The sequence below is a fragment of the Delphinus delphis genome, chromosome 7, assembly GCF_949987515.2.
Source record: "Delphinus delphis chromosome 7, mDelDel1.2, whole genome shotgun sequence".
Lineage (NCBI taxonomy): Eukaryota > Metazoa > Chordata > Mammalia > Artiodactyla > Delphinidae > Delphinus > Delphinus delphis.
Window position 1 is genome coordinate 108,588,773 of NC_082689.1, and position 71,602 is coordinate 108,660,374.

Consider the following 71,602-nt stretch of genomic DNA (forward strand, 5'->3'; position numbering starts at 1 on the left):
CTCTTCATTTGTTTGGTCTGGTGGGTTTTTACTTTGCTCCTTCATCTGCTGCATATTTCTCTGTCTTCTCATTTTGCTTAACTTACAGTGTTTGGGGTCTCCTTTTCACAGGCTGCAGGTTCATAGTTCCTGTTGTTTTTGGTGTCTGCCCCCAGTGGGTGAGGTTGGTTCAGTGACTTGTGTAGGTTTCCTGGTAGAGAGGACTGGTGCCTGTATTCTGGTGGGTTGGGCTGGATATTGTCTTTCTGGTGGGAAAGGCCACATCTGGAGGTGTGTTTTGGTGTGTGTGTGAACTTAGTATGATTTTAGGTAGCCTCTTTGCTAATGGGTGGGGTTGTATTCCTGTCTTGCTAGTTGATTGACGTGAGGTGTCCAGCACTGAAGCTTGCTGGCTGTTGGGTGGAGCTGGGTCTTAGCGTTGAGATAGAGATCTCTGGGAGAGCTCTCAGCAATTGATATTACATGGGGCTGGGAGGTCTCTGGTGGTCCAGTGTCCTGAACTCAGCTCTCCCACCTCAGAGACTCAGGCCTGACACCAGGCCTGTCCAACCTGTCAGCCACATGGCTCAGAAGTAGAGGGAGAAAAACAGAAAGCAAAAAAAAAAAAGAACAATAATCAACTTTAAAAGTTATTAAAATAAAAAAAAAGAAAATACTAATAATAATTTAAAAAGAAGAGAGCAACCAAACCAGTAAACAAATCAACAAATGATAACAAGTGCTAAAAACTATACTAAGTTAAACATAAAAATCAGAAACAAATCAGTCGCAGACAGAAAACCCCATGTCTACAATTGCTCCTAAAGTCCACTGTGTCAATTTTAGGATGATTCATTGCATATTCAGGTATTCCACAGATGCAGGGTACATCAAGTTGATTGTGGGGATTTAATCTGCTGTTCCTGAGGCTGCACGGAGAAATTTCCCTTTCTCTTCTTTGTTCGCACAGCTCCTGGGTTTCAGCTTTGGTTTTGGCCCCGCCTCTGCATGTAGGTCGCCCTCAAGCATCTGCTCCTACCCAGACAGTACAGGGTTAAATCATCAGCTTATTAGTGGGCTCTGGCTCATTCATGGTGGGGGGGGAGGGTACAGCAGTTATAATTGGAATGCAGGGCAAGCATGTGGTGGCAGAGGCCAGCGTGACATTGCAACAGCCTGAGGCACACCGTGTGTTCTCCCAGGGAACTTGTCCCTGGATCATGGGATCTTGGCAGTGGAGGGCTGCACAGGCTCCTGCAGGGTATGGATAGTGACCTGTGCTTGCACACAGGATTCTTGATGGCTGCAGCAGCAGTGTTAGCATTTCATGCCCATCTCTGTGATCTGAGCTGATAGCTGCAGCTCACGCCCATCTCTGGAGCTCATTTAGGTGGTGCTCTGAATCCCCTCTCCTCATGCACCCCCAAAACAATGATCTCTTGCCTCTTAGGCAGGTCGAGACTTTTTCCCAGACTCCATCCCAGCTAGATGTGGTGCACTGGCCCCCTTCAGGCTGTGTTCACATAGGCAACCCCAGTCCTCTCCCTGGGATCTGACCTCCAAAGCCCAAGCCTTAGCTCCCAGCCCCACCTACCCCGGCAGGTGAGCAGACAAGCCTCTCAGTCTGGTGAGTGCCTGTCAGCTCCGATCCTCTGTGCAGGAATCTCTCCACTTTGCCCTCTGCACCCTTGTTGCTGCGCTCTCCTCTGTGGCTCTGAAGCTTCCCCCCAACCCACCCCCCCTTCTCTGCTAGTGAAGGGGCTCCCTAGTATGTGGAAACTTTTCCTCCTTCACAGCTCCCTCCCAGAGGTGCAGGTCCCATCCCTATCCTTTTGTCTCTGTTTATTCTTTTTTCTTTTGCCCTACCCAGGTACGTGGGGAGTTTCTTGCCTTTTGGGAAGTCTGAGGTCTTCTGCCAGCGTTCAGTAGGTGTTCTGTAGAAGTTGTTCCACATGTAGATGCATTTTTGGTGTATTTTTGTGGAGGAAAGTGATTTCCACACCTTACTTCTCTACCATCTTGAAGGTCCTCCTGTGTCATATTTTAGATTCCACATATAAGTGATATCATAGGGTATTTGTCTTTCTCTTCCTGCCTTACTTCACTTAGTATGACAACCTCTAAATCCATCCATGTTACTGCAAATGGCATTATTTCATTCTTTTTTATGGCAGAGCAATATTCCATTGTATATAGGTACCACTTCTTCTTTATCCATTCATCTGTTGATGGACATTTAGATTGATTCCATGTCTTGGTTATTGTGAATAACGCTGCTATGAACAGAGGGGTACATGCATCTTTTCAATGTGTGGTTTCCTTTGGATATTGCCCAGGAGTGGGATTGCTGAGTCATGTGGTAGTTCTATTTTTAGTTTTTTAAGGAAACTCCATACTGTTTCCATAGTGGCTGCACCAACTTACATCCCCACCAACAGTATAGGAGGGTTCCCTTTTCTCCACACCCTCTCCAGCATTTGCTATTTGTGGACTTTTTAATGGTTTTCCTTATGTGGCATATAAATTAATCTACAGACAATTTGCAAAGTTGAGATGATTTGGAAAAATCATTCCATGAAGAGCCATATCACTGAAATATAGTTCTAGCCTCTATACCTGGATTTTCCCCTATATAGTAGCTTTATATTATTTTCTGCTGATATTTAAAATGTACACAGACAAAAAGAAAATCCAGTTTAATCCTACTGCCAAAAGAAAAAAAAAATGTCAGTTTTCAGTCTAATTGTTGCTCCTTTAAAGGTAACATGTCCTTTTCCTCTAGCTGCCTTTAGGATTCTCTTTTGTTCTTACCAGTCTTTCTGTGATAGATTTAGACATAGGTTTATTTCTGCACTTATGTTACTTAAGTTTTATAGCACTTTTTGAAATTGTGACTTGATGTCTTTTGTCATTTGGGGAAAATTATCAGCCATGACTTTTCAAGCATATCTTCTTTACCATTTAATTCTCTTCTCTCTCTGGGACTCCAATTATAATTCTGTGCTCCATATTTTCACCATGCTCCACATGGCTCATATTCTTTTTCTGTATTTTGCATCTTTCTTTCTCTCCATGCTTCAGTCTCTTCATTTTCTACTGACCTGATTTCCAGCTTACTAATTCTGTTGTTTGTCCAGTTTGCTGTGAAACTCATCTCTTGGGTTCTTTAATATAGGTTGCTGTATTTTTATTTCTGTAATGTTCATATAATCTTCTTTGTAGTTTCCTGATAAAAATCTCCACTTTAGCTGATTCCTTGAACGTATAATTATAGAGTTCATGTCTAATAAGCCCAATACTTGAATTTTCTGTGTGTCTGTTTCTATTGTCTGATTTTCTATCTTTAAAGTGTTTGACTGGATTATAGCTAACATACAGGTAAGTGCACAAATCTTAAGAGTACATCCTTATGGGTGTTTACATGCGTATACCCTCATGTAATCCCCAGATCAAGATATAATCATTATTAACAATATATAAAGAGTTCTAACAAATCAATAAGAATAGAGAGAATCACCACCAAGGAAAAATGGACAAAGGATCTAAAAGACAATTCACAAAGAGACCACAAATACAAGAATATATCTGGAGATGTGCAGGCTTGTTTTTAGTCAAGGAAATGCAAAATTAAAATAGTAATAAAATGCTATTTTTTATACATTGCATTAAGTTACAAATTAATACATCATTGATTTATGACGGCAAAAATGGGACTTTCATATCCTAAGGACTTGGGAATGAAAATTGTTAATAGGCAGGTCTCTCTATGTGTTTCAGATTTATTTATTCTTTGATTCAGCAATCCCATGGTTAAGACTCTGTCATTCAGAAATTTTCATAAAATCACACAAAGATATATTAGCTAAGTTTCTGTTCTTAGTGTTTTATGTGTATTAACTCATATAATTCTCCAAATGACATAGAGGTAATAGATATATCCCAGTCTGAATGATAGTTGAAGTAGGACATTAAAGCTTAAAAAGAAAAAAAGGAATATAGTGCTTGTTTTGCCTCACATGCTACATAGAAGAGGCAAAATTTTTTTAAAAAAAGAATGACTGAATGAAAGAGACGAGGTATAAATCAGAATGTGTTGCCCAGGTGGGTCAAGGGTCATAACATGGAACCAGATGGCTAAAGCAACAGGGCTGCACTAGTCACGTAAAATTTGTTACCTATGGGAGAAGATTCCACTACATTCACACCAAGTATCTTCAATCACCTTCCATCTCTGTGGTCTCCACAGTGCCAACTGCTGTGGGGCTTGGGGAAGAACCACAAGACTTAATCTCAAAGACTCTGGACATCATGTAGAAACACTGTCCACTCTGCTCCAGCCTCCCAAAGAAAGAGCCCTGCTCAGATATCTAGGCAGAATCTGGAGCACCATGTGGGAATTTCCGGTCAAGTGTTTCTCTCCACTGTTTGTCTCTGTTTTTCTTCCAGGCCCCTCTTTATCTGATTCCTCTCTGTATCCTCCACACCTATCAGTGTCTGGCACACAATGGACAGTCAGTGAATGGCTGTTGAATACATGAATTGTTGGACCCATGGATGGATAGATGAATAGGCAAGTAGATGGGTGGATGGCAGGGTCTACTATTAACCCTTTCCTTATTATATGTATATGAGAAGGTGTCACTAGATGATGTCTAAAGTTTACTGTTCTACAAATATTTCTATATTCTCATCTTGCTTATTTCCACCCTTTAAAATTCCAGTTTTGTGGAATTTATTTCTACTCTGTAAGCTTCACCAGTACAGAGAAAACTACAACTAAAATGGTGCCATTTACTTTAGCTGCTTTTTCTCTTCTCAAAACAGATCGTTTTTATCTATTGTTTTGTGTTTCTGAGAAAACAAGCACTAACAGCTTCGAGGATAAATATACTTATCAAGGAACATGATCTGTCCACTGTCATATTAATTTCTATCTGTAAGAAAAATCTATTCCGTTTATTTTTTTTTATTATTGCCATAGACAATGAAATCCTGATACATTTCAGATAGCCATCACAGCCAGCAATTCTCAACTATCGTACACAGCTGAATCAAGGCATCAAAACTGCACAGGAAGAGCCAGTGAGGCTTCCAGAAGCGCGGCTCAGACTGAAGAAGCAGCAGCTGCCTGGGGCATGCTCGTTCATGGTGGAGGGCTGGAGGACCAGAGGCCAAGTCAAACTATGTGCACACATTCCAAGCCTCTGCTGGGATGTGGCTGAGGTCATGTCCACTTACATTCCATTGGCCAAAACAAATCTCACAGCCAGCCCAGTACCCATAGGGCAGGGCAGTACACTGGGTTCACGCTGGGGAAGGGAAAAGTAAATATTTGTTGGATAATAGTACAAGCTATCACAGGGGGTCATTCAAAACTTAACTCTCAAGGCCCCTGCTGCCTTCTCACAGCCCCCTGGAGCTCTTCCTGATTTTTTATGTTTTGGTGGTCTTTTACCACCCAATGAGTAAAGATAATAAGAAAAAGCATCCTTATTTATTGAGTACTTAGTATTTCCCTGCCACTTTATATATGTATGTATTGTTTTTAATTCTCACTACAGATATGTCAGGTAGGAGTTGTTATGCCCACATTACATAGGAGAAAGCTACAGATCAAAGAAAGGAAGTATCTAATCCAATGTCACTAAGTCCATGTCAGAGATAGATGGCAAGCCCAGTTCCAGCAGCCCATCTAATTGCCCACGAGCCCTTTCCAGCTTCTTAGGGCACTCAGTTTTATTGATCGTCTTATCTGATTGATTGATTGACTGATGCCAATGAAGAACACAACGAAATAGTCCTACACACCAAACTGGAAAACTAAATTTAAAAGATTCAAAATACCAAGTGTTCAAGATGTAGAGTGTCAAGAACTCCATACACTGCTAGTGACCATGGAAATGGGCACTTTGGAAAGCCATCTTCCCAAGTATAGATGTGATCTATAGAGATATAGATGTAGATGATATAGATACAGATATAGGCACAGACATACACGTAGATATATAAGCAAACAATATTAAAAAAAAATCTTGACTTGAGAGGACTAAAGAGGGAGAAATGTCCTTGAAGAAAGGCTGGATCCTGAAGAAGCAAGACAATAAAGATAACATTTAACAAAAATTTACAGAATACAGGGAAATTGGCTGGTAGGACTGTAAGTTTTGGAGCGCTGGTGGAAGGCTTTGGAGAATCACAAAGAATGGGCAACAGAGTCACATTAAGAGCTGGATGGGATGAAGACACTGGGAAGCTTGAACTTTGGGTGATGACTCAAGTAAAGCAGGAATGCACAATGGTATTCATCTGGATGGTCCATTGGGAGAAGGTGGGTTACCATTTCTACTTAGAGCCTCACCTGGAATTGCTTAGGGGGTGGGGAGGCTCAGGACCAGTCCTTCAAGGAGATCGCAGAGATTGAGACCCACCTCCATGGCACTCCCCTCCCCAACAGTGAACCCCCCCCCGGTGACCCCTCCCCTTAAATCATGCAGAGGAGAAGCTGGGAGACTGAGCTAAGTTATGCCTCCTTGTGCATTTTACTGAAACAAGTTCAGAGACTCAGATTAACTGCTGCTAAATTTCATCTTGCTAAGTCAAGCCCATTTTCTCAGCCAGCTGAAGTTTTTTTGATATTTTAGGTTTTCCCAAGTGTTCTTCAAAAATTAAAATAATAATAATAATTCAAATACTACTACAGAGGGCTTTTGTTTGAAAAGCAGCCCTCTCCCACCACATACTCCCCCACCCACAGGCCTGCTCTCAAAAGGCTCTTTCACCATCGCTAATAGGAGGTCTGCAGTGGGTGAGTTCATTTTCCTAGATAAAACATTAATTATCTCAGTTTTTCACTCGCCAATTCAGACAACGCATATTGACTTTTCATGCCAGTTACTCTTTATTTACGCCCACCCCAGATCCATCCTCCCCTTACTCATGCCCAGAGGAAGTGCACTGCTTGTGAGGGCTTATCAGCAGAGTGGACATTTAGGTTCAGCCAAAGAAGGCACCCACATGAGGCAGGTGGAGTGAGGCCCTTAACCCAGTCCACGCTCAAAATTCTCTGTGAGCCCACGCCTTTCATCATTGTCACTCCAGGGTCCTGAGAACAATGGTAGGTTAGCACTGTGGCACCACCCCCATTTCCTTTCCCCTCTTTCTCCAAAAATCGAATAGTTATCATTATGTTTGGTTTTCTCTTGGTTGATTGTCTTTGCAACTTTTAAGGAAATGTGTAGGGTGCACTCCTGTGTCATCAAATGCAATCCCCACCCCCATGCCCTCTGTGTCAATCAAAAATACCAGCATCCTTCCCCTCTACCTCCATCACCGATTGACATGCACTTGCAAAATGTTATCAAAAACTGCCGTCTGTGCCCTGACCCCAATTGTTTCCTATGTTATTTTTTTCCTATAGGCTTACTCTGAACCTGAATACCAATGAACAATGCCTTCATGTGGTAGCCACAGAATCATTTCCACTGCAGAGCCCTATGGTGTGGGTGATCTATGCCTCCTGTGCTTGGGGTCCAACATCTTGGTCCCAGCATTTTTCAAAAGAGAATGTCCCCAGACTTGTGGCAAAATGAATGATCTTTTCTCATCTTCCATAAATGACCTCAAATGATGCCATATTTTAGTTGGCTTCATAGTTGGACCATGACTTATTTGTACAGATTTTTGTTTGTTTCCCTGGGGTTTCAGCCAACATTTTTTTTTCCTTGTGGAGAAGCTATGTATGCATTTTCATGACATTTTAAGGTGTATCCAGCTATTCAGGCGTCTTTTCTCCTACTGAGTTACCCCTCCTGAAGTTCGTGAACCCCCAGAAGGAAAGGAAAGCCTGGAACTTCCCTGCCCTCCAGCCACACCCACCATCGCCTGGATCCTAGGGCCCCTCTGTCGTGGCGTTCTCCTTTTTCTGGCAAATTTTATCTTCCAAGAACTTTCTTCTGTTTTTAAGAACTCAATGTTTTGAGTCTGTATGTATCCAGAGATGTCTTTATTCTTCTCTCGTAGTCAATTGCTCTTTCAGCCAGGAGTAAGAGTAAAGGTTCAAGGGCATCTCCACCCCCTGAACTTTGAAAGCACTGCTTTGTTGTCTTTTAGCATCCTGTCCTATTGATGTGAGTTCTGATGCCTTTCTGACTTTACTCTTCTGTAGAAGGTGCCCCTAGGGCTCACCCCACACCCACTGGTCTCTGAAAGCTTTTAAAAATGTTCTCTTCATCATTGTTGCTCTGAAATTATATAAAATAGAGATATATGCATTTTTTAAATTCAGCCCTTCCAGTCTGAAGGCCTATATTCCTTTTTTAGCTCTGGACTATTTCCTCTTTCTTTAGCTCCTTCATGTAATTTACGTGTAATTTTCTCCCTTCCATCTTCCCTGTTCTGTCTTTGAGAAATTCACACTAGTTGGACCTCCTAAGTCATGACTCATCTTTTCTCTCTTGTTTTGCCCCGAGTCTAGGAGAATTTTGTTAGCTTTAACTTTCAATTCTTTAACTGAATTTTCACTTCGGCCATTATACTGTTAATTTTTGAGAATTCTTGCTTATTATTTGTTTTTCCTTTTCATAGCACACTACTCTTATCTTATAGTTTTAATATTTTCCCAAATCTCTGAACATATTAAGATTCTGCCTTGTTCCTTTGTTTTAAATTATTTTCTTATTTATTTCTGTTTCTTTAGCTGAGCTTAGTTTTTTTCTTTTTTTCAACTTGGCCTTTTTCTTCCACGTTCTGGCTCTTATATGTGACTTGGTTGTCATATACAGTTGTCTATCAACATTTAAAAATGAAAGACCAAGCTGATTATTCCAAAGGGTTGTTAAGAACTTCCTCTTCTATTGCTGAATCTATCTGCTTCCTGATCAGCTTTTCTTTGGGGAGGAAAAATCTGGCTGTGAGATCTGTGATTCTGAATTATGTGGTCTCTGTTTTAGGGTGTGTGGAAAAGGAGCTTCCTGACAGGCTATGGGTCCCCAAAATCCCAGAAAGAGGAGGGTTTTACTGAAAAAAAAACTCCTTCCCACACTAGCAGCCTTGGTTCACTTACACGTTTTTTTTGTTTGCTTGTTTTTTTTTTGTTTTTTTTTGGGTACGTGGGCCTCTCACTGCTGTGGCCTCTCCCGTTGCGGAGCACAGGTTCCGGACCCGCAGGCCCAGTGGCCATGGCTCACAGGCCCAGCCGCTCCTCGGCATGTGGGATCTTCCCAGACCGGGGCACGAACCCGCGTCCCCCTGCATCAGCAGGCAGACTCTCAACCACTGCACCACCAGGGAAGCCCTACACGGTTTCTTAATATTCCTAAATACAGCCACATGTTTTTTGTCCCTGGGCCAAAGTTCTGTGGGGTGATTGAGATCAGGAGGGGGAGGGGCTGCTCCTACCCCAAATAGACTTTCCACAAATCTCCGTGTCTCCACCCCACTTCTAACTCCCACCCTCCAGCCCGCTGACTCTGAGCCTAAACCTCTGTGTCTCTGGAAGACCTAGACACACCCTCTCCATCCTACCCACCCCACCATGGCCACCCCCCCGCCAGCCTCCCCCGGAGCTTCTCTGGGCTGGAGCTTCCATCTCCTTATTTCCTCCCCTCAACATGCTTCACACCCCATCCAACTTCCCGGGATTCTTGAAATCTCATACATGCTGAAGGACCCCCTTAAAGTCTCTTCACTTTGGAAGCTAATTTCTTTTTTTTTTTTTTTTTGGAGTATAGTTGGTTTACAATATTGTGTTAGTTTCTGCTGTGTAGCAAAGTGATTCAGTTACACCTATATATATATATTCTTTTTCATATTCTTTTTACATTATAGTTTATTACAGGATATTGCATATAGTTCCCTGTGCTACACAGTAGGGCCTTGTTGTTTATCCATTCTATATAGAATAGTTTGCAAGGAAGCTAATTTCTTTTATTATTCCTTTCACACAATTCTAATGGGCTATCAAAAGTGAGAGAGTATAAAATATGCTAAATTTGTTGTCTTGAGCCATCCACCTGAAGAAACTTATAAAGGGGAGAAATAGATAAATAGTTACCCATGTTTGCAGGGCCTTGCCATGACCATTCCCATCTGGAGTTGGACCAATTATATCTAGCAGTGATCATGGCACATTTATGTCTATGTGTGTGTTTACTTCACATGATATTTAAATTTTTTTTCTACAGTCCTTTGTCTTTATTATCTTTTTTTTTTTTTTTTGCGGTACGCGGGCCTCTCACCACTGCGGCCTCTCCCGTTGCGGAGCACAGGCTCCGGATGCACAGGCTCAGCAGCCATGGCTCACGGGCCCAGCCGCTCCGCGGCATGTGGGATCTTCCCGGAACGAGCCACGAACCCGCGTTCCCTGCATCGGCAGGTGGACTCTCAACCACTGCGCCACCAGGGAAGCCCTGTCTTTATTATCTTAATGAATGTGTGAGCTTCCAAAGGGGACCTGCACCAACTCCCTAGAAGCACACCAGTTGTAAGCATCACTAGCCCCATTGTGCACATGAGAAAATTTGGAGGCACAGACACTTAGCAAAATGGCAAGTGGTGAGCCACAAATGAGAAGTCATGTCGCCACCTTTCCAGTCCTGGTCCTTCCTTGCTCGTGAGATTGCTCTGGGGATGAAATGAGGTAAACTACACAGCTCACAGCAAACGTTTGCCAAGTAGCGTCACCACTCCAGTTCCCTCTTCCCAGTCACAGAGCTCCATGCCCAGAATTCCTCCCTCCTCTTGGCCCAAGACAATAAAAGCCACAACAAAAACTCAAAGGAGGAAGCTGTCTCTTCCCTTATTGGGTCCAAGAGCTCAACTGGGAGCAACTGGAGAAGTCATTTTTTAGTTCAGTTTCATACCAACAACTTATATCTGGAGGGAAAGGGCTGTGACCCAAACAGGACTCCCTGGAAGTTTGTAATTCACTAAGTGCTGGAAGATTCTATTTCCCTATGTTCTGATGGGGCCCACTGGAAAGTTGTCCAGCAACTCTCTTCCTCTTTCCTTGTGTCTTGGGGCCTCTGATACGAAGAACCCCATCAGGCTGAGCAGGAAACCAGGGAGTCACCAGGACACAGGGCTGAGCAGGAGGGGTGCTGAGGAGGGCAACCTGGCAGCCCTTCCACCACAGCAGAGCCGTCCCTGAGTAGCTGTGCGAGCATGAACAGTTTCTTCACCTCTCTGGTCTCCGGTTTCCTCTCCTGTAAAATGAAGAAGATGGAAAAGGAAAAACAAACAAAAGCAAAGCGCCACCTGCCCTGTAAGGACACTGTGACATGAGCGATAATCACATGTGAGAGGTCCTCACGTAGCATCAGGACTGGTACTTTCTAGGTGCTCAGGAAACTGTCCCTATCTGTCCCTGTGCCCGCTGGGATATGTTTCCCTGGAAATTCACACATTCCCTACAGTGTGGGAATCACCCAGGCTGACCTCCAGGCTGTGCCCTTTTCATGGACTCTTCTAAGATTCAAGCCAGCCCCTCACTCCCACATTTCTCTGTGCTCTTTCTTTCTGTCGTTTTTTTTGTTTGTTTGCTTTTGTTCCCAGCCTGAAGCTTCCTAGCATCTCAATCCTAGCCCATAACAGGTTGCCTTTAGATGTGTCCCTGATGGATGAAATTTTGCGTAGGGTCACTTCAAACTATCCCAGACCACCTGGTATTCCTGCTGGGTTTCTGTGCTGCCCCTCTTCTCTAGGTATGGTTTGGAAACTTCCAGAGACAGGCCATTATGGATGCGTAAAGATCTGCCTTTGGATGAGGCGCCCTGCAAGTTAGGGGCGTGGTCTGTAGCTCAGGGTCTTGCGGCCTCACCGACTTTGAACATGGGGCGCACTCCTCTCTGCCTGGCAAACTGAGAGCCAGCCTTTAGCAAAGTCTAGACCAAAGGGGGCTAGCAGCTCAGTGTTAGCGACCCACCTTAGGTGTCCTCCCTCTCAGCCTTCACACTGTCTCACTGAAGGATTCTCCTCGGAAAGACCCGTGTGCTGCTGGGAATTTCCTGGGGGGCTGCAGATCCTGCCACCCTAGGTCTCTCTGTGCTTCTCTGCACCCCACCTTCTCCACTCCGCTCCCCACACACATTCCTCACAGTTTGTGACGGAATCAAACCCCTGTTTCTTCTCTCCATTCTTCTTAAAATATACAGAGCCGCAGTCTAGTTTTCTTAAAAGCTGCCAACTTGCCAATCAGATAAGTCAAACTATTTCTGTGCCAGTGAGAAAGAACCAGAAAAAGACCCAAAGGGAAAAAATACTTACTGTATCTGCAATACAGTAAGTCCCCTACATAGGAACCTTCAAGTTGCGAACTTTCAAAGATGCAAACGTGCCCAGAGAAAGGATGAAGAGAGACAAGAGGAAGAAGTAACTGAAGAATCAAAGAGATTCATGACACAGGAAATGACAGGGGATTTTCTTGACTTGAGGAGGCACTGTTAGTTTTTCAGGCACAGGACCCGAACCTAGAATGGTACACGAAGTTTGCAGCAGCTGTTCAAAAGGCAATCCAGTGCTACCGTGTCATCTATGATGAGAAGAAAAGAGCTACTACCCAGACATCAGTGGATCATTTTTTCAAGAGGGTAGATAGAAGTGAATCCAGCAAGGAACCAGAACCTGTGCCATACACGTCAGGCGTGAGTGACATGGCAGCTTGCCCTCCGTCTCCTATTGCTGACGATCCTTCAGCTCTACCATCTCCCACCTCCTCTCCCTCCTCCAGTCAGTAACTCTTCCTGCCTTTTCACTCGCTGCCAGCCCCTGGATGCCAGTAGTTGTACTGTACTGCTGTACTTTTCAAGGTACTATACTGTCTCAATCCTGGCTCCACTGCCTTGGACAAGTTCTTGTCACTGCTCCCAACCTCAGTTTTCTCACCTTAAAAATGGGTTCTTGGCAATATCCTCTTTGAAGGTATTTATGGGAATTAAGTGAGATAAGGACTGTTTTATTGTTACAAGATGTAGCTGAGTTCTTTACTCCATTAATAAACATCCTACACATGAAGACACACTAGTAGTGTGTTTCTGCGATTCAATGTCAGACTCTTGCCATATAATCTAATGTTTCCTGTAATTATTTTACGTTTTTAAAATAGCCCTCATTTCTTTAAAATTAGACACTTCCATGGTTAAATCTTCTAAAATATACCAAGTGTGTCCCTGCTAGCTGAACTACTCACTATTAAATACTACTTACCTTCTTTTCAGAATGGCCTGGGGTCCTTAATATAAACCGAGTGTTCCCGTGAAGGGGGCGGGGACCGATATCTTTAACTTCTATGTGCTGAGTAAGACATCGCACTATCCCATGAATGATTAATTGTCTAATGTATCACTCACAACAACTTTGCAGATCGCTTCAGTTTCATAGACGAGAAAAGTGAGGCTCAGAGAAGTTAAGTAAAATACTGATGGCTACTCAGCTAGAAGGCAATAAAGACTCAAACCCAGATGGAGTCCCAAAGCCTTAGCTCCTCGGTACCCCACGGTGAAGTCACATCCTCCACTTAAGGATGGAGTGAAGATGTTTTTAGCTGTATAACAAATGCTACTTTGTTCTTGTATCTGAGCTCTATAGTTTGTCTGGATTTCTACCTTTGCTGTTCAGTCGTTTAGTTAGTTGCTTAGTTTTTGGCTTCCTGTCTATAAGGAATTCTTGTTACTTTTTGGTGCTTTTAACGTGTCCTACCCCAAGAAATTAATTAAACAAACCTCTTATGCTTATGTCTAAAGGTCAGTTAACTGTAAGTGAGCCTCTGAGAAGTTCTCCCATAAGTGAGGTGGGATGACCTAGAGAGTCATTCTTCAGTTACCTGGCCGGTCTTTGGCTTCCTTTCAGCTCCCCAGCTGCATTTCGGATAATTGAAGTTGTTTTATTTATGAACTCTGAACACAGCGGATACTATTATCCAACATGGACCTATATCTATTACAAAACAAAATGTTACAGGGTTACAGTAATCACTGCCAGCCTCTACTAAATGCCTTTTCTGCCCCACTGTTATTTTATAGACATTGTCTCTCTAAAACTCTGGAATGTAGGTGTTCTTGTCTCCATTTTACAGATGAGGAAACTGAGACTCAAAATTTCCACACCTGGCCAAAGACATTCTGTGAATAGTTCACTTCACGTCAACATGGACATGTTGAGCATGGAAGTCTGATTAAAGATCAATAAGCAATATCTAACTTAAGAGAATCAGGAACAGTTTCCCACTGTGTCAAACAGGCAGCTCTAATAAAGATGCCTGGAGTGGTCCAGCCTGGGAGGCACTGGGCAGAGCACCTGCATCGCACACCTCCAGGGGGCAGCCTTGAGTTGTGTTCAATCCAGAGGGTACTCCCAACAGCACACACGTTGTACGGACAGCTGGAATGGTGCCCTGGGATTGCAGCAGAGATGAGGACTCTCAGGTAAACAGCAATGAAAAGCACCACGGGAAAGATCAGACATGAGACAGGAGAAGGACAGGGTATTTCCTGGGACTGGGATTTAAAACAAGGTTGACATGTTCTCAAGCTCCCTGCCTTTCTCTCTGCAGGGCGAGGAGAACTTAATGCTGCATATCACATACCATTGTTTTTGGCTGAGGTGGGTAGACTGCCTTTAACTAACCAGTGTCAAAATCCAGGTCGAGTTTTTAATTGCCTAATAAACTCCACACTGTCTGGAAGCCTCAAACAAAGGTGGTCCGAATAAGTCACAGGCCTTTGTCCTGCAGTCCTTTTTTCCTAAGAGTCTTTCTCAGACATCAGCCCATGGATTGGGACAGTGCGCCAGAAAGGGCCAGCAAGCCGGGAACTCTTCCCAGGCCACAAAGGCTCCGCGGATCTGAGAGGCCTCATAAGGGCCAGCCAAGACTGAAACGCAGGTCTGGCTGTATTTGGTCACCGTCCCGGATGGTGGTGGGGCAGGCATTATGTCACATCTGGGAGTTTTTCAGCCCACACGTGGGGTAAATCTCAACCACAACCTCTGTATGTGGTAGCTTCAGATGGAAACAGAAACTAGTTAGAAAAATGTGATTCTTGCGCAGGGAAGTCGGAGCACAGAAGAGTTCAGAAGTGGGCGGGTGTCTGTTAAAAAAAAAAAAAGGGGGTGGAAACCCCACCAGCCAAGTCTGCAGAAAAAACTAAATGAAGTCTGCCTATCTCGGGGCCGGAGCCCCTCCCCTCGGGCCGCGCCGAGGAGTGTGACACAGGTGCCGCTTCCTCCCGGCTGCTGAGGGTCAACCACCGTCCCCCGGGCCGCGCCCCGCACTGGTCGGCGATGAGCAGCCCCCAGGTCACACCGCCGCCCCCGCCCCGCCAAGGTGAGTACTCGCCCGGGGACGGGTCCGCGGGGGCCGAGCCGGGGAGGGGGGGGGGGGCCAAGGAGCCCCGGGGTTCCGGCCGCGCCCGGCCTCCTGGGGGACTAGGGCCCCGCCCGGCCGCGTCCCCGGGCATCACAGCGCCCCGGGCATCGCGGAGTCCCGGTCCGGAGACCCGAGCCTGGTGCGCGGGTTCCGCGCGCCCTGGGCCTGGAGAGGCCACCACCGCCCCCGCGGCCATCCGCTGGCTTTCTGTTTCTTTGTGTGCTGTTGGGGATGTGCGTGCGGCCAGAACTTTTCCCCTAAGAGAATAAAGGGAGAGAGGCAGATCGGTAAGCAGCGCAGAGAGAAAGCACAAGTTGTTTGCCGGAGCTGCCCGGGCAGGACGGTGGAGGCGCGTCCGCAGAAACTCTGAGTTAACTCCGACAACTTCCCGACTCTCTCCCCGGGCCGGGCGGGAACCAGCCACACGCCCACGCCCATGTTGCAGGGATCCGCTCGCCGTGACCATTTGAGCGGTTGCAATTCTTCAGAGGCTGTTTTCTTTCTTTCTAAAACCAGCACATGCTTTCTTGCGGAAAGGAAATCGCCGTGAGATTCTCTGTGAATCTCAAAAGCAACGTTCCGAAACACTGCTGGGCCTCCCCCGCCACAGGGCTTTTGCAATTAAAGAAGTAAAATTTTATTTTAAAAAAAAAAAAGAATGATGATCCCTCCTGTTCCTACCCTGGTTAGGTCTGATCGTATGGAACTGTCAGAGAGGAGACATTCTGAGTCTATCATGTAATCACGTTACGTAATTAATATGATCCTGGTATGGGTTTATACGTCTTTAAAAAAAAAGCAAGGTTGTGTGGCCTTAGGCGGCAAACTGGAGCCTGGGTGAGCGCGGCTGGGTCTGTATCTGCACGCTCGGAGCCTCTGTGTACACGGCCACGTGTGTACGGGTGGCTGAGGTGCTCGGCGCCATCTGGGTGTGCACAGAGCTCCTTGTGGAGTCAGGGCCTTGCTGCCTGCCTCGGGACCTCTTGTCACAGGGGGCAAGCCCACCTCTCTTAGCTACAGTTTCATCATCCGCGAAGTGGGAATAACAGGATAGTGTGCCTCTTTGGGTCGTGAGAATTAAGTGCATGTCAGTGGCTCAGCGCAGAGATGAACACGTGTTAAGTGCTTGAGAAATGTCGGGCATCCTTATTTTCGTTTTACGTCATACTGTGGATCCATGAGCTTGTGTGAGTCAGTGTTGACGCGTGTGTATGTGTGTGTGAGGGTGTCAGACACTAGTGTGTGTGTGTGTGTGTGTGTGTGTGTGTGTGTCGGGACCAGGGTTAAGGGGACAAGGCACTGTAATTATTCCAGTTCAGGGACCGAGGAAGTGCAGGCCTGTCTGGAGAGGACAGGCTTGCTCAGGGAGCCTTGCCCTGCCCCCGACCGCAGCACCCCCCCCCCCACCACCGCCCGCCCCGTCCTCCCCCTACAGCAATTCTCTAGGATTCAAGTTTCAGACCTTGACCAATGACTGCAAATACTTCCCTTGCGGAACTGATGGGGATGCAGCCCTTACTTGCATACCATTCCAGATTACCCTTAGGATTTACTTTCTGGCAGGATCTCTGCCATGGGAGAACCATGGGGCCCTATTTCGTGCTGCTGACTCAAGCAGGATGTGTCTATATCCTGTCTCAGTTTACATCACTGCCCCTCAGAACCAGACGTTAGAACAGAGAGGACCCTCTGCTCCCTCCCGGCCAGGCCTCCCCTAGCCTAGCCTTTGGGCTTATGGGTTCAGCCAACTGCCATAAGCCCAGAGGCCACAGTTATTGCGGAGGAGTCCTGTGCAGAAATCCACTGCCTCGCCCTTGGAGGGAAGGGGTCAGGCTCAGCAAGGAGATGGCCAGGTCTGGCAGCTTTATATAGAATGTGCCACCTCTGGGAAAAGCAGGGAGGGTTTCGTTCAGTGCCAGATGACATTCCATCACAGCCATTGCGCAACCCCTTCAGCTATCCGTGGCTTTGGGAGTCACATGGCCTCGGCACAGCCAGCAGCTGGACCTTCCAAGGGTGCCCAGAGTTGCGCAGTTATTTCTGGGGACTTGCAGTGCCCTCTGGGAAACAGCAGTGAGGGGTAAGAGGTGTTCTGTGTTTGGTGGGAGCGCATCCGCCCATTCACTATGGGGAGAGAGAGGGAGGCCCTTCACTAGCACAGAGAGGCTGGCAAGTAAAGTCAGTTTGCCTCTTTGGGGGGCAGATATATAGTCCATCAAATGCCCTTTGGAGACCCCAACCAAAACACCTTTCAAAGAGTGAGCAAACACAACAGGCCCGGTAAGCACAAGGTACAAACCAAAGTTAAACAATGCGTGAAGAGTTCATAATAGAAAAGAATAACTTTCTTCCCACCTCCAGGGCAGTAACTTTATTTATTTATGAGACTCCTTCTAGAAGTATTATATGTAATACAATTAATTTTTCGTTGGCAAAATGAAACACATATTCGACTTCATCTTTTTTGTTCATAAGACCATATCCTACAGATGATACCTTATCACCATATATAGACTCATCCTTCTGGGGCTGCACAGCATGAATATTATAAATGAATTGGTTATTTTATTTAACCAATTCCTCCACAAATGGACATCTGGGTTGTGTACAGTCTTTAATTTCTCTTTTTAACCACAGTGTCATGACAACCCTTGTAAGTGGGGTTTTGCATGCATGTGTTTGTATACCTTTAGGATAAATTCCCCCAGGATTTAACTTCTGGGACCAAGAGTTTGTACATTTACAATGTTAGTAGGTACTGAAAAATTACCCTCCAAAAGGTCACATAAATTTCTAACCCTTACCGGTAGCCAATGAAAATCGTTATTTCCCCACATCCTCATTCACACTGTGTGGTTTTTATCTTGGCCAATCTGATGAGTAAACCATGTTGTCACCTTTGAGTGCGCCTCTGTAATTACACGTGTTTTTGTACCTCTGTAAGATATTGTATTTGTTTTGCTGGGAAATACCTTGTATGGCCTTTGCCCACTTCCTACCAGGTCCCTAACCAGTGAGGAAACACACCCCAGAAGTTAAATGATGTGTCCTTTCTCTCATGATGAGTAAGAGAGTGGACCAGAGCCCCACACTGGGCTGTGCCGTGGAGTCAGACCAGATGTGATCTCATCCCCGACACTTACTGGCTTTGGGGAGGTGCACAGTACCTCGGAGCCTCAGTTTTCTCATCTGTTAGTGGGAAGGATAACAGTGACTTGGCGGGAGTCACGTGATGAACGAGAGACTAAGGACCTGGCACCGTGCCCAGTGATAGTGTTATTTGCGACGGTTGTTAACAGAACTCATCAAAGCAAACCTAGCCTGCAGGTGCTAGTCACCTCCAAAGTCTCCCTAGCAGACGGCAGCTGGGTTTGCTTTGGATAACGTGAGAACAACGTCGGTACCTCTATGCCAAGGCCTGTGGTCCACCTTGCATGGGTCACTCCTCTACAGCCTGGTCTCACAGGCATATTCTCCCCTGTTTTGCAGATGAAGCCCTGGAGGCTGGAGGATGATGACCTTCCCCAGGGCTCCCAGGTCCTGAGGGCACAGCCAGGCTGTGAACACAGGCTGTGAGGCCCCAGAGCCAACAGAGGCCAAACTAAGGGGGGTGTTAGGGTGCATGCGGGCCTGCTGGCCCTGTGTGCCAGGCGGGGCCTTCTGCTGCCCACATACTGTGAGAACTGTGCCCAGGAAAGCATGGCTGTGGCTTTGCACAGACACTCAGAGCCCGCTAACGACTCCACAGTTTTTCAGCCAGGCCTGTGGTCTAACCTTGGCCTGTGGCTGCCCGCCATCACTCCCATCTCTGTGGTCGGGCCTGACCCACACTGGGCCACCTGCTGCCCTCCACCCTGCCTTCCACAGCGCGCTCAGGTTGACATCCCCTAGAGCCCCTCTCTGTGCCTGGATCACCCTGTCCCTCCAGCTTCACCCTCATGCCTGCCCGCTTCAGGCCCCTGGGCTCTCTGGGTACCGCCCCCTGCACACATACACCTACTGGTCAGTTAAGGCCTCCCTGGGCCCTCCTGACACTAGAAAACCACCCACCCTGGCCCTGGGGACACTTTGTAGCCCCGACAGATTTCTGAGTCTGTTGCCTTCCAGGAATTCTGACTTCCAAGAAGCTCTGTGGCCCCACCTGTCCCCCCACCACTGGGGCCTAGCTCAGAGAGGTGCTTAGCCAGCAACTTGGACACGAACAGGGGGCTGCACAGACAACCCAAAGGTCAACACTTCCAGGCCCATGTCCGCTCCAAAGGCCAAAGGCACCTTTTATTTATTTATTTATATTTTTATTTATTATTTTGTGTGGTACGCGGGCCTCTCACTGTTGTGGCCTCTCCTGTTGCGGAGGCTCCGGACACGCAGGCTCAGCAGCCATGGCTCACGGGCCCAGCCGCTCCGCGGCATGTGGGATCTTCCCGGACCGGGGCACGAACCCACGTCCCCTGCATCGGCAGGCGGACTCTCAACCACTGAGCCACCAGGGAAGCCCAAAGGCCCCTTTTAAAAATCATCCGCTCAATAGCTCCTATTCCAGAACTTGGAGGGCAGAGTATAAAATAAATTGAAATGGACAAAGAGTCAAACCAAAACAGATTCTCAGAGCACGCTGATGGGCCCCAGCCATCACAGCCTAGCTCTCCTTCCCGCTCAGCACTGATTGGGTATTTCATCTTCTCCCTCCTTCCTCCCTCCCCTCCCCCTCCCGCCCTCCCCCATCTTTGCTTAGGGCTTTCTTCAGATCATTATGTAATCTGAACCTCTGCAGGAGCGCCACTTCCTGCCCTTAGTCATTATACATTTTAATCTGGGTACATCCTTTCAGAAGGAACGTTAGTGTGCAGCATCTTAGCCAAGGCAGCTACTGTCAAGGGCCAGTTCTCTCTCACCCCAGCAAGAGCCTGAGCCCAAGATGCTAGGTTCCTTCACAGACCCGGCCTCACACAGCTGCCCCCAACCCTCCCTCCAGCCACCGGAGAGCCTGTGTTCTGGTTCCCTGTGCTCACAGACAGCCACCCACCTGCCTCGCCTGGTGATTGGTGTCAGAGCCTCACTGGCTGCCCACCTGCCTGACTCTGCAGCCCTGCCCTTCCTCCTGGCCCAACATCTTCTGCAGCTCTCATTCATGACTCTTTAGGACTGACAGATCGCTGGAGGCTCAGCGTGGACTCCTCTGAGAGTTAAAAACTGCAAGGGGACCTAGTCATTGGGGCCCCCCCCCGCAATACTGTGAGATCCACCTCCTGGAGTTTGAGCAGGTGCCCACGGTAAATATCGGAGTAAAGTCTTCTTGAGTTTCCGGCAGGAAGGAGGGGACCAGTGCACCTGTTCTTAACAAAGCCTGGCCTCAGGGAAGCTAGTTAACCAGAGCCGAACCCGATGGGATACTATCAGAGCATAACTGACCTGGGGGAAGGAAAATACCCAACTCCAGGGCTTCCCTGGTGGCGCAGTGGTTAGGAGTCCGCCTGCAAATGCGGGGGACACGGGTTCGTGCCCTGGTCCGGGAAGATCCCACATGCCGCGGAGCGGCTGGGCCCGTGAGCCATGGCTGCTGAGCCTGCGCGTCCGGAGCCTGTGCTCCGCAACGAGAGAGGCCACAACAGTGAGAGGCCCACTTACCACAAAAAAAAAAAAAAAAAAAAATACCCAACTCCAGCTCACTGTAGCCATCTGGGCCCACCTGCAAGGAGAGAAAAACACGGAGGAACACTTGTGAAGTTCACACTCCAGAGGGATGGGCTACAGATCTCATCCTAGGACCATAGGGTGCTTCCCCTCCCCCACATCTCGCCGCCCCGTTACAATAGGTCCTTTTATCCAGTATATGACCTCTGGCTGCCAAGAAAAATTCCAAGACGTACTAGAAGGCAAAACACACAGTTTGAAGAGACAGAGTCAGAACCAGAACCAGACATGGCAGAGATGTGGGAATTATCAGACTGGGAATTTAAAACAGCTGGGATGAATAACTCTTTATGATGCTTTTATTATAGTCCCTGTCTTGTATCTGCCACATATTCCTTCTCTTATGGCCAAAACGTTGCGGTCGGCATACTCTCTGGGGCTCAGTGGATACGCCTCTGACCCCTGCCAGGTCTCTGAGGGAAGGAGGCGCGCGTTTGGGGGCCCTTGGGAGGGACAAGCTCTCGGCAAGGTTGCCCTATCATCTCACTGCACCCACCACACCGGATGAGGTATTTTAGCTCCACAGTGATGGACAGACTGGCATGCCACTTGCAGGGAGCACAGCTGGGACCTCCTACCCTCCTTCTCCTTCATACAACGCCCACTTTTATGAGGGTTCACGTATGTGGCTGCCAGCTGACCCTGGGCCCCAGCGCTCCCCCCTTGGACCCTGGAATGGGGAGTCGTCCTATTTTACCCGTAGCTACGGGCACATGTATTCTCAGCAGTGTCTTAAAGTGAAGGGAATTGTGGTTTGTCAGATCAAAACCAGGTAAACAATCCTACCTGCCTGCCTTCTGCATTGGGTTCCGGTCTGTGACCTCTGTGCTCACCAGGCAGCAAAGTCCACTGGCTATGAAAGGCCCTTTCGCTTGAGATGCTCCCCAAGCACTCTCACTGGAACCAGACACAATACACACAGCCTTTAGCAAGCAGGGGCTTCAAGCTTCCCCCTGCTGTACTTTTTGAAGACATTTAGTGCAAATACACTTGGCCTCAATTGGCTAGTGATGAGGAGGTTAGAATACCAGCTTTAGAGCTCAGGATTTGGTCTTGAATGAGGACCAGCTCTGACCTGGCCGTGGTCTTGAACATGGCGCCAGCCCCTTGGCGTCTCAGCTCATAGATAAAACTCCTAGTATAGTGCCTGGTCCGAGTTCACCACTGCCCCTGCCTGAGTACTTGAGGGTGTCCTCAGTGAGTTCGGACTCACTCCCCACTGCCCAGCTCCCTCCACATGCCCTCCTCCTGTCCTTGTTTGCTCATTTGCCACTGAAAATAATACCAAGGACAGGAGGCACAGTCTGCCCTGGTCCTTGGGTTCCAGGTGGGCAAGGCCCTCAGACCCAGCAGAGAAGCTGCCTTTGCAATAGCCCTGGGATGCTGTTCCCTTCTGAGCTAGGACGGCTGCCTCCGAGGCTTCTGTTCCTTCCTGCATTTATCAGAGTGGGCAAGGTGGTCAAAGAGCAGCAGAGAGCATGTGTCCTCTCCCACCAGCTATGTGACTTTGAGCAAACCTTTTACCCTTTGCAGTTCAGTCTCCTTACCAGCCCCACCTCCTCAGCCGCACCTGAACACCAGCCCCTTAACAGTAGGGGTCTCGGCTGTCTTGGGGAAGAGTAGCCTCCTTAAAAACACTCATGGATCAGCTCGGTGCTTTGTGACCACCTAGAGGGGTGGGATAGGGAGGGTGGGAGGGAGATGCAAGAGGGAGGGGATATGGAGATATATGTATACATGTGGCTGATTCACTTTGTTATACAGCAGAAACTAACACACCATTGTAAAGCAATTATACGCCAATAAAGATGTTTAAAAAAAATGAATGAATGGATGGATAGATGGAGGAATGGATGGATGGATGGATGGATGGATGGAGGGAGGAATGGAGGGATGTGAAGGTCCAACCAGTGTAGACAATCCTGGTGCTATCGGTCCCATATTCACCTGCGTCCTCTCCCAATCCTGTGTAAGCCGTGCCCCCTCGGTGGCCCACAGTGGCCTCTGGCTCAGCCCACTGACCTTTCCCCACCTGGCATGCCTTGTGCACCCCAACCTGTGTGCACATGGGGCCCCTTCCCTCCCATCTGGCCCGCAGACGCTCCATCTTTCCGTGTCTTCTCTCACCAGCGTTTTTCTCTTTCCCTTGATGCTGCCATTGGATGGGTGCAGGGCTGGGCCTCCCCTCTCTCCTGGGAGGGGCCCCTTCTCTCCCTTTCCAGCCTCTTCCCCGTGCTCGAACTCCTGCGAGGAAGCTGGGCCTTCTCTCCTTTGATCGTGCCGTGGGACTGACTTGTCATTTGAATGGCCCTCCTTCAGCTCCTGCCAAAGTTCTCATTTTAATGAATTCATTTCAGCTTTGGCTGAAAATCCCAAGCTGTCATTTTTTTAAAATTTTACAGTCTCTCTCTTTTTTTTTCTTTTCTACAAATTCTGTAAAGTATCCTGACCGACTGTCTCCCTGACTCAAAGCATAGAAAGTCGGCTGCGCTCTGCTTAAGTTATCTCATTTCACCCTCTAGCAGCCCTACAGCAAGTATTTTTATCTCCATTTTGCATGTGATGATACAGAAACTCAAGAGGCAATGTGCGTTGCCGACAGCCGAGACCCCTCACTCGTGCACGGCAGGTGTTTCTAGGAGGGGCTTAGCCAGGGCCGCCTCACACGTCAGGCACAACGCTTAGAGCTTTCAGGGAACCACAACAAAGCTTTGGTTCTTTTAAAGTCAAACGGGAAAAATGAACTTTTAAGACTAAACCTTGCATTTGTCTTTATATCAATGCCCCTCTAAAATACAATTGTTAATATCTGGGGGGAGAAGAGACCAGGAAGGCAGACCACCTAGGCCCACGAAGGCCATCCTGTGGCCCTGGCTCAGCCCATCCAGGCCCTGGGGCTGGGTGCCCACTGGTCCCTGCAAGGCCCGGCCGCTCTCCTTGCCCAGCGCCCAGAGCCCTGACCCTCCTCTGCGTGGCTTCCATCTCAAATCCGCACGCTCCCCCACCCCCAGCAGTGCTGCCCAGCCCAACCACGGCAGGGCCCCTGGGCTGGGCAGCTGCAGTGTCTGCCCCGTGCCTGCTCTTTGCCTTTACCCTCAGGAGATTGGGAGAATCCAAAGGAAATGCGTGAGGATACCCAGGACTCTCTCTCTCTCTCTCTCTCTCTCTCTCTCTTTTTTTCTTGGCCACGCAGCATGCAGGATCTTAGTTCCCCAACCAGGGATCGAACCTGTGCCCCCTGCAAGTGGAAGTGCAGAGTCTTAACCACTGGACCACCAGGGAATTCCTATCTCTATCTCTATCTATCTCTGTCTCTATCTCTATGTCTATCTCTGTATTTCTCTTATCCTCTTGCTTTTTTAAGTGAGGAAGCTAAGCTATTCTTCACTTCAAAGTTTAAAAGTAAGTTTCCTTTGCCCTGTTTCATTATGAAAGAAGCAGTTCCTGTTCACTGTACGATTATATATACAAGACCAAGAAGAGGGATATAGGAAGATTCTCTCTAGAGCAGAGGTGACTTTCAGGTACCCGTGGGATAGCCAGGTGACAGCTGGAAAGCAGTTCAGAAAGAGACCCAGGCAGAGATAAAGACGGAGGACCTCAGTGTACAGAGGCCACACAGCGAGGGGCCCGGGGGGAGCCACGAAGAGCCTGCTGAGGTCGCACTGATCTCTCTGGATGGTGGATCTCAGCACAGGTGCAGAGGCGGTGTGGGGAGTGCTCTTGGCCACACCTGGGGAGGATACACATGCTACCTTTTTCAACCGGAAGATGTTACCTGGATGTAGCTAATATTGCTCCAGAAATGGATATTATGAGCTCCATGGAAATATGAAAACTGGGGTTCAAAGAGGTTATTCCCCCAGGGCCTCACTGGGCATCACTTGCACTGTCCAGCCTCGAGCCAGGTGTGTCCTTCTGCCTCTGGGATGTGGCTGCCCACCGTGCTGGGAGGGGTTTGCCCATGACCCCCTGCCCCTCTGTGCAGCTCCACGCGGCCCTCAGGTCACTCTCCTGCCTCAGAAGAAAAGGCCATTCTTTATCCACCCCACCCCGGGCCACTTGTGCCGGCTCCTCTCTGCTCTGCTGGCCCCCACCTGGCGGCCCAGCAGCTGCTGATGAAAGGCTCACGAGGGCTGGGCTGTGACCGGGCAAGTGCAGCCAGCTGAGGCCAACCCACATACAGTTCCCACTCTTCCCCGGGGAGGCAGCGGGCAGCTGCCTCTCAGGGTCACTGCCAGGGCACCAGGAGAGAATAACGCCTCCACCAATTCCTGGCCAATTTCTGGCATGCCTCCACCACAGACCCACCCCTGGGCTGGCGGCATTGTCTTTTGTTGAAGTATCACCAGTCATGGGACCATTCCTGCACTGTATGTTCTCCTCTGCTAGGCACTTTCAGATCTAGTTCCTTTCTTCATTCAAGAGTCACTACTGGCTGTTTATGCATTCTCTACATACAAGCTTACATCGGCTCACCCCAACCTCCCACTCCATCCCTCCCCCAATCCCCTCCCCCTTGGCAACCACCAGTCTGTTCTCCCACTGTATACCACAGAGAACTATATTCAGTATCCTATGGTAAACCATAATGGGAAAGAATATTAGAAAAGGAAGACATATATATGTATAACTAATTCACTTTGCTATACAGCAGTAATTAACACAACCTTGTAAATCAACTATACTTCAATAAAAAATAAAATGAAAAAGAAAGAGGCACCACTCGCCTCCTCTGATAGGTGAATAAAGCAAAGCTCAGAGAAGTTAGGAGAGTTTACACAGCCAGCTGTCGTGCGTGGAGTGCGGGTCTCTGCTTCCCTTGGGGGTGCACTGTTTCTGCCATGGAAACTCACTCAGCAGGTTCTTAAGTGGGGACAGGACGGGGTGGTGCAGAGGAGCTAATGCTGGGACTGCAGAGTCACCAAAAGGAATGAAAGCCATACATCCCTCAATCTCCCAAATCAGTGGCTTCCCATCTGGAGTCCCCACCCCGAAAAACACACACGTTAAAAAACGATGTCACAGCTACAGATCTCCACTGCAGTTCTTTTCAGGAGTAATGACATTTCTACAAAATAAATTCTTAGATGAAGTCTGGAAACATGAAAGCAATAAAAACCCATCTGTTATAGTGGAGTGGGGGAGAAGAGGCCTGGTGACCCCACTCCAGGGCCCCCTTGTGATGGTCACCCTCAAGTCATCGCTGGACATTGAGGGCTTCACGTAACGCTGTTTGCAGCCTCCTAGCTGGTGCCTCCCAGGACGGTCGACTGATGTCCGGGCACTATTCATCGTCAGTGATGATGCTTTGGGGCTTGCATCTCAGAGGATCCTTCCGTATTAGACATTTCCATCACATGAAGCCATAAAATGCCTTCACTGTGGTTCAATTATTTGCCTACAGCCAGACTGCAGTGTACAACCAGCTGTCAATCACTTTACCAATTAATTCCCTGAGAGAGGTTCTTATCAAACTCCAAGAGTCCATGAAGAAAATCTGAAAAGTTAGAAACTAGATGGATAATTCCATTAGGGAAACAATTTATCCACAAATGTTTACTAACCACCGTGTACATCCGTGGTTCATCAGCAGAAATTCATAGGCTTACGATGTGTCTGTCTTGTCACCTGCCCTAGGGGTGCAGGAGGAGACAAAGAAAGTCTAAAGACAAGATCCCTGCCCTCAAAGCATCGTTGGGCTTCTTGGGGCAGCAAGACACACATCATGACAGGAATAAAAATCATCCCATCCTCCTAGTGAGAAATTTCTTATCACAGGAATTCAGGTTTCAGGTCGAATTGCCTGTGTCTTTTCTATATTTAAAGAAGATATCTAGATATTTAAAGAATAACTTAAAGTAAGATAACTTCTCAAATATAAACTGCTATCTAAAACTAGCTAATATTGACAGCTGATATTAAATTATGGTGAATTTCTCCTTGACCAGATATAGGTTTATCTTGTTGAATTAAGACTTTGTACTTGAAGAAGTTGTCAGTGACCTGTTAACTGAAAAAAATGCACAACTGGGACTTCCCTGGTGGCACAATGGTTAAGAATCCGCCTGCTAATGCAGGGGACATGGGTTCAAGCCCTGGTCCGGGAAGATCCCACATGCCATGGAGCAACTAAGCCCATGCACCACAACTACTGAGCCTGTGCTCTAGAGCCTGCGAGCCACAACTACTGAGCCCGCATGCCACAACTACTGAAGCCCGCATGCCTAGAGCCCGTGCTCAGCAACAAGAGAGGCCACCACGATGAGAAGCCCATGCACCACAACAAAGAGTAACCCCTGCTCGCCATAACTAGAGAAAGCCCACTCACAGCAACAAAGACCCAATGCAGCCAAAAAAATAGATTAAATAAAATCAATAGATGTATTAAAAAAATAAAATTAAAAAAAATGCACAGCCTAAAAGTTGAGAGTTATGTTTTATTCAGTGGACAAATCTGAGGACTTAAGCCCAGGACACAGCATTCAGATAATTCTGAGAAACTTTTCCAAAGAGGCAAGGTGGGGAGCCAGGATATATAGGAGTTTTCGCAACAAAAGACCAGGTAGTCAGAACATCAAAAGATTACTGTTAATCAAAGAAAACCAGACATCTCACGTTAATGAATTTAGCGCTTTTCTACGTATTGGAAGAGGCAAGAGTCCGGGCTCATTGAAATCATTCCTTTGATATGCACCTCTGCTCCCTGGGGCCAGTGTCCTGTGCTTTCTCATCCTGAGTCTCCTCCGGGTGCATCGTTGCGGGTGGCTGCAGCGGCTGACTGCTGGATGGCGCGCATCTGTTTCTATCCTGAGGTCTCTCAGGGCTCACCGTCTGTAATGTGATGGCTTGATGGCTGCAGCGTCCTCTGTTTACTGATAGGACAGGCAATGTTTAGTTCACAGACCAATGCCGATTGTTGAGAACATTCTAACTCTGGGAAATGACTTAAGTCAAGACAAGTGGCAAGGATGTAAAGATACAAAAAGTACTGCAAGTATACGGGGTACCTGCTGTGAGCAGGGATGGTCTGGTGTGTCATACACGCTAAGCAGATGTTGGTTCGAAGTGTTCGTTCCTCGTCACCCTCATCCCTCACTGTGAGTTGGGTCTGTGGATGCAGCCTCCATCTTCCAGGTGCAGGACGGGCTGGGAGTGGCCGGGCTGTTATTTGAACCCAGATGCTCCAACCCTGAGGCTGTCTTTTAAGCCCTGCTCACCGCCACCATTTGTATGTGTAGGAAATGGGGAGTTTCAAAGGGGAACAAAATTCTCTTTCACAGGAGTGAAAGAAAGTTGGTTCCAATGCGCTTTTAAACTACACTTATTTATATCAGGCTTTGGTCACCACCCCAGGTCATTTCCTATTTAAGAATCTTGGAGCTTCTGGAAAGATCTTCTGGAACATGCTAGTTTTAAAGAACTCAATTGAGTGAAATGATGTTTGTCACTCACTGAAAAAGCAAACAATGTTAGAGAAAGTCAGAATACATCTTTGAGGACAATGCAGTCAAAGGCAGATGAAATCCATGGTTTCCCTTCCAAGTTCAGACACCCTGGAAGGCTCTGTTTCCCACACAAGGGCACCTCAGGGCTGTTTATTTCCTGAGGCTCTGGCCTATGGCCAAATCTTCCCCATCCTCTGTGCTTTTGGTAAAAGCCATGGGGTCACACTGCCCTGAAGGCACAATTATCTGAGTTCCTGCCCTCCTTGCCCTGGGGCTCTGGGAACAGAGGCCTGACTGTCTACACAGATAAAAGGCTGACCTCTCACTGCCCTGCCTCCTGCCCAGGGGCCCCATGGTTCTCCTTTGAGCTCCCTTGAGTGGGGCCCTCCCTGAAGAGAAATGAGCAGAGGGTGGGAGTTCTCCTCTGACTCGGCTTCTCACGTCTCCTGAGCCAACTAGCTCTGCTCAGGGACCCTTGTACCACAGCAGGATGCTGCCCAGACCTCCACTGGCCTCCCTGGAGCAAGCCCTTGGTGTAGCCAGGCTGTGACCACTTGGATAGGCCATTTATCTTGTTCTGGGACCTGACATCTCAGGGCTCAGGATTCCCTGGTGAGACTGTCTATGATGGGGCCTTGCCAGTCAGTGGAGTCAGCCAGGGGAGGTACCCAGGGCCCAGTCGGAGAGGCCCGGGCCACATCCCTCACCAGCAGAGATGGCCTCAACCCCGTGCAAGGTTTAAAGCCCATGCCACCTCTCCAACCACTGTCTTAACCCCACCACTAACCAGTGCAGGTGAACTTGGGATGGTGACGTCACCCTCTTTGGCTTCCACTACCCTGGTGCCTGCACCCTCTCAAACGCATGGGGTGTTCAAGATGCAGTGAGCCCTGGGTGTGGCCAGACTCTGGAATCTATATAAAGTGGCCACAGTAGTGGACAGTGGCCTGCGTTCTAACAGCTAATGATCACACAGGTTGAAAGTATAGGCTGCGAGCGTGACAGACCTGGGTTCAAGGTGCAGGCCGGCCACTCAACGTCTCCATCCCCGTGGGCACCTTAAATGAGAAGATGTAGGTAATGGCCCAGGCCTAGCAGGGGGCAAGCACAATGCAAATGTTAGCCTGAGAGGGAAGAGAGAGACTCAGTGACACAGGGACTTAAGCCAGGGGTCTGCAAACAAAGGCCCACAGGCCCAATCCGCTTGCCACCTGTTTTTATAAGTAAAGTTGTATTGCAACACAGCTGCACCTATTTGTTTGCACGTGTCCATGACTGCTTTCATGGGACAATGTCAGAGTTGTAGCAGAGACCACATGGCCCACAAAGCCTAAACTATTTACTATGTGGCCCTTTATTTAAAAACTTTTCTGACCTCTGTCTTGAACCAACAGGAACATCTCCAATGGCTCGACTTCTAGGCCTAGAGCCTACCTGGCCCCATTGCACCTCTCTCTGGGGAAACCATAGCCTCATGGGTAGATGAGAAGCCACGGAAGAAAGACCTGCAGCTGAGGCCAGGGACCAGGCAGCAGCCAGGGAAGCCCATCAGGCCAGGCCCAGCTCTCACCTGGGTGCAGACGGAGGGTCTCATTCCCCCGACCTGATCCACCCAAGCTGCCAAAGGGAGGATCCCTCTCTTGGCCTTCACCTTCTCTTGACCTCTTGTCACCCCCTCTGTAGACACAGGCATTCGGGGCTCTCCTGCTGCCCTGCAGAAAATCCTCACCCCAACTAGGCAGGTGTAGGAAAAAGGGCCAGACACCAGACAGGCTCTCCCGGGACCTGCCATCTCTCCCGTTTCATTCAGAAAACAGGGCTTCTCACTAGGACCCAGACTGGTGTTGGGCCAGGAGCATTGTCCTGAATTTTTTTTTTTAACTTTTTATTCTATATTGGAGTATAGTTGATTAACAATGTTGTGTGAGTTTTAGGTGTACAGCAGAGTGCTTCAGTTATACATGTATCTCTTCTTTTTCAAATTCTTTTCCCATTTAAGTTGTTACATAATATTGAGCAAAGTTCCCTGTACTATACGGTAGGTCCCTGTCGTTTATCCATTTTAAATACAGCAGTGTGTACATGTCAACCCCAAACTCCCAATCTATCCCTCCTCCCTACTCTTCCCTCCTGGTAACCGTAAGTTCATTCTCTAAGTCTGTGAGTCTCTTTCTGCTTCGTAAATAAGTTCATTTGTATCATTCGTTTTTTTAGATTCCTCATATAAGCGATATCATATGATGTTTGTCTTTTTCTGACTTACTTCGCTCAGTATAATAATCTCCAGGTCCATCCACGTTGCTGCAAATGGCATTATTTCATTCTTTCTATGGCTGAGTAGTATTCAATTGTGTGTGTGTGTGTGTGTGTGTGTGTGTGTGTGTGTGTGTATCACATCTTCTTCATTCATTCCTCTGTTGATGGACATTTAGGTTGTTTCCATGTCTTGGTTATCGTGCAAAGTGCTGCTATGAATATTGGGGTGCATGTATCTTTTCAAATTAGAGATTTTGCCTTTTCTGGGTATATGCCCAGGAGTGGAATTGCTGCAAATGGCGTTATTTCATTCTTTTTTTATGGCTAATATTCCATTGTATATATGTACCACATCTTCTTTATCAAACTTATTGACATCTCTCCGCATCTCAGGAGGTTATTATCCCTCTTTTCAGATTGTCTATGGAGTCTCAGGGGGGAAAAGTGTGTCCACACCTCACCAGTTATAAAACAGTGGATCCTGAGTTCAACAATAGTCTCCCTGAGTGTACACCCATGCTCTTTGCCTCTGCCACCGGCACCAGCAAGCTTTTAGCTCAGACGTCACAGTCCATGAGCCTGTTTTGAGCACCAACTGTGTGTCAGGCCCTGGGGATGTGACAGTGGACAAACCAACAGTCATCCCAAAAGGGAGCTTATGTTCTAGTGCAGATAGACAGATGGACACAAGACAAGTGGGTAGAATGCTCAGTAGGTGAGCTGGTGCTAAGTGCAGGGTGGATGATCAAGCCAGGAAAGGACAGAGTGTGGAGGGACGAGGGGGGCTGCCATTTTAAAGAGAATCTCCACTGGGTAAGGTGATGTTTAGGAAAGACCTAAAGGAAGCCAGGGAGCCAAACGCAGGAATATCTGAGAGGAGGCAAGAGGCAGAGAGCACAACACGTGCAAAGGCCCTGCGGTAGGAGCAGGCTTGGCCTGCTCAAGGAACTGACAGAGGCCAGTGCCCTGAGGAGAGGAGAGTGGAAAGTGGTAACTAGGAGATGAAGTCAGACAGATAAGGCGGCAGAGGGACGATGGGACTGTGTCCCAGTACCCGCTGTAGCATCTTCCTGAGTCTCCCCTGCCAGAAGGCTTCTAACCCCGAGAGAGGAGCCCTTCAGCATCTCTGCTAACACTCTAGCAAGTCCCTGAGTGAGCCGTGACACAGGGTAGGAGCTGAGAGGGAGGGAAGAGGATGGTGGAGAACTCCCAAGGGGTGCCTGAGATGCAGGGGGAGATGGGGGGACTTCACCAAGCGCCCCGTTTGCTCTCAGCTGCCCTGAAAGACGCCTCAGATGCAGGCACACGTGTGCACACACGCACATACACACACACACAGAGGCCGGCTTTCAGAGCCTCTCTGAAACTGCTAGTTGCATGTTTCATGTAGAGCTTTTCCACAGGACCGTGCCGGGCTCCACAGAGAATGAGTGTGGATGTGGGGTCCCCAGTACCTGCCGTCACAGGCAGTCCGGACCCTTGGGGACCAGCTGGGAGCGTGAAGAGATGGGACAGAGCCCCACCCAGGGCCAGAGGGGGCGTGCGTTGGTCCCTCCCCTGCAGCTTTGAGTCCACGGAAGCCCCGGGGACGCAGCCCAGCAGAGGGCACGGAGCAGCCCCCAGGGGTGGAGGGTCTGGCCAGCAGGGGTGGAGAAGAGAACCAGGAAAGGGTGTGGACAAGGGTGGTCTAGAGCCCCAGGCTCCTGGGGCCCATGCTGCCACCTGCCTGGGGAAGGACGTCCCCACAGACACCTCGGCCTCACCCAGAAGACACAACCGGCAATCCCAGGAAGGCTTCTGAAAGCTGGCCTCTGTCCGTGTGTGCACACGTGTGCCTGCATCCCCAGCAGTATGAAAGAGCAGCCTAGAAACACAGGCTCTTTCTCCCTGAGATCGGAGAGGCGGCCAGCACAGGCTCCTACAGCTCAGATTGGAAGCCAGGACTCTCCGCCTCAGTCTCTCTGCAACCCCTATGTCAGAGGCACAAATTAATACAACTCTCTGCAGAGGCAGGTTCTTCCAGCAGCCGGGTTCATACGGCAGGAACGGAGGTTGAGAGCTTATTCTCGTCTGCTTTATATTTACACACTGTTGCGTTTAGTCTTCTGAGCAGCCCCAGGAGTCATCCAGTTAAGTGACCAGGGCCACGTAAACACGACCCAGGAGCTCATCCTGGGCGCCTCCTGTCCTCGGATAACGTGATCCCAGCACGAGAATCCAGGCGCTGCTCAAGTGACTGGCTTCTCACCTCCATGAACAGCCCTGCTGGAAGTCGGGCCCCCGGGCACCCGTTTGTACTCGGGACTGCTCACACATACGGAGGCAGGAGCACATTTCTTATCTCGCCAGGTCCTCACTGCAGCCTGATACAGGCCGGAGGGTGTGGAGAGGGCGTGGAGAGGGCGTCAGCATCTCCTGAGTCTCTCTAAGCCACGGTGCCAGGGCGGGCTGTCCATGTGCCCACTGGGGAGGGGAGTGCTCTTATACAGCGCTTAAAAGAGGGGTCGGGGTATCACACGACCCCTGAGTGTTCCTGGAAAGGGGATAAAGTGACTGTCCCGAGGCCACAGCAACAGCAAATGGCAGAGGCAGGCCCACATCCAGGTGTCATTCGATTCCAAACTCTGCACCTGACAGGCTCACCTACAGGCAGGCAGTAGCCTCCCCCCATGATGCCATGCACTTTGTGTGCTACAAACCTAAGGGGCTTTTGTACCCAGCCCTAAAAGGGAATGAAATACTGCCATTTGCAGCAACACGGACGGACCTAGAGATTATCACACTAAGTGAAGTCAGACAGAGAAAGACAAATATCGTATGATATTGCTTATATGTGGAATCTAAAAAAAAAAAAAAAAAAAGGATGCAAGTGAACTTATTTACAAAACAGAAATAGACCCTCAGACAGAAAACAAACTTATGGTTACCAGGCTGGAGAGAGCGGAGAGGGATAAATTGGGAGATTGGGATTGACATTTACATACTACTATATATACAATGGATAATTAATAAGGACCTACTGTATAGCACAGGGAACTCTACTCAACATTTTGTAATAACCTATAAGGGAAAATCTGGAAAAGAATTTATATATATACATACACACACACACACACACACACACACACACACACACACACACATACATATAATAACTGAATCGCTGTTCTATACACCTGAAACCAACACAACATTGTAAATCAACTCTGATAGGGGATAAATGCTTCATGCTTAAGCATGGACTGCCCCCCTCCACACACACAGGTGGGGAGACCTGGCCGGCAGCACGCTCAGGGAGCCCACCTCTTTGCTTTCAGCTCAGGTCCCGCCTCGCTCCTGAGCGGGGTCGCCCGTGGTGCTGCCCTGTAGCAGCAGTGCACATAGCTTGGCTGTGTCTGTGTGCAAAGGCGTTGTATTTCTTCCGGCTTTTTTTTTTTCCTTCCCTTTATTCACGCTGATGGAAATGGCTCCTTCACCCAAGGTCTGCCTCCGATAAGGCTCCAGCGGTTTCAAGAAAGCAGAGCTGAGCTTCTTATCAGGCAGCAGCAGGGGATCTGGTGCCAGCACTGGGCTGGCCTGGTGCTGATAAAATGGTCCTGGGCCCAGCGCTCACCAGATGCTTTCTCAACCTGCCCCCCGGGCCCAACCCGTCAGAAGTGTGGGCAGTGAGACCCAGGAAGCTTCTTTGCTTTCTTAGACATGAGAGCCGACTTCCAGTGACCACAGGCCACAGGACCTGATGGGGACAAAGTTTTGGCGTGGAGGCTGATGGAGAGAAAGGGCTTCAGGAGGCCTTAGGGCTCCGGACATGGCAGTGGGAGCCGGCTCCTCCCAGGGGCGTATCGGGATCAAGTGTGTGGTTTGAGCCCTTCCCTGTGAGGCACTACTGTTCCCAATAAGACACTGAGACTAGGAAAGGGGTGTGGGGTGTGTGGGGGGGTTAAGGCATTTGGTCTAATGTGGTGTGATCGGGTTTGAAGCAGGTTTGCAGCCCCCAAAGCCCAGGCTGCCCACCCTGCTCCTGGAAACTCTGATTTGAAGGAGATCAAGGAGCTCATCCCTCCTCCGACCCTCCACACACACCACTGGAAGACAGAAATTCTCCCTTCAAACCTTAACTTCTTTTCCTTTAAGCTTGGGTCACTGTTAAACTTCCTTGTCCTTAGAGTAGGACAGACTGGGCTAGCTGATTGTTTTGTGAAAAGTGACTTGGGCTTTCTGACCTTAGTTGTCCCATCTATAAAATGGGCTGGTCATCCCTGTGTCCAGTGCCCTGCTGGGAGCACCCAGGATTTCACAGGTGGAGGGCATCTCGCCACGACTGGCCACCAGGGTCCGCCCTACGTTGGAAGGTTGGGCCGGGGCCTGGCGGCAGGGTCAGCAGTAGAGCCTTAGTCTGGGTTTGAATCCTGGCTCTGTCCTTGGCTACTGTCTCTGAGCTTCAGTCTTTTCTTGTTTAAAGAAAGGATGGAAATGCCCAGCTAGCAAGGTTGTTCGGGGGAGTTCAGCTCATGAGAGGTACTTGTGATTTGTGGCTGTCCCATGAGAGCGGGTTTTGAGTGAGAAGCATCTTGAGCGTGAGATGACGTGAGTGAAGCCCCAGCACAGAGCAGACCCACAAAAAGCAGCGGCAGGAGCCCAGCCGATCTCCTGGCTGCCCTCTGCTCCAGGCCGTTACGCACATGGATGCACACAGGGCTAAAGGTCCCTCCGAGACCCGGTGGAGACAGTAGCCTTCCATGCGGGGTGGTCAGGCAGGGCCACCTGGCACTATCGGCCAGTGATTGGAGGTGCAGCCACCGAGGGGGCCCGCGGGATGGGTGCAGAGGGGTGCAGCTGCCTTCAGATGGTTTGCAGGAGTGCTGTCAAAGCAAACGTCATGGAAAGGATTGGCAGCAGAGCTGGGCAGAGCAGCTCCTGCCTTTTCAGTCCCTGAAGCAGGACCCTGTGGGTGGTCGGCCCTGAGATGGACAGGGCCTGAAAGGCCTGAGATTAGAGCTGAAATATCGAAAAACCAGCCTTCCTAGACAGCAAGGCTGACAAACGCTGAAGGCCAGAGAAAGGGCAGGCTGAGGAGCAGGCCAGGAGGACCAGCCAGGTTGGCTGCTCACGTGAGCTGGTGTCTGGGGAAGAAGGAGTGGGGCCCCTCCGATCTCTCTCCTGAAATCAGTCAAAGCATCCATGGGTAATCATGAGAACCAGAGGACCAGCATGTGTACATGTTCTCTGCAGTGTGGGGAGATAAAAGCAAGCACCTGACGCCTAGTAGGTGCTCACTTCAGTTTGGTTGGTTTAGCGATCACTGCACACTCCTGCTTTTGTAACTACTCGTCTGGATGATTTTTCCTGCTGCATTTCACTGGACTGCTGGGACAGCTTTTACTTAGTAAGCTTTTGATGACCACCTTCTATGTGCTGGTCACCTTGCAAAATGCCAGACACCAACAGGAAGATGCCACAGCCCTCCCGGTACCCCAGGGTTATTTTGATGTGTTTGATGAGCTTGTCCATAGAAACAGGAGGTCACTTCCTCCTGGAAGGTCAGAACAGACACCCTCCATGGGTGGTGTTGGACCAGAGTGGATTGACGTGTGGACATTCACCAGATAAGCCAGGTGGAGTGAACATCCCAGGCAGAAGGCACAGCATGAGCCAGTACCTGGGGGTGTAAAATAGAACTGGAGTCCGTGTGACCTCCAAGGGGCTGACAAGGGACAGGCAGGTTGTGAATGTGTGAGATGACAATGTGGGAATTCCGACTGCTTGAGGCTATGGCTCTGGGCTCAGGCCTGGGAGTTCCCAGTGCTCTCCTCTGGGTGAATCCCTATTAGGAAACTCACAGGGCATCTGCTAAGTTGACAAAAGAACTGAATAGTCCGTGGAGGTGGCATGCGATATTTGGGACATACTTACACTAAAAATTGCGTTGTTATTTATCCAAAACTCAAATTTAACTGACATCCTGTGTTTTTTCTGGCAACCCCAGGAGGACAGGGCATGGACATGGGTGTTTTTTAAAGGGTCCCATGAGATGCTAATGTCCAGCCAGAGCTGAGGACCATGAGTCAGAGGCTCCTACTGCTGTGAGCAAGCCCACCATCTCGAGCCCCTGGCCAGGTCCCTAACTACAAAGATTTCTAGTAGATGGGGCATTTCCAGTCTTAAAAACATCTTTGGGGAACCTTTTGAGATTTCCCCTTTATTTATCCTTTCCATCTATCTCATGGATGTCACCCACAGTAGTGAAAAACTTATTTTTTGTGTAAATGTGAAAATCTGAAACCCATCTTAATTTTTTAATGCTTTAAATGATGTAATTGTAGAAACGATTCAATAATTGGATATATTTAAATACAAAACAATAAATCCTTCTTCATAATGCTCCAACACACTGATGTCTCCTTCATTAACTGCTAACCACACTCCTTCCAGAACCTCAAACTCTCTTACCCTCAAGACTCCCAGCCTTGTCAGGTGTGCCTTCCTGGAGCCCCCACTTCACACCCATACCACCTTCTCCATGTCCACTACTCTCAGCCCTGTTGATTGCTCATTGTGTCATGCTGATCCTCTCTGGATAGTTCCCAATGACTCTTCTAAACTTAGAAGAGAGAAAGTTCTCCTCCTTTCCATCCCTGTGCTACAAAATTTCTAGAGAGTCCCTTTTTCTATAATCTCTCACCTGTTCATTGCCTACAAGAGAAGACTCAGCTTCTCTAACCTGACCTTTAAGACTGTTCATTGCTCATTACTCACCAAGCAGATGAATGATAAAGTTTATTAATGATATTGAATGGGATAGTGATGTTAGAAGAAGTAATAAGACAAGGAAAAGGAGGAGAGGAAAATAAACTCAAGACATGTACTGCATTTAGTCATTCATATTTTCCTTCCTTCTTCTATTCCAAATAGTTACTTGAAAGGTGTAAAATTAAAAATAACATTTGTTTCAATGTAAAATCATCCATAGTAATAAGGATAAAGTTATTTGAAATCTATATTGTCTTAGACCATCTGGCTTATCTTGGAGTCCTGATCACTCAAATAGATCCAACCCTGTGACTGGCTAATGTCTTTTCGGGTAACTGTTCTTGCTCTCTTACTTGGTTTGTTTAAGAAATTAGTACACCAGTCCAATAGAATAATAAATTGTGTTTGTATTTACCCTTCTCCCCATAATACGTGTTAGATTTCAAACCCAATTTTGAGGTGCCAAGATCCCTGATGGGGCAAGATGGGTAATGAATCCTGTTTATATTGGCTGCATTAAAACAGTAGGAGGGTGCAACTCACCATTCCCATCAGTCATTAGATGTTAACCAGTTGTTGGACCTTAAACAAACCACCTACAAAATTCTGAAATGAAACAAACTCTAAGTTTGTTGGCTTTCTTTGATTAGTCTCCAGGGCATTTATCACTTTCTGTGAAAGAAACATTTAATTTAGATGGCATTGCGTTTGTGTCATGGGATTTCAACTGACAGGAGGAAGAGTTATGTGTGTGTTTATGGCTTCTTTGCTTTTCAAAGATTAATGTAGGCGAAACATAAATCACAAGACCTTTAGGGGAGAGAGATGCTGGGAAAATGGAGCAGGAGTGTTCCCGGGTGATGGATTGAGACATATTATAGAGTATCTTCATCAGCCAGGAAAACAGTGGGAGGATGGGACAGAGGGGTGGTGGGGCAGGAACAGTGAAGAGAAATGGCTTTTCCTTCCCAAGCACTGAGACAGCACAGGGGCTTGAGCCAGGGGTGAACAACTTCCTAGCTCCATTGCCTGATGCAAAATGAGGAGGTGAACTGGTGACTTCCTGAAGCCCATTTCCTGCCCTGATAGCCAGAGGACAGAAGAGGGCTAACAGCACAGAGGAAGTACTCAGGAAGCCCAACTCTTTCAGGAGATAAACAAGCACTCCCTGACCCCCAAGCCACAGGAACTGTTCCCCTGTGCTTCCCCCCCAGGGACCCTGCATCCAGAGGCCAAGTGTGTGTGTATGTGTATTTGTGTGGGTGTGTGTGAGAAGGAGCTATTCTCAAATAAATGTGGATAAGAAGAAGAGCTGTCGTGTGTTGGGTACCACCCCCCTGGGAGCCAGGCAGGTGTGTCCTACTCTACAGATCAGTGAGCTGAGGGTTGGAGAAGGTCACATGCAACAGGGTTGCACATCTTAGTGGAGGAGCCTGGACTCACAGCCATATCTCTCTGGCACTGCAACCCATGCTCCCTTCACCCACAACAAGAGGCCCCCTTGAAGCACTTTCGGACCATTTTTGTAAAGAGCAGTTGGCTGACGTACGTTCGCCCTTCTCTTTACCACCACCCCAAGCAACACGCTCCCAGTATTTAGATCAGAATGCACCCTCTCTTTCCTAGAGCCCTTTTCAAACACTATCTCAGCAGAAAAAACAAATCACAGTGGTATCACTCAGTATCAGCTCATGTGTATGGCGCACAGACTCATCCCACACCATCATACACATCGTCTCATGTCATCCTCACAACCGCCCCCAGCGGCAGGCTCACTCGTGGCCCCATTGCACCCATAGGAACGCTGAGGCTCAGGACCCTTCCACCCAGAGTGGGGAGAACGCAGCAACTCTTAGTGCAGCCCCTACCCTGGCTTGAGGGGAGGAGAAGAATTCCAGGGAGTGGAGGAGGAACACGCTTTCCTTCCGCTGAGGATCCTTTGCTCCATCTTCACCTTTTGGGCCCATGAACTGAAGGTCCTGTGTCTCTAGGTCACTGTGGCCTCCCGTTAGCACATGCTGGAGGGGAGGGGAGTGCTAGTGTCTGTCTGTAGACTGCGAGTACTCCATGCCTTCATCTGACAGGCTCTCCTGAGGCTTTAACCGAGATCCCAGGGCAGCACAAGTCCCCAGCCACCTCCCACCACTCTCACTGTCCTGCTCATTTTCCTGCCTGTCAAACCCCATGAAGGGAAGAGAAAAACACTTTCTACCTCCTATTTACCAACTGATGAGCCTCCTGGAAACCTCATAACAAAACGTGGCTAACTACATCCTCATTCTTTACACATGCAGCCTGACTGAGGACATTTAGTCATGTAATTAGGTACCTAATTATGCTGAAAATGCAATTATATGATTTTTTAAGTGAATTAAGTCCTTGGAGAAGTGGTAAGGATTGATCCAGCTGGAGAGCTGGGACCATGGAGGGCACGTCAGCGTGACCGTGGGATGCACAGAGGCCCAGCGGTCTGTACTTGAATCACACGGGTGAGCACGTGTGCGTATGCACACATGCACAGGCACGCACGCTCGCGCGCATGCCCACACACACACACACAATGTTGGCTTCACCTCTACAACAGTCGGCTGCCAGCAAAGAACTTAATAAATGACAGCCATTTATATCACTGGGAGCTTTGCGTACATCTGTGGAGTGACTGTTTAATAGCTGACTTGGAGACTCTTAAGGAGGTTATTTATTTAACATGTGAGAGGCAGGTAGGTAGAAAAAATAATGATAGAAGAGTCAGTTGGGAAATGTCAGAGGATATTTTATGCAACATCACTTATTCATTCACCTAGCATTGTGTCAGATGGTGAGGGGTCAGATACAAGCCTCGCCCTCTAGTAGCTCAAAAATGAGTACAAAGACAGACGACAGCAAAGCACTTTAATGATGATTTGAACGAGTTATTCGGCAAACTACAGCCTGTGGGCTAAACCCAGCCTGTGGCCTATTTCAGTACAGTCAACTAGCTAAGAAGGGTTTGTACATTTTTAAAGGGTTGTAAAAAAAAACCAGACAAACAAACGAACTGATAAAACAAAGAAGGATGTGGAACAGAGACCATATGTGGGCTGCAAAGCCTAAAACATATACGAAAACGATTGCTGCCCCTGCAGGAATAGAGGAAGGCGCACACAAGCCCCATGCAGAAATCCGGGACGGCTTCTCAGAGGAGGTGACGTGACCTGAATGCCATGACGAAGCAGGAGCATCTATAGCATGGTGCAGCACCTCCACCTCTCAGGAGCTTCCTTCTGGCCAGCTGGCTCACTACACACAAGAAACAACGATAAAAGACAAATTTAGAGGATTTTTACCTGAAATGAGGGCTGGAAGAGTCCAGAGATTCTGAAATGTTGGGCAGTGGGACGTGGACTTGATGTGGCTAGCTGGTCCCCAACACCGAGGCAATGGGAAGGGACAGACAACCCAGATTCTCAGGCCCCATGGACTTGACGCCAGTGCTATTAGCCCTTGAATCCCCAGACGGTCCGTCCTGGGGACTGAATGATGTGGAAGAGAAAAGCTACAGGGAAGGGAGAAGGGCACACAGATTCCAAGGATGCCTGGACCCCGAGGCCTTTCGGTCACCCCCATCCCCAGACCTGCCATCTCCCTGCCATCTCAGCCCACGGGGACCACAGGCTGCACCACCCAGCCTCCCAACCCAGCCCCACTGAGCACACCTTCCCTCTCCTGCAGCAGACGCCTGGCTCCTCAGGACACTGCTGGCCCTCTTAGGTGGTGACCATTTCCCTCCCGGTCTTTGCCACCAGGCGCAGCGTGGAGATGGACCACTTGGAGACAACTGTTACTCCTTTCTACCTGATGCGCGTATCATGCTTTCCACTGCCAGGCAATCATCTTCCATCTCTCTCAGATACCACCTCCAGCATCCCGCCCCCCTACACACTCCACTTACCTCAATTCCCCGCTTTGGGCATCAGCTCTTGCTCCTGCAGTCGTAAGCAGAACGAGACATGCCCGGAGACTTCCAACGTCTTCACTTCAACCACCCTGCTCCCCGACAGCTCCTGGCACTTCTAGCTCGGGCCCCTGCTGACTTCACATCTCCACTCTGGCAATTCCTCAGCCGCGTGGGCACCGCGAATCCAGTACCTGACCGCTTCCTGCCGTCCACCACCCTCCATCGCCTCACTTCTTCCCCTGAGCATCTTAGACTCCACAGCCCGTCATCAGAGTCCCTAGAAAAGACATTCCAAACCCACCACCTCTCGCCTCTCCCACTGAAGTCTGAGCCATCATCCTCTCTCCTCTGGATGGTACCGTGGCCCCCAGCTGGTCCCCTTCCCCTGCACAGCGGCCAGAGCACCTGACAGCATGACGGTCAGTTCATGTCACTCTTCTGCTCAGAATCCTTCCATGGCCCCCGTCTATTTTAGAATAAGAGCTAAAGCTCGTCCAGTGCTCTCAAGGCCCATGATCCAGCCGCATTTAAGTCTCTGACTGCATCTTCTACAGCTCACCCCGGGCTCACTTCACTCCAGCCACACTGGCCTGCTGGCTGGTCCTTAAATACACTGGGGCTGCTCCCACCCCAGGGCCTTTGCACCTGCTGTTCCCGCCGTGGGGGACACTCTTCTCCAGATATTCCCTCCCTTACCCACTTCAGGGCTAAGTCAAATACCACCTTCCCTGGCCACAGTATTTAAATTTGCGACTCCCACTCACAGCCCCCTCCTCTCTTCTGCTTTGTTTTCTGTCTTTGCACTATCTAGTATACTGCATAGCTTGTTTATTTCTCCTTTTTCTTGTCTGTATCCTTCTCCTTGAATGTAAACTCCAGAGAGACAAGAACTTTCAGCTATTTTGTTTACTGCTGTATCCCCAGATGGTTTCTGTTGAATGTCCAATGAACTCTCTTAACCTTTTCTCCTTTTCTCCTACTGACCCAGGCTTGGATCAATAAATACAGCTCTTCCTCCTCTTGTGTACCTGAATTCAAACAGCTGACCATGGCTGGGAGCACACCCCACTCTCTCTCTCTCTCTCACACACACACATCCTCACACTGACTGGTCCCACCTGTTGGTGTGATCCCAAACCTGAATTCTCTGTCCAATTGCTTCCCCCACTCACCCCTCCAAGCACCAACATTATCAAGGCAGCTTATTTCACTGAAAAAATAAGTACCTGAAACATGGAAAGAAGGTATAGAAATCCTTTTGAGGAGCTTTGCTGTACAGGGGGGCAGAGAAAGGGGCCAGGAGTGGGAGAGAGACAGGGTGTGAAGAAGGGAGTTTTGTCTTTTCTTCAGTTTGGAGAACAGCGTGCTCAGGGGGGATCTGCTGGGGGTGCCGATTTGATGATGCAGGAGAGAGGGGCGAGGTCTCAGCGGTGATGTATATAGTGTGTGACGAGGTGGAGTCTAGTACATACACAGGCCCCGGGGAGAACCGGGCAGCTGTAGACAGAGCAGGAGGAAAGCTGTGATGGGGCCGCCCAGCCTCTGCAGGGGTGGGTGGCCCTGTTTCCCAGGTACCGCTCCCCCTGGGCTCCTCCTGGCTCTCTGCCTGCTTCGTCCTGGGCTCCACGTGTCCAAGCTCCAGGGCTCAGCTCTGGGTCCTCTCCTTCATTCACACTCGCGGGGCTCTGTGAATACCATCAAGATGCTGGAGACTGCCTCCGCCCAGCCCCTCCCTCAGCCCTCACCTCTCCCTGAACTCTCCCCAAGCAAGGGAGGAAAAGTCCCTTGATCTACAAAGCCTCAGTCATTCATACACATTAGGGGAATCCACAGTGTTCAAGGAACTTAACTATAATATATCATACCAACCCAAATAAACCAAGCACAAAAAATATTCATATATAAAGTTGTTCACACGTAGGTCCTAGATTACCAGCTTCTGTGCAAAGGAAAAGAAAATAGATTTATTAACTAGTCTTCGAAACTAACCTTTGTGCATTTCTCATCTAACAGGCTCCCTGAGCATAACACACCCTCAGCCAGCACTGATGTCGCCCCCCACCAGACCTTGCCCCCGGGCCCCCCTTCTAGTGAACCACAATTCCATCCTTCCTGCTCAGGCCCAAACTTTGACTCTTCTATTTTTTTTTTTCTTTATTTGCACACTCCACATCTAATCCGTCAGCAAGCCCAAGTTGCCCCACAGTCCCGATATATCCAAAATCTCCCTGTCCCTCATCACCTGTACCACCATGGTTCTGGTCCAAGCACTTGCCTGGACCATGGTCGTAACCTCTCCCATCCTCACCCAGGGTCTGTCCTCACTCAGCACAGCAGCCAGAGTGACGGGCCTCAAGCACACACGGTTCATACAGTTCCCTCTGGACCCCCGCCCTGGCCTCCCATCCCTCGCAGAGGCCCGTAGGGTCCAGCCTGTCATGCCGTCACTGCCCCTTCTACACCCTGCCCCTCACTCACTGCAGCAACCACACGGTCCCTGGGTCACCCAGGAGCACATCGCCTGGCTGGTGTCTGCTTGGGACAGTCCTCATTCCGATGTCTGCAGGGCTCCCTTATTTCAGCCCTTAGTAGTCCTTTCTGGATGATATAATGAATACCACAGACTGGGGGCTAAAACAACAGATGTGTATTTCTCACAGTTCTGGAGGCTGGGAAGTCCAAGGTCAAAGCACCAGCAGACGTGGTGTCTGGTGGGGGGCCCACCTGCTGGTTCATAGCCGGCCGTCTTCTCTCTGGGTCAGACCCCATCCCAGTCTCTCCTGTCACCATTGTGTGACCTTGGGCAAGTTCCAGTTTCCTCCACTGTAAAGCGATAGGCATTATAGCATCCACCTCGGAGGTTCTTGTAAGAAATCGCACCAATACATGCACTTATAAAGCAAGCCCCCAAATGGTGGCAATTACATCATTATCCATATCCAGAAAGGAGGGTTTCCAGTGGGAAGAGAGCCCCAGGCAATATGGTCCCTGGAGAAGTGGAGGCCAGGGGAGCGCCGAGCCTTGGGGTGTGAATGGGAGAACAAACAAAGGCACAAACACAGATCTAGCAGGGGGCTGGTCCTGCTTTCACGGGGCTGTGGAGGAGGTGACATTCTCTTCAGATAAAGCGTCATAGCAGCCAGATGTCCAGGGTGCTCCCAGAGAGAGGCTTTAGAACCCTGGCCTCTGCTGTTCCCTAAGCTGGAGAGGTCAAGTTCTTGGTCCCCACGCTGGTCCCCCAGCCTGAAATGAGGACTGAAAAGAGCATTGCTGGCCCATTTCCTGGGCTTCCGAATCTCACTGGGAGGCACAGCTTCTCCTTACAGAACTGTCTTCTCCATCATACCTGGATCCTACCCACCAGCCACACACTTGGCCCTGGCTGGGACATAACTGTCACCAACCAGAGATGCTCACAGGCCCGCCAGTGAAGGCTGGGGACCGTGCCTTAGAGGAGCCCCTGCGTCAGCCCAGGGGGGTCACTGGCAGGGCTGCGGGTCATGGGAGGCCATGTGTCATGGGAGGTCATGGGAGGCATGAATGTATATGTGGGTGTGGATGTGTGTGAAAACTGTATAGCAGAAGAAAACAATACCCCCATAATCTAGCCCCCACCCATAACCACCCAAAAGCCACCATCTCAGGAAAGTATATTTCCTTTCATTCCTTTTACTAAGCCTTTTTTTTTGTATATTTAACATAGTTTATATTTAGAGTCCTGTTCCTTTCCATAAAATCATACTGTAAGCATTTCCTCCTGTCGCTCAGAATTCCCACCCATGCCTTCAGTAACTGCAGAACATTCTGTCCTGTGTGTGTATCGTAATTAACAGAACGAGTTCCTCGACGTGGAGCATTTAGACTGTCCTCTTTTATTTTCCAGTTTAAACCCAATGGCAATACACTTTGCCAAGAACGAATTTTTGTTCCCGTTTCAGATGATTTCTCTGGATCAATGACTAGAAATGGAGTGTTTGATGCTCAGGGTGATACATTGGCCATAGAGCGTATGAGAGAATGAAAGTTGCCCATTTGTGAGAATCCCACTTTGACCGAAGCTGTGTCAACACTGTGGACAAGGATAATAAGTGACAGTCAAATGGCCAGTCTACCCCAGGCGCTGTCCTAGGTGCTCACCACGTACTAGCTCACAAGGACCCTACAGAGGAGCGCCACCACATTGGACACAAGAGGAGACTGGGGTTGGTACTTCCCAAGGTGGTCTAGGTGTGGGGCGGGGATTCAGTCGCCCTGCAGGACGGCCCCTCGTGCTGCCCCCGTCCACTCTGTGCCTGGCCGCCGTGCTCAGCTCACCAGTAGGCAGGGGAGCTTTCTGTGTACTCTCGGTCTTCCCACATCCGGATGGAGCTGGGGATGGAGAAAGCATGTCCAGAGTCTTCTGAGCTTTAGCCGGTTCTAGTGGAGCTGAGATCTGGGAAGCCAAGCGATGCTGACTGAGATACACAGTGCCTTTTCTGGTGCCTCAACATATTGGGCTGGCCAAAAAGTTCATTTGGGTTTTTTCCGTACCATCTTATGGGAAACCCCGAACAAACTTTTTGGCCAGCCCCATATCTCCAAGAATCCACTTCCTTCCTTTGCCATTTTGGTGCCCCAGACACCTTCCCTTGGAGAAGCGCTTTCCTGCCGCATCATGGGAGCCCAGGTGTACTTTGCTGAATCAGCAGTGGCTCTTTTTCCTTCCCTGGGTCTCAGTGCATTAAGTGCACACGTGGGCAGCTGAGGGCCCTTTCAGAATTTCCAGAGAGCAAGGCTGCAGTCTCCTGACAGGTCATTGGTCAGAGGGTGCGGGCAGCTACCAGACCCTGCCACAGTGTCCCTGTCCCCTCGCCCAGCCAGGCAGGGGAGCCAGCAGAGGCGACAAATTCTCAGAGTGTGTTACTGTGCCAGGTCTCCAGCTACCTCATCCGGTCCTGAAAGAAACGGTGCTGAGCTCAGGCCGTGACCAGATCAGCTGTGACGGTGGCTGCTTGTTTGCATTGCTGAGGGGGTACCAGGCCCCCCCCCCAGTTCTAGTTGCTGAAGCCTAATATCGCACCCTTGCAAACGGAGGTGTGTAACAGTGTTTGAATGGAACCTCGTGCTCTATAAGCAGCACTTACGGTCATGAGCTCAGCGGTTCTCAGAGGGAGGCTCCTGCACCAGCAGCATTGCCTGGGAACATGTGAGAAATACAGAATCTCGCGTTCAACCCAGACCTGCTGACTCAGAATCTGGGCGGCGGGGGCAGTGACCCAGGAAGCTGGGATGGAACAGATCCCATGCCCCAGGCACTTCTGATGCACAATCAAGTTTGAGGACCAGGGCCTCAGCTGTCAGTCCTGTTAGGCTGGGGGTTTACTATCTCTGTGTAACAGAGACAGGAAAGGAGGCTCCAAGACGTGGGGTAACTTGCCTGTGAAAATCTGCCCTATGCCATAGGTGTCATCCTACCTCGAGATGGGAAGCATGGGTAACGTGCCATTTGAGAAGACAAGTAAGACTCCTAAGGGTGTTTAATTCCTTCCCTCCTTAGGGCCTTGCGTCTTGTACGCAGTGGATGGTGAGTAATTTATCTGTTCCTTCTTTATCCATAATTTAGCAAATTCCTCCCAAATGCTGCCAGGCTCCCAGTCTCCCTTTAGCCCTGAAAGAGAAACAGAGACGTGAAGGATGTTGTTTCCCTGGAGGACCCGCCATACTGAACCCTCGTTCCATGCCAGGCTTGCCATGTGTGTCCGCCCTGGGGATCAGGCGTTCTTTTCCTCTAGGGATCAGAGGTCAGAGCTGTGTGAGCTGCTGAAGCACATGTAAGAGTCCAGAGGGGGGTCGAGGAGTGAGTTCTGAGTAGGCAGAGCCCCTCTCAGGAGGATGGAGAAACATGGGGCCTTGGGAATGGACTGTGTCTGGGGACCTCTGAGCCCAGCCAAGCCTGGGGAGCCTGAGGCTTAGAATATGGGCTGGATCTGGGTGGGGATCGGGGACAGAGCTGCAGAACTGCCCGTGATGACAAATCCCACCTCCGAGGTGCCGCTCGACCTAGCTGGACAGAGTAAGATGAAGGAGAGGGCCATCAGCCGGGAACGGCCACGGCATAAAAGGCCTTGACACCAGCTCCACACACTGACCCGGACATCACACAAACCCCAGAGGCTGAGCGCAGTCCCGTGCACACACGGATAGGAGGGCTCCAGTCCATCCCTCTCCCGGTGGGGTGTGAGGGCCTCCAGAGCCTGGACCCCGACCTCGGTCAGAGCAGGGACGCTATCTCACTCTCGGGTAACACCCGCCTCCTCTCCTCCTCAGCTTCCGTTTCCTCTTAAACTTGTTCTCCTTTCAACGTGAAGATCAGTGGGCTTGATAAAGGGACAGGTGCAAATCAGAAGTTAAATAGTTGGGTCTCCTCTCCCAGTGAGCTGAAGCCACACCAGCTGTTTCCAGGGCAGGCTTTCTCCTCCTCCCGGGAAGAGCAAACCTGCTGAGCTCCTTTCCGTGGTCTTGGCATTGTCTCAAGTCTGAGCTTCTGTTGACGCCTGCTGGACCAGACACCTCTCCAGCACCCCCGCTACCCCAGCCTGGGAAGCGGACGGATACCAAGCACCAGCATCCTCCCCAGAACCAGGCACAGCAGCCGGACTGGATCTTCTCCTCCCCTTCTTCCTGTCTCTCTTGAATTCCATTTTCTTAGAAGCCCTCAGGTCCTCAGGAGGCGGTGGGCACAGGGTGTGGGGAGGGAGCGGTGGTTCCCTTTCCTCACTCTGTGCCGTGGGGATATTTGCTGCCTCCTGAACAAGCCCCAAACCCCACACAGCCCAAGCTGACAAGGTTCCCTCTCTCAGAGGAGCATCCGCATGTGGACAGTGGCGACTTCATGTTGCTCAGCAGACCCTTGTCTCCCCAGATGCGCCCTCCCCCCACCCCGTTAGGGCTTCTTGCTGACTCCCACTGCTGTCACCGTCCTGGGCTGGGGAGACAGGGGCTCCATTTTTTATACTCTGGCCCCAGGAACAGAGACAAAGCAGCGTTTCCTTTTACTTAGACCCTGTAGCTCAACTGAGGCAGACTGGTCCTTGTATTGGAATAAGGCTCTATTTAAAAAAAACAAAAAGCTCAGGGGTAATAGCAGGCAAATATAGGTGGAGGAAAGCCTGGACACTCTGGGTTGTGAGTTACAGCATCCTCAGCTTTCAGTTCCCCTCCCCTGAGCACATCCCCCAAACAACAATGCCTGAGTATGAAAACTCCCTGAGCAAAAGATCCAGAGGCAGGAAGACCCCCTCTCCTGCCTCTGCCCCCAGGCTGCATCTTCCCCAGTTTACTGATGCCGGGAATGGCTCTGATCTCCAGAGCAGGGAGTCTACCTCTCCTTGCCCACTCGCAGGCCCCAGTACTTCACCCACCAGTGTTTTGATGTGGCTGGTAGGTTGCAGCCTGCAAGGCTCCGGTACCCGGAGACATCTGTGCAGCATCAGGCACCAGGGCAACAGGGAAGGCAGCATCACAGCCAGGAGGAGGAAAGCGTGGCTGGATCATTGGATGGGGTTTCAGAGCAGTGTAATAACATTGCACAGCACTTTGGCAGCCCTGGGCCCGGGGAGACTGTTTATAAGGTGACACACAGGGACCATGAGGGCAATAGTTTTGACCTTGAGAATGGCAGGCACATTCTGATAAAAGGCAGGTCAAATTCACATTGGCCTCGCCTGGCCGGGTACTTTGTCTGGAGAATTTGGTCTGCAAGCCCGGGGAAGGCGACACAGGCTCTCTGCACAGATAGGAAGGGTGACCTGCTGGAAGCTGCAGGCAGTAACGCCCCTCCCCAGCATACAACCTGCAGCTGCCGGGAGCCCAGACCCCGACACCCGATGACCCACCGTGAGCTTTCCCTCCACGTCCTTCTCTTACCACTGCTGCTGGCATCACCCACTCAGCATCTCAGCAGGCCAGCCTTGGGGACCACCCCCTCCAGGAAGCCTTCGGGAGAACCCAGAAACCTACCCTTTCCAAAATTACCCACAGACGTCCTTGTCTCTGCTGTACGGTCTGCTCCTTGAAGGCAGGGGCCTTGCCTTAACTATCCACCACGTTGCTGGGATGTAGTAGGTGCTAAAGGAAGTTTATTTTTAGTTAATTTTTATTGGAGTATAGTTGAGTTACAGTGTTATGTTAGTTTCATGTGTACGGCAAGGTGAATTTGTTATGCGTATACATGTATCCACTCTCTTTTAGATTCTTTTCCCATATACACCATTACAGAGTATTGAGTAGAGTTCCCTGTGCTACACAGTAGGTCCTTACTAGTTATCTATTTTACATATAGTGGTGTGTATATGTCCATCCCAATCTCCCATTTATCCCTCCCCCTGTTGCCCCTTGGTAACCATAAGTTTGGTTTCTCCATCTGTGACTCTGTTTCCCGGGCACGTCTTTCTTGCTCATATTGACACTTAAACACACAGAGTCTAACTTTTCATGTAAATGTGTCGTGTCTCCTCAACCAAGTCCTAAACCTTCTGGGGACAGACCTCATCCTCTCTGCATCCGGTGAAGCCTGGGGCTGGGCAAATGCTAACTGCTCAGCCGACCTTGGCTGTCTTGCAAGAGAGATGGACAGTGGATACCGAGCTATCCGTTTCTTTCCTTGGGGCTCTTATATTCCGAGACCCATTCTTCCCCTGTTGTAGCTTGAATGCTACACCCTTTCAGTGTGAGATAACAACAGACCATCAAAGAAAAGTAAATGTCTTTGACCTTTTTCTTACCACAAAGGAAAGTCAGTTAGTAAACGTCAATCGTCAGCTGATTTCTGTTTCACTTGCATCAGGCCTTTGAGGCCAGAATCTAGAAAAGGAAGGAGAAACTCCAGTGTGAGCCAAGGAGAACTATCTAGGGCCACAAACGTTCCTGTCCTTCCTCTGAACCCAAGTCAGCCTCACGCAAAGCCATCACCCACTAAGCCCCCTGAAAAAGAAGGCTCTCAGTGTAAGTAGCCCAGAGCAAACCATCAAGCGAGAGATGTGGTTGCCACGTCTGCTCATTGCTGGCGTTGACACCGTTGTCATGGCATGAATTCTTCAAGGACTTGATGACAAACCTTTGGGTCAACAAGCGTTTCCCTTCGTGCTACTAAGGCTTAAATAATCTTACTCTTCCCAGAGTCTTCTGCCCCGTGCCTGAATTCTTCCTCTTGGTTGGACCAGGTGGGAGATGGGAAACAGGAATGGGGTGCTTCCTCCAGGACCCCTGAGGCAATAGGAAAAACCATTAGAGGTGGGTCAGGGGGTGCTGAAGACAAACGCTTGCAGGAAAAAGAAGTTCCCTGCACAGCTTCATCAGAAAACACAAGAGAAGCAAGGCTTTTGGTGGCAACAGGAGGGTCGACTTGTGTCCCTGGAGCCAGTGCCTGAGCACTGCTCTCTGTTGACATCTGAGAAGCACCGCTGGAGCCCCGAGGATCCAGCTGCTGCTAAAGTGCTGCATCCTATTAGCGGTGCCCAAGCTGCCAGCTGGAGTGGAGATTGTCGCCTGCATGGAGGGGCAGCACCTCTGCACCCTGCTACCTCCCAGGGGTGCTGCCTTTGACCAGGAAACATGCAGCGGACCACCCTGCAGACGTAGAGAGTCAGCAGGGCTCTGGCTGCTGCCACGTTGCAGATGGCACAGGAAAGAAGCCGTTCCCAACCATGGCAGCTTGCACTCTGGAGAGAGCACACATTTTAGAGCCGGGGATCCCAGGTTACAACACAGACTCTGCCTCTTTGGGCTGTGAGATGTCGACCACTTGCTCAAGCTCTTTGGAGATAAACACTTCCCTCTGGCTCGCTTGCTGTGAGGAATGTAAGTGGCAACTTACTTCACCCAGAGCCTGCTGCCTAGTAAGTCCTCCCCCTGCTTCCCCCCCTGAGGCTGAGCCCCCAGGACTTGTGTCAGAACTTCCCTAGTCCTGGAACATTCTTCCCACCCCTGAAATTTCCCAAGGCCTCTAGGAGAGCATCAGCCTCCCCCCCATCCCTGCCCTCACTCCCCACCATGCCTCCATGGGAGGTGGTGACTTCCCTGCATGTGAGTTGGGGGCAGGAACAGCCCTTCCCTTCCTCTCCCTCTCCGGATCCACAGCTACGGGAAACATCTGTTGTCCCTGCCCTTGGCCCTGGCCTTGTGGCCAGGCCTGCAGCTGGGTGGCCACACGGGGGTGTTCAGAAGCCCAGAGGTATCGGGCTGTTTGACCATTCGGCCGCCATCACCTAGATCAGCTTTCACTGGTATGAGCCCGTGCTTTGTTCTCCATCCGCCTGCTCCTTGCTTGATCTCTTAGACGGGCTACCCTTGAACCCGACACTGTAGGACACAAAGGGTTTCGTGTATTCCCTCTTGTCGTGTTGTGGTCTAAATCACAGTCTCCAAAAATCGTGGTAAATGCCGCCCTCAGTAAGAAACCCCCTTTACACTGTGACTCAGATCCACATGCTTGTGGTGTGTGTGCACAAAAGAAATCAGAGCTCCCTAAACAGTATCCCGACTGCCCACGATGGACCTCGTGGTTTCTATGCTAGTTTCTCCGTCTCCTCTCTCTTTTCCTGTTTTGGTTTCTTTCTTTATTTCTCCTTCCCTTTTTCTCTCTTTGCCTCTCTCTCTCTCTAGCTGGTTGTCACCCACCAGTGACTTGGGGCTTCCTGTGTGACACACTGCCCTAAATAAGTCACCCATCACAATCACGCCACCCAGGGAAACTGTAAGCACCCTGGGGTCACAGACTCACTTTTTGTTTCTTGGAAGCTCTCCCGGTCCCTGCAGTGAAACGGGAAAGAGAGACACTGAGCATCCGGCGCTTTCTGACTGTCAGCCGGACGATGCTGGGAATTCACGACAGCATCCAGCGTCTGCCTGGACCCACGGCATCTGGGAACTGGTCCCTTAGCTGAATGGCATTGAATTCCATGCAAACCAGAGTAATAATGACTCACAATCAAAGCAGTGGCTACAACGGAAAAACACCTATTCTGAGCTACGTACCACATAGTAACTGTCTATATAACATATATACAGTATTTATCACGTGTGTGTGTATCATTTCTAACACTTACCACAAAGTGGGTTTGTTATCCCTGTTTACACACACAGAAACTAAAGCCAGTCTGTATTAAGCATTTTACCGAATATGCTGCCATTAAGTCAGTCCAGCCAGGATATGAACCCAAGGGTCATCAGAGTGATGTGGACAGTGCAGGGCGCAGTTTCATCCTCTGTTCCCCAGATAGGACTAGGCTTTCAAATAACTCTCAACAACTGTTACTCCGTGCCAGCCACGCAGGACTGTGAGTAAGACAGATGCGGTCCTGGGACTCGAAGAGCTTTCTCTCTGGAGGGGGCGTTGCAATCTTGAGGAGAGCTAGGATGGAAACGCACAGGGCACTTTGGGTCTCTACAAAAAGGGTGGAGGCCATTCATTCTTGTCCAATCTCAGGAGTAGACCGCTGTCTGTTCTGATCTCAGATGCACACTTGGCCATAAATAACACCTTTCTTTGCCATAAAATCCACCCACCTCAAGCTGCTCATCGGCCCCCAATCCCAGTTCCTGAACTCGGAGTGATTCTAATCCCAAGCTCCTACTTACCCTTGAAACTCAGCAAGGGGTGGACTCTCATTCCAGGCTCGTAATCCAATCGCACAGTAACCCTGGGAGGGATTCGAGCTCACTCCAACTAGCCTTCTGCAAATATCCCATATCATTGATGCTGGCTGAAACAGCATGAGGTGGTGTAGCCAGTGAGGACTCTCACTGCAGCATCTCCAGAAGCAAGAGATCAAAGCCCAAGTTTCAGGACCCTAGGTGCCATGGATGGCAAGCAGTCATTTGGGGAGAAAACTGAGAACTAAAGAAAGGTGAGGGGCTGTTGTAAGGGCTAAGCTCTCTGCCTGAAATGCTTATACTCTTTTTTTTTTTTTGCGGTACGCAGGCCTCTCACTGTTGTGGCTTCTCCCGCTGCAGAGCACAGGCTCCAGATGCGCAGGCTCAGAGGCCATGGCTCATGGGCCCAGCCGCTCTGCGGCATGTGGGATCTTCCCGGACCGAGGCACGAACCCGTGTCCCCTGCATCAGCAGGCAGACTTTCAACCACTGCGCCACCAGGGAAGCCCAATGCTTATACTCTTGTTTGTGTCACAAACTCCTATTCATCCTTCAAGGGCCCATCCTGATAAACCCTCTCTGGGAAGCCTTCTCTTACACCAGCTGTTCTCAACCCTGAGCGTTCATCAGAATCACCTGCAGGACTGTTACCACAGATTACTGGGCCCCAGCCCCAGTGCTTCTGGTACAGTAGGTCTGGGGTGGAGCCCAGGAATGTGCATTTCTAACAGGCTCCCAGGAAATGCTGCTGTTCCAGAGACCACACTTTGACAACCACTGTCTTATACCATCCCCACCTTCCCAGACATGCCCAAGCTTCCTCCTCTGTGCCAGTTCTGACCTAGGTGGCAAGTCTGGCCAGGCTGAGTGTCACTACCCTGGAGTCCGGTCACATGGTGCAACTTGACCAAATTCAGCTCTGGTCCCTACGCCCAAGCCAAGAAATTCACCCCAAGTGATCCAAGGCAAATGCCTCTGGTCCTCACCCAGCTCACCCAGGCTCACCACTGAGCAGGGCCCTGCAGGGTTAGGCATGTCATCTTGAGGCTGCTCAGGCTCAAACAGGAGAGATTCTGACCCAGGGAAATCAATTACACTTTTCTGGAACTCAGCTTCCAAATCTGTAAAAAGGGGACAATAATAACTGCTACTGAATGGCATTGTCATAGGGACTATTTGAGTTAAAACACATTAAGTGCTAAGAACAGTACCTGGCACATGGTAAGCAATTGCTAATTGTTTTTAAAAGAAGAAATAGCAGGGCTTCCCTGGTGGCGCAGTGGTTGAGAGTCCGCCTGCCAACGCAGGGGACATGCATTCGTGCCCCGGTCCAGGAAGATCCCACATGCTGCGGAGCAGCTAAGCCCGTGAGCCATGGCCTCTGAGCCTGCGCGTCCGGAGCTTGTGCTCCGCAACGGGAGAGGCCACAACAGTGAGAGGCCCGCGTACCGCAAAAAAAAAAAAAAAAAAAAAAAAAAAGAAGAAGAAATAGCAGTACTTTCTAATCCTGGCTGCCTTGGACAAACTGACTTAAGAAAGGTTTGCTTTCACCTGGAAAATTCCTAACAGCAATCCTGGGTATTTGAGCTTCTACAACCATCCATGCCAGCTTAAGGAAGGGGCTATTCTTTCTTGCTGAAATGGGAGGTGCATAGTGATGGAGTAAGCTCTAGGACTCTGGCCTCTGCATGCATTCATTTACTGTGTGCATTTATCCCCTCGATCATGCATTCCGTAAATGTTTAGCATACCTACTGTGTGCTAAGTACTAAGTCCCAGGCTGCACTTGACCACCCTGGATTGCAAAGTCCAGCATCCATTTGACCTTCTCCTGTCTGTACTTCCCTCCCCCTGCCCTGATACCTGCTCTGTCTCTTTGCTGACTTGAGGCCTTGTTTTCTCCTCTCCGCCACCTCTAGGCTCTGTGCTGGCCTCAGAGCCCCCAGCCTGGCTCTCCTCCTCCGGGTCTCAAGCCTGAAGCCCCCACTTCCCTCCACCACCAGCCAGCTTCTTATCAGAAAGAGGCATCTGGCAGCTGCGCTGGGGAGAATGACCTCATCACGCTATAATTAAAGTGATTATCTGAGCAGAAATGACTATTATGAAGCAGCCTTCTCTGTTTTAATACGTGGAGCCCTTGTAATGGGAACATGGGATTTCCATGTGAACACTGATATTTCCGTGCTCTAATAAATCCTTCCTCTCACACATATCCCAGAGGAGAGGTTCCTGCTCTCCTGGACATCGTATCCTTCTGGCTAGACCACTGAGCTTCTGAAAAACGCACATCAGTCTCTGAGCCTCAGTGTCCCACCTGTGAAATGGGTTAATAATACCATGTACCTGGTATACTAGATGGATATCAACTAAACCAACACCTGACATGTGTAGACACCCCACAGGTGGTCTGTTTTTACCATCATCATGAGAAAAGCTGAGGCCTGAAGAGGCAGGTGACACTGCACTAAACACAGTCGTGCCTGCCCTCACACCCCCACAGGTGTCTGGCGAGCACCTGCAGGTGCGGGCAGGGGTCTGGGTCAGGGATGCAGCAGAGGTCCCTCACATATGGCTGGCTCAGTCCTGGAGGTGCCATAACGGCGTCTGATAGCCCTGGGAGTGACACAATGCTCTCCAGCAACGGTCAGCGGACATGCAGAGCCTGGGCCCGGCCCTGTGCGGCCCCGGCCAGAGGCCTGTCTGCGTGCCACGCAGTTTCCCATGCACGCTGGGCCACTGCACCTGTGAGCAGAGGGTGCAAGCTCGGCGGAGACACTGCAGGGCATGGGCAGCCGTCCTCTCTCACCTCAGGCTCTTCTGTTCTGTCCACAGAGCCCGACCCCGGGATGGCCTCGAGGGAGATGGACATCGCCGTCATTGCAGGTACGCTGTCCGGGGGCCCTTCAAACAGCCAGGAGGGTCAGAGGAAACACTAAGGGCAGGACCTGCCATGGCCCTGCTTTCCTTCCCTCAAAGGTGGTTTGAAGGTGGACCGGGGGACTCTGGCTCTGTAAGAAAATGTCCAACACAGCATCCTGGTGGGTGAGGTGCCAAGGCATCTGCATCAGGGCCTGTCAGGACCCTAGATGCACAGGGAAGCGGGGCTGGAGGGAGAGCCGCTCTGGTGAGGGAGGGGTGGGGTTGGGGGCTGACCAGGGTTCCCTGACTTCTCTCCCGGCTCCCTCAACCCACACTGCTTCTTGTCGTAGGTCTCACGCCCCTGTCTCTCCATCCTAACCCTGCCCTAGGCTTGCTCTGAAGCCCATACTGGCCCCCACTGTTCACAGCTGTGACCCAAACTGTGTTTCAGGACAGACTAAGTCTGTGAGCTATAGCTTGCGGTGTCCTTCTGACCTTCACACTTCTCCCTAGCTCATTCCTAGCTCAGGGAACTTCACGTTTCGACATAAATAAATAAAAGCAGGCAATCACCCTGATGTTCTCCTACTCACTGAACGGCCGGACCTTCTTTTTCTCAGACAATGCCATTAACATCATGCAGAACAGAAGTGTCCCCTAAAGGCCGCGGGGAGCTGAGGAAATTGTCCCACAAAGCTGGGACTTGGGAACGGTTGTAACCTCTACATATTCTCCAAAGGCCCCTCCCCCAGTAAACCCACCTTCTAAGTCAAGGCAGAGGGTTTGTTCTGGGGTTTCAAAGCAAACACCTGCACTTGAACCTCCCCACGTGGGAGCACCACCCGTTAGTCCTACCCAAACTCTTTGGTCCTGCCCTCTCACCCCATCACTCCAAAGCCTGAGTGACCTCTTCCTTCTGACCAGCCCTCTAGCCACACCTCCCAGCCCCTCCTGCAGACCCCACCTCCCGGAGTACAGGGGAGCTGTGGGCTAAGGGGCACACACACCACACTTCTCCAGGGGCAGCCCTCGCCCCCGCCCGCTCCTGGCACTTTCCCGGTTTTCGCACTTCAATCCCATGCCCGGGAAACCCCTCAGCTGGGATTGTCCTGCTTCTAAAACTCAGTTATCAGATTTACAAAGTACAGCAGAAATGCTAAGGGATGGAGTGATTTGCTCTGCAGGGCCAGGAGAGTAAGGCAAAGGCGTCTTCTTAGAGGAGGTGGGAGAGGCTGGATTCTGAAGGCAGCATCCAAGTTTACCAGGAAGGCAAGGGGAGGGGAAAATATTTTCAGCAGAGAGAACATGTGCAAAGACATGGAAAATTGGTCAAATAAAAAGTGTTTGGAGAATCGTAAATCGGCCAGAGGGACTCCAGTAAGAAGAGTTTGAAAATGATTGCAAGTTCTAAATACTAAAGTGTTACAAAGGTTTAGAGAGGGCCATTCATTTGAAGATTGAAGGAGACCTTCGATTAAACATGAATGCTTCTTGGGAGGGAAAGATATCGAATTGTTAACTGCGGTGATTTCTGAGCCGAAGGATTAAGGACATGTTAACGTCCATTTGTGTTTCTCTGAATTTGCCAGGTTTTAAAAAAGGATTGTGTCTTTATAAAATAATTTTTCCACCTTTTTAATAGCTATATATAAAATACCTAATTCTTTGAATTAAACTTATCTCTAAAAAAAAAAAAAACAATCCCTGAAAGTTCCAAGTCCCATGAACCTATCAGTTTTAGGCAAACCCGCGAGCTGCGTTCCGTGGATGGCGCACTGAGGTCTGCCTCCCTCAGCAGACGGGGAGCGCCTCGGAGCAGGGTCAGTGCTGGGATAAGATTCCAGTCTCAGTCTGAGGATGCTGCCCGGAGGGAGAGGGGAGGTCAGGGGTAGCTTAGATGGGCACAGGGGAGGGGCACGTGCCCTGGGCAGGGCAAGAGAGAGGCAGGAAGGAGCCAGCCTGTCTGGGCTTGGTGTCTGGCCGGCAGCGTGTCGGTCCCAGCACAACCCTGTGGGTCCCACCTGCGTCCTCCCCCATCCCAGCCCGCCTTCTCCCCCCGACACAGAGCCCTGTGCTTCCGCTCCTGCAGGCGTGATCGCGGCCGTGGCCTTCGTGCTGGTCTGCCTCCTCTTTCTCATGCTGCACTACATGTACCGGCACAAGGGCACGTACCACACCAACGAGGCCAAGGGCACGGAGTTTGCCGAGAGCGCCGACGCGGCCCTGCAGGACGACCCGTCCCTCCAGGACAACGGTGACAGCAGCAGAAAGGAGTACTTCATCTGAAGGACTTTACCAGGACTCACCTCCCGCCAACGCCTCCCCGTCCAGGAGAGAAAGCCCACCCCCCCACCTGCAGCACCAGGCAGCCCGCGAGCGCCCCCCGCACCCCAAGACACGCACCTCGCCTGGGACACTGGGTGCCGCCCAGTGGGGGAGGGAGCGAAGGAGGAACCCAGCTGCAGAGGCCTCTCCCAGGGACCCAGGCAGGCTCTGCCAGAGGGAAGAGAGGGAGGAGGTCGGCTCCCCCTGGGCCGCGCACGTTGCCACCTGCGTGTGGGGCATGGAAGTCCTCGCTGGGTGTGAATGGGGCTGTGGGCCTAGGAGTGGGGAGCAAGGAGTGAGTCATCATCACGCCGACTGCGGATAAAGACATCAAACGTCAGCCCTTGACATCTGAGGGGAACAGCAGGTGCCGGAGCTCAAAGGCACCTTTGTCTCCCATGGATGCAGCTCTCAATGATTGGAAATAAATCTGAAACGTAATGGAGCATTCAGAGTCAAATGACGTGACTGTGATTGTTTAGGGAAAGATAAAGGCTGCCCAGGGCTTACCTGTTATCCATGCAGTTTTGTGTTCTCTGATTGACTCCGCCCGCTGATACTGGGACGGCCACTTCAGGCTCCACGGGGCGGTTGTCAGAGAACACAGTCTGTACAGATGGCTCCTGGCCCCCACCAGGGAGGGAGAGAGGGAGGGCCCAGTGACCAGCATGCGTCTTCCCCACCTGGGCACAGCTTCAGGAAACAGATGCACGAGTGCAGTGTCCCTCTAGAAATAGGCTGCCCCAGCCCCCAGGGCACTGGCTGAAGCATTGGTTCCTGAATGCCCGGCGTTAGAAAGAATAGACCTGCTAAAAATACGAGCGAACCCCATCGGAAAAGGGTTCCCAAGCCCAATTCTAACGTGCAGAGGAGGCTTCCCTACAGCAACAAGCAGTTCAACTCAATGCTGACACTGCCCTGGAGACAGAATCAGATTCCACAGGTAGAGGGCTCAGTCCGACAGGATCACCCTCACCACAGATGTCAGTGACAGACCCACCAGCTACAAACTGAGGTTCCAACGACCCCCTCCAGGGGTTCGATTGATTTGCTAGAAGGGCTTGCAGAACTCAGAAAAACCAGTTTGCTCACAGATTACCGATTTATTATCAAAAGTCATTGAACCCCAAACTGCAAACTATTACATATACAATGCGTCAACAACAAGGTCCTACTGTATAGCCCAGGGAACTATATTCAGTATCCTGCAATAAACCATAACATAAAAGCATACGAAAAAGCATGTGTGTGTGACTGAGGAAAAGAATATATGTGTGTAACTGAGTCACTTTGCTGTACAACAGAAATTAACACAACATTTTAAATCAACTATACTTCAATTAAAAATATATATATATGTAAGGTTATTAAAGGTTAGGAATCTACGACCATGTAAAGCAATAGTGTAGGGTGAGGTCCTGAACAGGGCCCCAGCACAGTGGCACAGAAGCATTCTGGCTCCCCCAACAAGAAGCTCTCTGAAAAAGGGCCAAAAGGCTGTCCTTTTGGGTTTTTATGGAGGCTTCATCACATAATCATAATTAACTAAATCACTGGTCAATGATGATTGACCATCAACCTCCAGCCCTACTCCCGCCTGGAAGTCAAGGGGGCGAGACTGAAAGTTACAAACCTCTAGTCAGGTGGTTGGTTCCCCTGACAACCAGCCCCCAACCTTAGGGGCTTCCAAAAATCACCTCATCCAAATAACGAAAGACACCTTTATCACTCTCAGCACTTAGGAAATTCCAAGGGTTTTGGAAGCTATGAGCCAGGAACAGTGTACAGAGACCAAATAAATATATATGAGAAATATATTTTGGTCATCTGAATGACGAAATATGTATTTCTTATGAATCACAGCGTCACCCCATCCTTCCCATGCTAACATTAGTGATAATGGCTCCCAGAGGCTGGAGTGCAGACTGCAGGGCCCTGCTCCCTGGGCTTGGGCCCTGGCTCCCCCGTCCTGGTCCTGGAATCTTGGGCAACTCGCTTGACCTCCCTGGCCAACTCCCAGGGTTGATGGCAGGAACAAATGTGTCGTGTGCTCCGCACTAATTGTCTTCGGATGTCAATAACTGGTGTTGGATGTATAGTGGGTATGTTATCAGTCAATGAAATGTCGTCAGTGCGTCATATTTAAACACTTCCTCAGGAGCAACCGTGAGTTAAAGTGAACTTACTAACCATCCTCTTGCATGAGAGTCTTTCTAAGACTCCCAGCGGCTCAGCGATCCCTCACCTGGAGACCAGCAGTTCCAAGATTAAAGGCTGCAGCCCAGGTGGCCAGGAACTTCTCAGGGCTCAGGTTTCTTGAGGTGGAGCCATCTATACAAGGAGTCAGGAAAAAGGTCTCCTATGACTCTCCTTAGAGAACTAATGGGATCCAAGCTCAGGCAGGGATGGCTGCCAATTAAGGGAGCCGGAAGTCGCAGGGAGAGAAGCAGAGGGAAGGAAAGAAGCAGAGATGGAAGAGACGTGTTCAGAAGCTGAGGCCTTTCCCTGGGGTGGGGGTGAGAGGACCAAGCTCGCTGGCCCTCCGCTTTCTCATCTATAACATAAAAGGTTTGGCTGTATCCGTGTCCCAAAATGCTATAGAACACCAGTTTGGCAAAGTGACGATAAACAGCCCAAACCAAAAGGGTGTTCCCTGTGCAAATAAGTTTGGAAAACGGCCTATTAAGGGAAGTTAAACTAATGCCAAGTCTCCTCAGCATCTCCGGTATCCCAGTGTGTGTATGGCAGGGCAGGGAGCGTCAGACAGCGCTACCGAAATGTATTTGGCCAAGACTCCATTTCTTCCCAGAATACCTGTTGCAAGCCGTGGGCCGAGAGTCCCCCACATTTAGGAAACACTAAATGACTTCTAACATTCCTTTCTGTTGTGACGTCACTTTAGGTTTTTGAGAATACGTGGGCACGTGGCCTCGTCTGCAAGGAGTTTGAACACAGATCACTGTCCAGTGGGCACAGAGGGAGCACCCAGAGCCCACACACAGAAGTGGTGCTGGAAACCCGGCCTCTGTACACCGGTGCCATGTCAAATCTCAGAGACAGAGTTCTGGGTGAGGTAGAAAAGAATAGCTGTATTGCTTTGCCAGGCAGACGGGGACACAGAGGGCTCCTGCCCTCAAAAATTGTGTGCCCCAACCTGGGGGGGGGGCAGGATTTGGTGAGGAGTTTTCCAGCAATGGTTCAAGGCCAGGGTTGCTGATCAGGATCAGGGTGTGTGCAGGGCCTGCATTCCTTTAATCTGGCCTCAGGTGGTCTCCTGATGAGCTTCTGTGGTTCTCAAGGATATCAAACTGTGACCTTCTCTCTGGAATGAAGAATGCTTCATCAAGTTGTTAGCATCTTCCATTTGTTGGGGGTTTTAGTTCTGCAGAACAGCTCAAAGATATTGTTGTGTGTATCCCATGAGGCAGAACCAGGACCCTGCCCCAAGGCTGCACTGTTGTTTCTTGCCTGCTCCTCCCTTGTCTCTGCATCCCCTCCCTTCCCTGATTAGCAGCTGTTTGAAACTGCCCTTTGGAACTCAGGGAAGGTCATGGACGCTGGAGTCTATTCCCTACCAACAAGAAATGGGGGACACAGAAAGGCTTCCATGCCCAGGAGCCCCACAGGGTCCTGCTCAGTTTCAGAAGTGCCTTCCTTTAAAAAGGCTCCAGGGAGAGGATGAGACCCTGGGCCTCCCTGAGGGCTGGTACCTGTGTGGGAAGAGGAATACTGGTCACCCCTCCCTCCCTCCCTCCCTCCACAGCCCCAGGTCCGACTGTACTGACTGCAGTCTGAGAACTGGCCCACAGAAGCTGGGCTCCCTGGCACCTCACTTCTTCCCTCCCCTCCCCTCAGCCTCATCCCCCTGGCCTACCCAGTGTCCTGGAAAACTTTATGGAAGCACAGCCTGCTCCCCAGCCCACCGGGTCCCAGGCCCAGCCAGAATAAGATGCAGTGGTGATGGAACTGCACAGCTCAGATTGGGACTTACACCCACTGTCTTTTAATTGAAATCACACACCTGGTCTCAGGACTTAATGAAGCTCAGGTTCTTTATGTCTCATCACAGAAAGAATTCAGTGAGAGACAAAATGATAAGTAAGAAGTAGATTTATTTAGAGAGATATACATTCTGCATACAGAATGTGATTCATCTCAAAAGGCGAGAACAGCCTTGGAAGAAACACACTCCACAGACAGAGTGCAGTCTGTCTCAGAAGGCAAGAGGCCCCAAAATATGGGGGGGGGGGTTAGTTTTTATGGGCTGGGTAATTTCATAGGCTAATGAGTGGGAGGAGTATTCCAACTATTTTGGAGAAGGGGCGGAGATTTTCAGGAACTGGGCCACCACCCACTTTTTGGCCTTTTATGGTCGGCATCAGAACTGTCATGGCTCCTGTGGGTGTGTCATTTAGATGCTGATGTATTACAATGAGCGTAAAATGAGTCTCAAGGTCCACTGGAAGTCAAATCTTCTGCCATCTTGGACCTAATTGGTTCTAACCAGTTTAGGTCGTGTCCTCAAGGGCTATGTCATTCTTTTAGAGGTTGTGCCCTGCCCCCTTCCCTCCTGTTTCAGTGACATGGAAGCTGCAAGGCCGGGTTGGCCAAGGAGGCTCAGTGCAGACGCCACCCAGGAGGGAGAGGTCACAGGCTGACTGCATAGGTGAGGCTGCCGTACCAAGGAGCAGAGCAGCTTAGTGAGTGCATGGACACGGACACGTGCACGCAGCAACCAGTACACACGGATGTGCAGATAAATAATGTTCCCACTGGGCAGGGAGAATGCTTGCTTTATCTCTGATCCATCCCCCAACAAGGCACTGGAGCTTCCATGCAGCGGGCCTGCAACAGATGGTAATCAGGACAAATAAGAACAAGTATGCACACCCCGAGTCTCCAAGGGCTGTTCAGGAAGAAGGAGGGAAGTGGAGGGGGAAGGAAGAGAGGGGGGATAGAAGGGGGGAGGGCTGGAAGAAGAGGGGACACTCTTATGTGAACCCCAGCTTCTTTGCACATGGTCCTCCGTCATCCTCACCATAACCTCACAGGAGGGCCGCCTCATCCTCCCTTTAGACCTGTAGAAGCGGAGTCTCAGAAAGCTGGAAGGACTCGCTAGGTCACACAGCTTCTAAAGGCCAAGGGAGCATCTGAACGCAGGCCTGTCTGGCCAGTAGACTGGGGAAGGGAGCCTCCTGCCCTCCACAGGCTGAGGTGAATCAGCGGGAGCTCTTCCTGGGAGCAGAGCAGGTGGCAGCAGGACTCAGGGATGCCACGGGGCCAGGGCACCCAGGCCGGCTCTCTGCCGTCCAGCAGGCCCAACCAGCCACGGCCTGGGCTCCCGTGCCAGCATCCCCATTCCCACTGAGGACTGGCCAAGGACAGAGGCAGCTCAGAGCCATGGGAGCTGGCCCTGGGCAGGACGATTAGCAAGACAGAGACAGTAAGTGTTTTCAGGTCCATCATACCTCACCCACACCTCAAGCATCCCCGAAGTTTGCCACCCAGGTCACTCTTATCAAGAGGAAAATGACCAACTAGATGACATCGTGTCATTCATACACGCCCTTATTGGGTGATCTGTGCTTTTAAAAAGTATTCAATTAAAAAATAAGCATATTTCATGATGACATTTCAGACCCAGAAACAGATGGATCATATATGTCTGTATGTGTCAGAGTGTATAGCTGCAACCCACAAACAGGTACCTATCTAAGTGTGAGGGTGACACAGCTGAATATAACAGGCCCTGGCTCTAAGGGTGCGTGGCTTTGTGGAGGAGATAAGCCCATAAGTGTACATGGAAAAGTGTTACTGATGCTGTAAGAGAAATGATATAGACAATGTGGACACCAAGCGGGGAGGGGCCAGTTCCACTTGGGGGATGGCATGGACTTAGGAAAGGCTTCAGAGGGAAAGCAAGGCTTGAGTCAGTTGCACTGTAGACCAGAGATGGACCGTGGCCTTTGTCCCATGGGCAAAAAGGAGCCACTGAAGGAACAGGTCAGTCTCCATCATAAGGATGTGGCAATGCACCGTGGAAATGTACAAGGGTTCTAAGGGCATATCAAGGTCTGGATGCGGCCCAGGGTCCGAGATGTCCGTCACCCTGAGCACACCCTTCACTCCGGCTACGCTGTTGTTTAGTCTGAATTTCACATGACTCAACCCATCCTGCTGGGTGGGAAATGGATCTCATCCTCTCACCAGAAGAAAGGGCAGTAGGTCAGGGCTTCGAGCCAATCGTTATGTAAATATTAGAGGAGAACTTTTTCTGCCATGGAAGGAACTCATGATGATTTTATCTTGTTTACGTTCCTTTGGAGGAGAGGCTGCTCAACTGTTTGCCGTTCCTCTCTGAGTATTTTTTATCATCATGGCAACAGGGATGCTTTAAGGGACCAAGAGGATTTTAACTGGCCCAGGGCCACAATGAACCTACAGACGCTTTAATGTTTTCAGTGTAACAGCTCCACATGTTATGGAGAGAGAGTGGTTCTGGAATCAGAGAGAGTTGAACAAAAATCTCCCCTGTGACACAAACTAGCTCTGCGACCCAGGAAGAGTTACTTAACTTCTCTGTTTCAGTTCGAAAGAACAAAGTGAAGATAAAAATATTTTAATTTTATAGTGTTTTAAATATAAAATTCAATATGGCAATAAGCTTGTCGGGAGCGGTGAAGGGGCTGAGATTTTACCTGCTTTCGAGTTAACAGGTCATTCTGGAACACTTCCAGGGGTGTGGACAGAAGGCACAGGAGTCCTTGTTCAGAGACCGAGGGCTTCATCACTCATGGCACAACCAGGACATGAATACCAGCATCTTTTCATCAGTTCTCTTTGTCCCCAAATCCCACATGGCAATGTGAATGGTCCCAGATGGCTGCATGTCCACATGAGTGGGTTAAGTTCTGGAAGCAAGTGCTGGCTAGGAGAAGTTGAGTCCATTATAATGGGAAGTAAGCATGCCCACCCTCCGCTCTGGAGGGAAGCACTGTCTCCATCCTCCAAGACCACTTGTTCCACAAACATCCTTGCAAAGATGGTCCAGAACAAAGGACAGCCTGTGCCTCACTGACACGATGTGAGGAATGAGAGAGACCCATGGAGAACTGTCTCTCAACATGGTAAGCACTGCCTAACCCCGTGCCTGGGACTGAGGGTGCTCCGTAAACACCTGTTGAATAAGTGTGCACATCCATGACCCCCTAGCAACGAGCTAAATAACCGCTGGACTGCTGCCTTCTCAGCAGCAAATCAGAAAGCAACTTCCGCTTCTTTTTCTTTCCCCCCCAAGCCGTGCTGCGTGGCTGGTGGGATCTTAGTTCCCCAACCAGGAATCAAACCCGGGTCACAGCAGTGAAAGCATGATGGAGTCCCAACCACCAGACCACCAGGGGATTCCCAGAAAGCATCTTCTGTTTCTTGAGACACATGAGGGAGTTTAAAGTAGAAGACGTTTCTGCCCCTCTTTGTTAGTGTATGAGGGAGATGGCTGAGGGTGTGATTGCTTTCGCTGCTTTGCTATCACAAATAGAGGCAGACACGGTGGGAAGTCTTAGTTCATGGGTGAATTCATGAATCCAGAGCCCTGGCAATGAACTTGGATGAAATTCACCAGCTTCTATTTCTGAGGTCGTCCTGTGATGGAGAGGTCTCTCTTGCCAACATGCTAGATCTCCAAGGATGCTTAAGATATACAGACCTTCCCGTCTCTAACTTCGAGCCAAACAGTTCAGCCAACTCTTATTTTTCAACTAGCTGGAATTCTTCTTTTTCTCTCAAAAGGACTTAGGGAAGAGTTCTGCATTCACTCTGTCAAGAGAATGCACCCTGTGGGCCCCTTCGATGCCTCAGAGGCAAATACACTGTGATCTAGGGAAGGACCATTTAGTCCACGGCCGTTGTTCATCAGATACTGTTTTCTAAGGGTGACAAGTGGAGATGTTAGGACAAAATGATGGTGAGCACCCAGACCCCACCATCCAGGGAGTGAAACACCTTCATTCATTCCACAAATGTTCTCTGAGTTTATACTATGCTGCAGGTACGATGCCAGAGATTTTTGAGGCTATCAGGATTCCACGGCTCTGGAGGACGCCCACCACCACAGGAAGCGTGTTGAATCGGCTCAAGTTGTGAAGGGCCCACAGTGGAAGGCTACACCCAAAGAAATAGACCCACAGACCTAGAAAACAAATTTGTGGTTACCAAAGGGGACGGGGGGATGGGATAAATTAGGAGTTTGGGAATAACACACACACACTACTATATATAAAATAGATAAACAACAAGGACCTACTGTATAGCACAGGGAACTATATTCAGTATCTTGTAATAACCTATAAGGGAAAAATATCTGAAAAAGAATACATATATATATATATATATATATATATATATATATATATATATATGTATATAACTAAATCACTTCGCTATACACCTGAAACTAACAAAACATTGTAAATCAACTATACTTCAATTAGAAAATAAAAGGCCTGTGGGAGGTCAGAGAAGGATTCTTTTTTTTTTTTGGCTCACCACGCAGCTTGCGTGATCTTACTTCCCCGAAAGGGATCGAACCCATGCCCCCTGCAGTGGAAGCTCAGAGTCCTAACCACTGGACCACCAGGGAAGTCCCTGAGAGAAGGATTCTTGAAGGAGGACTTCTGAGCCTGCTTCTGAAGGAGTCAGCCAAATGCAGAGATGAAAGATACAGAGAAATAGAGGTGAGTTCCAGAAACTTCAAGTGAGCTGTTGTTTTTGGAGCCTGAGGCATGTGTGGAAGTGACCAGGGATGAGGCTGGACCCGGAGACTGCAAAGAACCAGGTAATGAGGGGCCTGGCTGCCGTACTATGGAGTCTGGTTATTGCCCCAAAGGTGGTGGAAAGCCCTCGGAGGTACTTACGGGAGGGAACAGGGTGTGGATATGGTCTGGTTTGCAGAACACTTTGGTGGCCAATGTTGAGGTGAATTAGAGGTGTACTGTGAGGAGAAAGATGGCCTAGAAATTGTCGAGGCTTAAATAAGGAGAAGCACGTTATAACAGATCCCTCAGGATGGAAGCAAAATCCTCTTGGGACACAACTATGAATCTACCTGTCTCTGCATTGCTTTGTAGGTTGCCACGTGTACAGAACACTATGGACCCCAGAACAAAAATTCAAAAGATATGCGTTGGGTTTATGGATGAAGACTCTTCATCCACCTTTGTCACTAAAATCTGCACAGAAAGAACCAAGGTCTTCAGCTTCCTAAAGACATGTTTGCAATTCCGCTGGGACAAAAGATACCTGGCTAGAACCCCAGAGAGGAAATAAAAACAAAGGATTCAGAAGGGCGACCTCTTAAAGCCTGTCTATACAGCATTGCAGATGCCCACAGAAGGCCTTCGACCCAAACTTTCAATCCCAAGGAAGTCAGAAATGCCATAATTCAAGTTTTATTCTTTAGGAAGAAACATTGCAAATCTCTCTGCCATACGTACCCTTTCTGGCATGGGGGAAACAGGGGAAAGCGAGGCTGTACACATCCCCTCTTCCCTGTGTGGGGGACTCAGGACACCAGAGCCTGGAGGCAGGAGAGCAGCACAAGGTGATGAGGTATATTTGTGTGGTGGAGGGCACGGTGGAGACAAGAGGGCACAGAAGGCAGATGTCTCTCATTTCATTAATTTGCAAAGGCTCAGCTCTTACACCTTCTCAGTTCAGAACACCATCCTGGCCACATAGGACTAGGATACAGAAAAGAGGCTGTGCTTGAAGTCAGGCAAAATGACCGGACATGGTCCAGATAAGGTCACAGAAACCAATAGGTGTACTTATATCCAACCTTCTAATTTCTCTGCTAGAAGAAAAAATGGGATCCTAGAGACACAAGAGGGGCAGGCTCCACCTATGTTGTGAATACCAGCACCTGGGCGGCCCTGGGCACCTGGGTGGTACTGGGCATCTAGGCGGCACTGGGTACTTGTGAAAGTCCTCCCACACCTGTGTCCCTGGCAGGCATTGCCAGTTGAGGATGACACTCTCCCACTGAAGCCAGACTGGGCTTCCCCACCCCTGCCCCGCTCCCTACATCCAGCCATGGTCTGACAATGGAAGGGACCCGTTGGGTCTTTCAGTTGATTGTTACTAACTGAAGAAGAGGAGCTGGTTCCTAGGAGACGACACAGGGCAGATTCAGGAGGCTCCCCTTTTGGAGCCTTGATTTCCTCATTAGTTAAAAGGGGATGAAGAGTCCTACCATCCTTTCTTCATGAAACTGTTACAATGAGCCAGTGCCCTGGGACATGGAGATGCTCAGGATGAAGAGAAGGTCTTTTCACCCCTGTCAACAGCCTGTTGAAATGTGCCATCACAAAGTTATTTTTGGTTGCTTATACAGAGGGATTTTCCCCCTACAGACAAGTTTGATTAAAAAAAAAAAAACAAGCTGGAGAGTTTAAACAGCCAAGCTGAGTTGGAATTCTTGGTAGCTAACAGCAGCTACCCCCCAGGGAAGGAGAAGTAAGCTCTCTAACTTGTTTATTCTACCCACTACTAATCACCTGCCATTAAAAAATGATTGTAAGAGGGAAAAAAAATGGGCAGCTGCATTACTAATCAAAGATAGATATATAGATATATAGATATATATATATATATAATATACACACACGTTTACATATATATGCATATATATCACATTTTATCTTATTAATTGAGACAGAGATTACCTAAAAGAAGCTTACCCAAAGCCACTAAGCATCCAATGGGCACATGCTGGTGAGTGCAGACCTGCCCATCACTTCTCTGGCAATGCCTTTGGCAGTGCACCAAGAATCTTGTAAACGTTCACATTCTTTGTCCCAGAAACTCTACCTCTAAAAGTCTGTTCTGAGAAAATGCCCTGAAATACAGGCCAAGATTTCAGTTTGAAAAGGCCCATAATAGCTCTATTTACAGTAAGGAAAAAAATAGAACAGTTTAAGTGTTTATCATTAGGGGAATGTTAAGATAATTATGAGGCAGACTTGCAATTAGATATTCTGCAGTGATGATATGGTGTTGCAGAGAATGTTTAATAAGTTGGGGAAATGTTCGTGATGTGACATTACGTGAAAAACATTAAAATACACAACATACCCAGTGCAAACACAAGCACACTAAAAAGGCACAGAAAAGATGGGAAAACTCACCTGCACATTAACAGTAATTGCTCGGGGTTAAGACCAATGAGAGAAGTTTCCAAAGGACTCAAGGAAGCTCTTCTGAGACACCTCTCCCTTTGGAATGTGGATCTTCCCTGTGACCTCTTGTCTCTTTGCCCTCAGAATGGACCCCTCCACTTGCTGTCTACCTGCTGTCAAAGGGGTCACATGCAGTACTTCAAGGCCCATACGGTCCCTGGGAGTCTGCACACCAGGCATCTCCCTCCATCCCGGAGCTCTGCAAGGACCTCGGCTTCTGAAGCAGAGCTTCTTCACAAACAGGAATAAGTAGGAATCACTGTTTTTGGATATTTCCCTCCTATCACATAAACTTTCTAAGTCTTCTACCAAAAATATATAATCAGAAAAAAAAGCAGCATAAGCTAAATGAACTTCATCCAAGAAGCGGCATTTTCATAGATGCAGAGTATTTTACAGCCCACCCCTCCCGCTGAGTCCTCCCTGTGTGAATCCCCCCAGTGAAGATTGTCTACCCAGGAGGGGTCTTTAGAACCAAGCAGAGAAACGGTACATGAGTATCACCCAAACTATAATCAAGACCAGGCGAAAGTGATCTAGTCCTCGGTGGGGAGGCCGAGAGAGATGGGATAAAGGCTTGTCTGATACAACACAATGCACTGAAGGTGAGTGACGACATACCTGCATACTAGGTATTACCTATTCACTCACTGAATGCTCACAACGATCCTTTGAGGTAAGTGTTATTATTCTCTCTCCACTTTATGGATGAGGAAACTGAGACAGAGACACATGAGGAACCTCACCCAGATTGCATAGCATAAGGTGGCAGAGCCAGGATTGGAACCCAGGCTGCAGCCCATGCACTGCATGGTCTTTTAGAAACTGATGATCTGATATGGAAGAGCTCCAGTGAGTTTCTGGGAAGCTGAGGTTTGTGGGCTTGCAGGAGAATTGCTCTAAGAGTACCCAGAGACCTTCCCTGTCTAACATGAGGTGAGTGAGCTCATCTGCACCCCAAGGCAGCCACGTCAGCCTTCCTATCTGCTGAGCTGGCTTCCTATCTGCTGAGCTGGTATTTATTCTGACTGATGTAAGTGCCTTCCCAAGTAAACTCTCAGAGGCCAGGCAAGTACATTCTCAGATACCATAAGACCTCTTTTCCTTTACAGGTTCCCTGCTTTCCCAGGGGTGTTTGTATGGGAGGAGGCAAAGGAGGAGGGGAAGGCACTGCCTTCCAGAAACATCCTACCTAGATGCAGACACTCAGTTCTCATGGTAGTGGGAAACCCTGAGGGATGGTGTTGCCCAGGAGGCAAGTCAGAGATCTTTGTTCATTGGCCTTGGCAAAGCAGGACCTGTGGGGCTCTGAGAGGGCAGAGTGCCACCCGCCACCATGGTAGGAGTAACAGAGCATGTGCAGAGAACCTCCTATGTGCCTGGCCCTGTGTGTGCACTGGGTCTACAGAGACGAAGGTCTGCTCTCAAGCAGATCACACAGACAGAGACATTGATAGAAAGGAACGCCAAAGCAACACATATTGCTAAATAGAGAGAGGGGACCACAGGATGTTTCCTTACGTGTCCAGCAGGATGAGGAGGAGAAAATAGAAGGAAAGGGAAAGAAATTGTGGTGTGGGCAGAAAGGAAGAGAGGGGTTGGTCAAGTAAAGCTTCTTGGAGGAAGAATTCTGCTTGTCAGTCTGAAAAGGTAAGTAGGAATTACTGAGTTACTGGTTAATTGAATTAAGAAAAAGAAATTTCAGATAGAGACGGGTGAGTAGACATAAATGGGTCTGGCATGCCCAGGGTCCTGGAGAATGCAAGGAGAAACCTCACTAATAGCCTTGAATATCAAGCTATGAAGGGTGCTTTTCACTCTGCCACCAATGGGACTTGCTTGAGAATTCTGAGCAGGGACGGGCCTAATCTGATTTGGGGAGATGGACTAGATAGAATCATCCCCCTCCTCAGGCCAAAGTGATGGAAATCCCCACCACTTTATAAAGTCTCTAACTGAGAAGAATACACTATCTCTGGAAAAGGAGTTAACAGCATGCAAATACCTTCCCTGGGTATATCACCTTATCTCCCTGGGTAATTCCTTAACACTCACCTACTAATACTTTAGCTCCCACCAACACAAAAACGCCTATAGCACATGAGCCTGCATCCCTTTCTCAGATTAGGTG

At 49.5% G+C, this 71,602-nt stretch overlaps 1 protein-coding gene across 1 annotated transcript; it reads left to right on the forward strand.

Moving 5' to 3' along the window:
* The first annotated feature begins 14,936 nt into the window (after nt 1-14,936).
* GYPC (glycophorin C (Gerbich blood group)) lies at nt 14,937-58,683 on the forward strand. Its single transcript, XM_060016955.1, has 3 exons — nt 14,937-15,295; nt 55,886-55,936; nt 58,002-58,683. The coding sequence occupies exons 1-3, from the start codon at nt 15,253-15,255 to the stop codon at nt 58,196-58,198; spliced, it is 291 nt and encodes a 96-aa protein (XP_059872938.1). The 5' UTR covers nt 14,937-15,252; the 3' UTR covers nt 58,199-58,683.
* The last annotated feature ends 12,919 nt before the right edge of the window (nt 58,684-71,602 follow it).

Coding starts and splice junctions, on each gene's coding strand:
- GYPC (XM_060016955.1), top strand. CDS start 15,253: ATGAGCAGCCCCCAGGTCACACCGCCGCCCCCGCCCCGCCAAG. Junction 15,296..55,885: donor GCCGCCCCCGCCCCGCCAAG/GTGAGTACTCGC, acceptor TTCTGTCCACAG/AGCCCGACCCCGGGATGGCC. Junction 55,937..58,001: donor GGACATCGCCGTCATTGCAG/GTACGCTGTCCG, acceptor CCGCTCCTGCAG/GCGTGATCGCGGCCGTGGCC.